The sequence below is a fragment of the Telopea speciosissima genome, chromosome 11 (assembly GCF_018873765.1).
Source record: "Telopea speciosissima isolate NSW1024214 ecotype Mountain lineage chromosome 11, Tspe_v1, whole genome shotgun sequence".
NCBI classification, from domain to species: domain Eukaryota; kingdom Viridiplantae; phylum Streptophyta; class Magnoliopsida; order Proteales; family Proteaceae; genus Telopea; species Telopea speciosissima.
This window is the reverse complement of record NC_057926.1, coordinates 11,210,069-11,282,157: the sequence shown is the minus strand read 5'-3', so window position 1 is coordinate 11,282,157 and position 72,089 is coordinate 11,210,069. Positions and strand designations below refer to the sequence as shown.

Sequence of the window (72,089 nt, the reverse complement as noted above, 5' to 3'; positions counted from 1 at the left end):
TGACATGGATGAAGAGGTGCATATGCTTCAAGGATTTTCTGATGATATTGATACGTTCTTTGAGATTGATTTTGATTTGGGATTTCAAGAATGTATGCAAGAATTGGAGGGTGTTGATGATACTCCCTTATCTGAGGTCTGGAGCATCCAACCACCTTTGGAGCCCCTTGGACCCCTATCCACTTCCATTCCCAAATCCTCTATTATTGAGCCCCCCACATTAGAGTTGAAGGCATTGCCCTCCAACCTCAAGTATGTCTTCTTAGGACATGATCATACTCTTCCTGTTATTATTGCTTCTGATTTGACTTCTATTCAGGAAGAAGAGTTGATTAAGCTTCTAAAGGACAATAAGGAAGCCATAGGTTGGACCATGTCTGACATCAAAGGTATTAGCCCCTCCATTGTTCAACATCATATACATCTGATGGAGAGTTCCACACCTTCTAGGGAACCCCAAAGGAGGGCTAATCCTGTGATGAAAGAGGCAATCAAGAAAGAGATCCTAAAATGCTTGGATCATGGCATCATTTATCCTATTTCTGATAGCCAATGGGTGAGTCCTGTGCAGGTTGTGCCTAAGAAAGGAGGAGTCACTGTAATTGAGAATGCTAATAATGAGTTGATTCCAACCCGTATCCAAACGGGATGGAGAGTGTGCATTGACTATAGGAAATTGAATGCGGCAACTTGGAAGGACCACTTTCCCTTACCTTTTATTGATCAGATGTTAGAGAGACTAGCTGGCCATGAATATTATTGTTTTCTTGATGGTTATGCAGGCTATAACCAAATTCATATTGCTCTAGAGGACCAACACAAGACCACTTTCACATGCCCTTATGGAACCTTTGCTTACCGGCGTATGCCTTTTGGGCTTTGCAATGCCCCTGCTACATTCCAAAGGTGCATGATGAGTATCTTTTCTGATATGGTAGAGCACTTCCTAGAGGTGTTTATGGATGATTTTTCTATTCACGGCTCTACTTTTTCTAATTGCTTGCATCATCTCTCTTTGGTTCTTAAAAGATGCATAGAAAAGAACTTAGTCCTAAATTGGGAGAAGTGCCACTTCATGGTAAAGCAAGGTATAGTTCTTGGTCACATTGTGTCCAAAGAAGGGATCAAGGTTGATAGATCTAAGGTAGACCTTATAGCCAATTTACCACCACCCAAGAGTGTGAAGGACATTCGATCTTTTCTTGGCCATGCAGGTTTTTATAGAAGATTCATTAAGGACTTTAGCCAGATAGCTAGACCTCTCACCTCTCTTTTGGCAAAGGACTGCCCATTTGATTTCTCTTCTGAGTGTCATGATAGTTTTGAGCAATTGAAAAGAGCGTTGACTTCAGCCCCCATTATTCAAGCTCCAATTTGGACAGTTTCATTTGAACTTATGTGTGATGCCTCTGATTTTGCTATAGGGGCTGTTCTTGGGCAAAGAATCAATAAATTGCCCCATGTGATTTATTATGCAAGTAGGACTCTTAATGATGCACAACTTAATTATACCACCACTGAGAAAGAATTTTTAGCTGTTGTGTTTGCTTTAGAGAAGTTTAGGCCCTACTTGGTTGGATCCCATGTGATTGTTTATACTGACCATGAAGCTATCAAATATCTTGTGCAAAAGAAAGATGCCAAGGCTCGCCTCATTAGGTGGGTCCTTTTGTTACAAGAATTTGATCTTGAAATTAGGGATAAGAAAGGGTGTGAAAATTTGGTTGCAGACCATCTATCCCGGCTGCCTAATTCCTTATTTGTTGATTCTCCGATCAACGAGAATTTTCCTGATGAGTATCGATGGCGAGTGTCTAGTGAACCTTGGTTTCTTGACATTGTTAATTATCGGTTACTGGTATGACACCTGCACATTGGTCCACCCAAGATAAGAATCGTTTCTTTTCACAAGTTAAGTATTTCTTTTGGGATGATCCTTATCTTTTTAAGACTCCCGGATCAAGTAATCCGGAGATGTGTCCCGATCATGAGCAACAATCATCTTATCTTTTTGCCATGATCGAGGCTTGTGGAGGTCATTTTGGGCCTAATAAGATGCGGCCAAAGTTTTACGATGTGGATTTTATTGGCCTAGTCTTTTAAAGACGCTTTTACTTATTGCGGGGCATGTTCTTCATGCCAATCCTTAGGGCGTCTTACTAAGAGAAATATGATGCCCCTCAACCCAATTACGGTGGTTGAGGTGTTTGATGTATGGGGTATTGATTTCATGGGGCCTTTCCCTAACTCTTTTGGTAACTGTACATATTACTTCTTTGTGGACTATGTGTCCAAATGGATTGAGGCGTTGCTTGTAAGACCAATGACCACAAGGTGGTTGTGAAATTTCTGAAGGAGAACATCTTCTCCCATTTTGGTACTCCCCGGGCTCTCATTAGTGATCGGGGCAAGCATTTTTGTAATCGGCCTTTTGAGGCTCTCATGAAAAAATATGGTGTCGTCCATAAGTTGGCCACACCCTACCATCCCGACCGAGTGGCCAGGTTGAGGTTTCAAATAGGCGAGATCAAGCAAATTCTTGAGAAAACCATCAACCGAACCGCAAGGATTGGTCTAACCGATTGGTAGATGCGTTGTGGGCCCATAGGACAACCTTCAAGACCGATCTTGGTCAATCTCCGTACCGTCTGGTGTATGGGAAGGCATGTCACTTACCTGTAGAGATTGAGCACAAGGCCTTTTGGGCTATCAAGAAGCTTAACTTTGACCTACACACTGCAGTGCCCATAGGAAACTCCAACTATACGAGTTGGAAGAGCTTAGGAATGAGGCATATGAGAATGCCCGAATTTACAAGGAAAAAACCAAGGCTTTCCATGATAGGCACATTTTGAGAAAATCTTTTGAGGTAGGCGAGAATGTTTTGTTGTACAATTCTCGTTTGCATATCTTTCCGGTAAGTGCGTTCTAGATGGGATGGGCCCTATATTGTTCAAAAGTTTATCCTCATGGGGCATGTTGAAGTCCTCAATCCAAGTACAGGAGCTACTTTCAAGGTCAATGGCCAAAGATTGAAGCCGTACATAGAGATGCCTACTCCAGTTGACGAAGAGGTCATGAATCTCCATGAGCCTCTTTACCTTGACCCCTGATATCCTGGTATGTATCCCCTCCCTTGTCCTTATTCTTTCTTTTCTGCATGCATTGAGGACACTGCATGAATTAAGTGTGGGGGGGTGTGTTGGACTTTAATTGTGAATTTTGAATTTTGTGAATTTTGATTGTGGCGATAGTTTTTGGGTATGTGCATAAGTCTCTTCGATTTGCAAAGCGAGAGTGAGAGGGAATTAGGTGCCCTCCTAGCATGCGAAATAATAAAAAAATCCCTTTTCAAGGATAGTAGTTGGTTTGTATTCGGTGATGGGGATTGAGTTTGAAAATATGCGTGCTACTTCATGTGATGGTTAGATTCCTCTATGTGTTTATGGACCCCTTTAATCTTTTGGCTAGTAGTTGAGATCAATTTGTTTGTGGCAAGGCAAGGCATGAAAGTGGAAGTGAATGAAAAAAAAAGAAAAAGAAAAAAAAAACAAGGAACAAAAAAAGAAAGTGGAATTCCTTAGGACTAGACAGGGCACTGTGCCTCATGAAGCAGGGTGACTTGATCGAAATTCCTTGGAAGGAAACTCAAAAAAAAAAAAAACTCTTGCATCAATGTCTCAATGTCTTATGGATATATGCAAAAGCGAAGCTACCAAGTATTTGGGTGTCTGGTGTATGCTCCACCATGTCATTCGAGAAACATAGTGGAGTAGAAATAGAGTTTGTGGTTGAGAAAAAAAAAACTTTTGCCTTAATGCCGAAAAAAAAAAAAAGTATGGTCAACAATACTCAATGCCTAAGTCTTTGGTTCCATCGATGCTATGGGGGGTTTACTTGAAGATGAGCAGTGTTCAGAAAATATGAGGAGATCCCTTGAACTTGATGCATCTTGTTACATGAATTGATGTGGGGTGATAAAATTCAAGTGTGGGGAACCTTTGGCTCCTTGATCATTAGTTGAACACTTTTTGGGATTATGTGCCTTGTCCTACTTATGCCATGATTAAAATTTGCAGCCTTTATTTACAATTGAATTTTGGGTGTATATTCACTGCAAACACCCACGAGACAGAACTCGTCCACTAGGGGTAACCTAGGGGTTTAAAGGCTTGTTGCACATGCTAAGTGCAACCGTGATTCCTACGAAAGTGAGTTAGGATTTTCTGCATTCTAGGTTAGTTTTTGTTTTTGCTTTACTTGAGGACAAGTAGCGTTCAAGTGTGGGGGAATCTGATAAGCACATTTATGTGTGAAATTTTAGGGCATAAATTATACATTTTACCACATTGGACAGAGTTACTCGGTGTTTTCTTGTGCTTTTCAGGGTTTAGGTGAATTCTTGTGAAAATGAAGGAGATGATGCTAAGGAGATGTTTTTAAGCTTTTTAGAAGTATAAATGGATGCATAGCCCATCGAGTCAGCTTCGCAATGGTTCAAACGGTACTTAATTCCGAGTTGAAACGAAGAAGTTATGGCCGTTTCCGTAACGATGCGTGAAAATGGTCTGTAGGGGTTTATTTATAATTATTGACAGTCGGATGGGAACAAAGTGAAACGGAAGTTCGGATTTTAGGGGCCTTAATGAAATTATCAGAAGTTACTTTACTGTACCCGAAAGATTCCATTTGGAAGGCTCTGGACAGTCCAACTTCAACTTGACATATCTTGGGCTCCCCAACTCCGAATTGGATGAAATTTGGGTCTATTTTGTGTGATTTTTTGCAAGGAACACAATGGTGAGACCTATATAAGCACCCCATGCTCCACGTTTTCTGAAGGACAGAATGGGTATTTTATTTATTCTTGAAGGAATCCTAGTCATCACCCTTACTCTCTCTCTCCTCCAACTTCTCAAGGGCACTTCTGAAATTCTACTTGAGATAGATTTATATTTTCTCATCTATGGAAGGTTGAAAAATCAAAGATGCTTTGATTTTATTGCTTGGAGAAGATATCTACAAAGAAAATGAAGCACTTGTTAAAATTGGAAGTTTATTTTTCTAGAAATAGAAGCTCTATGTAAACAATCTTCTCTTCTTCTTCTTTCTATTTTTTTTCTTTTTTCTTAGGATTCAAGGCATTGTAAAAGAGGAAAGAGAAGAGAATATTCTCTTTTCTTAGGGAATATTTCTCCTACACTTCCATCTTCTCTCTTCTCCTCTCTTCCACCTATAAATAACCCCTACCTCTCTTGTAAAAATTTGCTCATTCATTTAGTGAAATTTCTTCTCTTCTTCTCCTTCTAATTTGTGATTTTTGGCTTTTCTAAGTTCTAGTTTGCTTTTATAATTTTTAGTTAATGCTTATAATAGGTTTAGTTTATGCTTTAATTTCAATTTAAGTCTTCAATTGGGTTGTAATTTCTTAATTCTAGTTTAGGTTTTAAGCCTTCTAGTCTAAGTTCTTAAGTTGATGACAAGACTTGAAGATTTAGAAGAGGAGGTCATGGTAAGTTTATGCAAGTATTCAAGCTTTTCATTTACATTCATGCAAGCACATCCAGGTTTTACTATCTAAACTCTCAATCTCCTCTATCTCTCTCTATCTTCTTCTTCTTCCCCCTCTATTTCTTTTATTTTAATTTTATATGGTTGTGGTTTATGGATGCATTTTTATTCCCTTATTTCTTTCTATGTGGTTAGTATGTGTGGCTGCATTTTTATTCCTTTCAATTCGCTTTAGTTTGATAGGTTAGATGCTCATGTGTTAGGACGTCGATTTAATCCCTTAATTTTGTTAGATGCTTATGAGTTAGGATGCATTGATTTTTGTTAGTTTAATTAGTTTAATTTAACACTTTAATTTGGTTCATTTTGCATTACTTTTAAGTTAGTTAAATAGAGTGGCGTATATCTCCTCGTGTTCGACCCGTAGCTACGATTGACCCGTACGTTTGCGGTTTTATTTTAACTCAAACACACTTCTCAATATACTTTTTAAGCTCGGGGGACTTCTTAAAATCCTCCACAGCCTGCGCATGGATCGCCTCAGTGTCCACAACAGTCTTGTTTTGAAGCTCATCCAGCTCCCTCTATAGGTCTACGATCATTTCTTTAGCATCCTCAGCCTCCCTCTGCAGAGAATCCTTCTAGTCGATTAGAGTTCTCACCGTCTCCTCTGCCTCGGTCAGCTTATCTGACAAACCAGTCTTCTCCAGCGCGAGGTCCGATATCTGCCGGTCCATCTACTCCTGCTTCTCCCTCCACTGGAAGTACAGGGCATAATACTTCTCGAATCAAAGTGCCGACTCGACCAGCTTAGAGACGACTTGAACGAAGAAGATAAATTTCAGAAAATGAGCAAGGGAGAATTAGAAAGATAGAGTAAAAGACTTACAATGGCCATCTCAGAGTGGAGAGAGCTGGCCAACTCTACATCGGTGAGCCTGGCCACAACTGTCTTGTCCCTAGGCAGTCGAGCCCGATCCAACAACTCTCGGACCACGGCCTCGTCATTGAAATAGGAGTGAAGATCTTTCATTTGGGGATGAGGATGGGGTGCTTGTTTGCACAAAATAATAACCGCAAGCGTACGGATCAATCGTAGCTACGGGTTGAACTCAAGGAGATATACGCCACCTTATTTTACTCACTTTAAAGCAATACAAAGTAAACCAAATTATTTAAATTGTTGAATTAAACTAACGGTAATTAAACTAACGGATCCTAACTCACAAGCATCTACATCCTAACACACATCCATCTAACCTATTATACAACTAACGCGGATTGACGAAATTGGAGGTATTAAATTGCCACAACCACACAATCAAAAACTAAAAATCAAAGAAATAGAACTAACTAATTGAAGCTTGAACCGGATTGAAGTTGATATCACACTTGAAATGGCGCTACCAAATCTGAAAAAAATAAAACAAAAGTAATTAAATTAAAATCCTACCACAATGCATGATAATAATAGTGAATAAAAAATAAAAGTCCTAAACGCATGATTGAATTAGAGAGATAGAGAACGAGAATAAAAATAAAAGGAAAATTTATGAAACACCCCCTGAAAATAGGTCGAAACTCAGATCACCCCCTGAAATTTGAAGATACTCAGATCACCCCCTGTATTAGAGCCCAATACTCTTACACCCTACCGTTAGTGATCCACCGTTAAACGATGAAGTCAGCTACTTAAATATTTTTTTAAACCCTACACTACCCTTGTGCGACGTAAAGTTATAATATTACCCTTGCAGAGAAAAACCCCCAAATTTGAATGTTTTCTTTCCTCTTCGTTCTTCACTCTCTTCCTAAATGAGTTGCAACTCCAAAACAGAAGTTCGCCGGAGTGAAGAAAGACAACGAATTTGAAACATGGCTTGCCGAGATATACTCGAAAACCACTGACAAAGAGTCTGCCTTCACTCACGCCCTTATTCAAGCACCCTTCTTCTTCAACCATCGGCTTCAATTTCTGAAGTTCGTCGGAGAGAAGACAGGCATGAACTGACTTGCTACGATCAAAGCCCACGAACTTGGGACCCTAACACTATCTCTATTGTGGATGGGTGGAGAAGAAAATGGTTTTCTTCTCTTTAGCATTCTACCGAGAATTTTGGTGGTGAGTTTAATATGCTAAAAAGCTGGAAATTCAAAGGTTTGACAGCTCTCAGAAGTAGGTTTCATTCCAGGAGATATTGGGTGTAATCAGTAAAACTTGATGAGACCGGCTCTTAGATCAGCAGAAAAATGCAAGCAAACTGTAATTTAGCTTGAAATCAAAGCAAATCTAAAGCATCCTTGATGTTCCCCCCCTTTTTTTTTTTCTTTTCCAAAAACCGAAATTCACCTCAGATGAAAGCAAAGCAAATCTCCCACAATCGCTGCTTTTTTTTTTTTTTTTTCTTTTGTATTCTTCTCATTCTTCTTCCCTTCTCTGTTTCGTGTTTTTTTATACATTTTTCTCCTCCTTTCCCTTCTTCTATCTTTGTAGCAATAATGATGGCGGTACCCTATTTTTGGGGGTTTTTTTTTCTTTAGATTTGATTTCTGAAATTAATCTGAATCTGACCATCAGATTCAGTTGGTTTCTTAAGACTTATTCCACCCCTTTCGAAGGTCTTTCCTTCAGTCATGGTGAAGCTCAGAGCAGGCATGAAGATCTTTCCGATCTTGGCTTGCACAGATAGGTTCCTTAATAAGAAGAAGAAATTAGAAACTAGAAGAATTAAGAGGTTAAGAAGAAGAAGAACACAAAAATAAAAATAAGAAATTGATACTCCCTTCTACCAAAGTTGAATTGCATGAACTAATTAATCCTTGCATGAATGTAATTTGATGAAGTTTGAGACTTGAATAATCCTACCATGGCTTCCTCTTCCAAGTCTTCTAAATCTTCTCACTAGAATTTAGAAGCCTAGACTAGAAAGCTTGAAACTAAACTAGAACTATTACAACCATATTGAAGACATAAAATTAAGGGAAATTTACAAAACACCCCCTGAAAATGGGTCGAAACTCAGATCACCCCCTAAAATTTGAAAATACTCAGATCACCCCCTCTACACTAATGGAGTTAGTCTACTGTTAGTTATTGATGTAAAAAGACTATTTTACCCTTGTACTAAATCATTAGAAATAAATTTACAATACTACCCTTTCCTTCATCTTCAACCTAATTTCATCCTCTTCCTCACACCTGTAAGTTCGCTGGAGAGTCACTGGAGAGAAGGAAAAAAAACAAAAAAACCAAGAGACAGCGGTCTCCATTGGAAAATTTTGGGATTTTCAGTTCCTTTCTTCATTTTAGATTGAGATCCGATTCCGTTTGTGTAGGTAGTGAGCCCCTAATTTTTTCCTCTTGCTTTGAAACTAAAACCCTAATTTCTCGATCTCTTTCCCTTTTTCTTTTATGATTTCACTCTCAAACCCCTGATTTCTTAGTCTCCCTTTCTCGGCTTTCTTTTTTTATCCCTCACTCTCCCTAATTACATCATTCATGAATAGCTGTTGACGTTGTTGGAATTCCTTTAACATATCTAAGAACAAATCCTTTAGAAATTTGCCTTGGCGTTGTAGGAAGCTTCCCAACATATCATTCACCATGGTGGTGACATCATAAGCAGTGAGGAGAGGTTGGACAGTTGGCATAGGAGGTGGTTCTTGTACGGGAGGTACTGGTTGACTCCCTTTAACTTGCATTACTGTCTGTTAAAGGACACTCCAGGTTTGCATGAAATCTTGATGCTCCCGTTGCATAGCTTGCAACATGCTTTCCAACAACGCGGCAACGCCCGCATTGTTGTCGACAGGGGGAGGCACTAGTAAAACCATATTAGTGGCATCGCTGGCATCATCTCAAGGGGGAGAACGATTCCTATTGCAGGTATTAACCATGGCAAAAACCTGCTCAAGTGCACGACCATTATTGTATTTCAAGCATAGGATAGCACAAGAGGATTTGACCAAATTCAGCATTGACACACTCGCAAGACAAGGCTAAAACATGAATAAGGGGCACAATAAAGTACAAAAGGATTGGAGGAGGGTTGGTCATGAAAAGCCAGCAAAAACAGGTTTCAGGAGTGACGGATGCAGCTAGTAACCTGCGTCCTATCATAAATTCGATCTGAGCTGCAGCACAGGGAAACATCGGATGCAGGATTGGATTTAACTAGGGTGTGCATCTGATGTCAAAATTTTCTTTTAGAACACAGCCCGCGGCTTGCCCTCTCATTTCAAAAATTTTCTATGTTTAGGGTTTTTGTTAAAATTTTCCTTCCAAGAATGTTTGCATTCTCTCATTTTACCTAAGATAGGGTTGTTTGCACAACCCATTCACTTCTTAGCATTGATGTCCACGATTCTAAGATATGGCTTGGGGAAAGCCAAACCCAAAATTGAAAATACCTCACTGCTTTGGGCAAAATCGTGGAAGGATTTTTATAAGAGCATTATATCTAATAATTTGCTAATGCTCAACTCTTTGTAACCTCATTTATGCTCTTACATCTTTCTCCTAGGAGTTTAGGTAAGGATTTTGGATTTCCCCCCTTTTAAAACCGAACTTCTTTCCCTTTGTTGAAGATATATTTAAACTAATCCATTCAAGGTTGTTAATAGCCTTGTTGCTTGCTTGTTTGAAGTACTTTGTACATCCTAAATACATTCTAGCACTACCTTTCCCAAATCTGAGTAAGGGTTTGAATGAACCAATCCCAAAAATGAAAAACTTTTACTATTTTGGGAAAAGTGGGAGAGGTTTCTTTAAGTACATTATTTTCATTTGTTTATTCATGATTAAATGTTAAAACTCCCTCTATGCCATTAAACTATTCACCCCTGAGATTCAGGCCAAGATTTGTGGATTTTAAATCTTACTTTGTACTGAAGTTCCTACATTGTTTTGGGGAAAAAGTAATGGGGCATATATAAATTCTGTTTTCCATTGTTTACTAGTTAGATGGATTGCACAATATCTCCACCATGTACTTGATCGTTTATTCTATACCCCATACTTGGATTTGGGGAAGAATTTTAATCATAGACTAAGAGCTTCTTGATCCTACTTGATTCAAGTGTAGTGGATTGTATTCATGTCTCTTGATTGGTTAAGTTCTTTCTTCTATAAAGCTTATCTTCACTCAAGTAAACACTTACACCACCTATCCCAAGTTGTGTTTTCAATTAAACATGAGAGGAAAGTATAAAATCTTTGGCATTTTTACCCTAATTCCCTTAGTCTTAATAAGGGAATAAAAATTCCCTCTTTGCTGTATATATATATATATATATATATATATATATATATATATATATTTTTTTTTGGAAATAAAAGGAAAAAAGGAAAACTTCATTGGGGTTTGGAATTATAATCCCCCCCCCCAAAAAATTTGAGAACACTTTTACTGTTATAGTCTAGATGATTACCTAAATTCATAACTCCCTTTTCTCTTGTTTATTTAAGAACAATAGTTTGAAACACTATTCAAGTAATTGAATCAGTCATTCAAGAATCTAAGCTAAGATTTTGGATTTTTATATATACTGTAGTTAAAATTTCTGTTCTGTTTTGCGGAAAAATGTAGCATGTGTTTATATGATCATCTTTTAGGATTTCTACCTTATTTAAAGTATGAGTAATCCTAGCCATACTCTTGGTCGTTTACATTACTTCTAGGTTGAAAATTTAGAATTAAAAAAAAAAACAACTTTAAGCTGTTTCTTTCTCATTCAACTCTTGGTACATTGTGGTGGATCGATGTATTTGGTCCTTGAATGTTTTAGTTTTTCTCATTGGTTTTAAACTTGATTAACTCAAGCACACACTTGCACTACTTGCTGTATTTTATTTTTAAGCATTAGGTCAAGCATATAAGTGAGATAGGGAATTAATGCCGCATTCACATTATGATACAACCCTGGGCCACGAAGTTGACAAGGTGGAGGTTGCACTCGGTCATCCAAAGGCTCTGCAAAGGTCGGCCCGGATCAAAGAGAGGCGTGCTAATCATGGCCAGCCTTCACAAGGATAAATTATCCACATCAGCTCTTATCCTATCAGCATTCTAAGAAGATTTGATTGCAGCTTAATAAGGGATGATTGGATTTCTAAAAAAGTGATTGCAGCTCAATAAGGAATGATTGAGTAGGAAAATCATTCCAGTTCCTAAATAAGTAATCCTAAATAAATTCCAATCAATTATCCATATGATGGAGTGATTGATGGGAGATTTGAATTTGAATTTATTCCATATCAGTAATCAATCAATTATCCCTATGATGGAGTGATTGATGATTTGAATTTGAATTTGAATTTCTTTTCCATATCTGTATTCAATCTTAGCCTATATGTAAGGCAAGATTTGAGAGGGAAGGGGAGAATTTGAAAGATTAGTAAAAGATAGCTCTTTGAGCAGGATTCCATTGGAGTTTTGCAAGTCAAATTCTCTCTTTGTTCGATTGATCAACTCCCGGTTGCGTAGGGAAAGTGATTTCGACTCTTCCGATCCGTAGCTTCTAATGAGGCTGCATTATTTGGTTATCAGAGCCTAGGATTGCAAGAGCGAAAGACTGTAATGGCACTCCGACGAGCTACCCGTACAATCCCTGTAGAGGATATCAATGCAAGGGAAGAAAACTTGCGCTTGCAGTAAGAAATTGCTGCCCTGCGATGTGAGAATGAAGCTTTGAGAAATGAGTCGAGACGTCCGAATCCGAATGAGGAGATGGCCGATCCTAACTCACCTTCATCCAACAACGCACAACCTGTCCTGGAGAGGAGGCCTCACCAGAACGAGAACCAACATGGTGGAGAGTGAGTAGTTGTGATGATGCCCAGGCATAGAGGTGGTCGTACAACTCCTGTGGAGGACACCAACACAAGTGAAATTCATACGACAACGGATGATATTGCAGATGAATGAATCATTGTTCAGGGTGATTTAAGTAAACCCCCAATTTTCGATGAGTACATCAATGAACACGGTGGTTTTGAAAGTCTTGAACTAGATTACATTTCGAAAGCACAACATTTCTGCCCGCATCACAGTGAGGTCACAACCCATGATCCCCTCTCGTTTCAATGGTTCAACATTGCCAGTACGTATGATGATCCGTATTTGGCATTTATCAATTTCACATCTCTATCTCAATTTGTTCGAAATATGAGCGTTACCAAAAATCTATATTTGAACACATCATTCATTCGAGCCATGAGCACCTCATTTGATATCACTGTCAAATCTGAAGTTGATATGCAAATTTTGTCTTATTCAATTGGAGACTACAATAATGAATTTGCTTGGTTCCAATTTGACCTCGGTGGACGACGAATATCATTGATCGGGGTAAGAGTTCAAGGACAAACTCTTTTTCAACCTGGAGGGAATGATGCAACCCTGGGCCACGAAGTTGACAAGGTGGAGGTTGCACTCGGTCATCCAAAGGCTCTGCAAAGGTCGGCCCGGATCAAAGAGAGGCGTGCTAATCATGGCCAGCCTTCACAAGGATAAATTATCCACATCAGCTCTTATCCTATCAGCATTCTAAGAAGATTTGATTGCAGCTTAATAAGGGATGATTGGATTTCTAAATAAGTGATTGCAGCTCAATAAGGAATGATTGAGTAGGAAAATCATTCCAGTTCCTAAATAAGTAATCCTAAATAAATTCCAATCAATTATCCATATGATGGAGTGATTGATGGGAGATTTGAATTTGAATTTATTCCATATCAGTAATCAATCAATTATCCCTATGATGGAGTGATTGATGATTTGAATTTGAATTTGAATTTCTTTTCCATATCTGTATTCAATCTTAGCCTATATGTAAGGCAAGATTTGAGAGGGAAGGGGAGAATTTGAAAGATTAGTAAAAGATAGCTCTTTGAGCTTGACTCCATTGGAGTTCTGCAAGTCACATTCACTCTTTGTTCGATTGATCAACTCCCGGTCGTGTAGGGAACGTGATTTCGACTCTTCCGATCCGTAGCTTCTAATGAGGCTGCATTACATTAGGCCCCATTGTAGTATTTTTTTGATAGGATATGACTCATTGTGGCTTAAGGTTTTATAATTCCAATGTAGGATTACCTCCCATAGCTTATGAAAAGATATTCACTGTTTGGACTAATAGCTATTTTCTCTACTTGTTTCTTATATGCAGGTTCTTGAATAGTCATGGCTCCAAGATTGAGGAATGCTCTCGCTCGGCCATTGCGCCCATAGCCTTTGATGCCCATTGGTTTTAGTCCTTGGGAGCCTATGAGCTACATTGAGACCATTTTCGAGCTAGGGAAATTATTAAAGGTAGGGACATTGCTATCGATGACCTCGAGGCCTATAAGGTGAAGGCTAGATTTGAGGCATTGGGGTGGAGTCCTATGCTTACTCTCCCAAAGTACTACTATCCGAACTTAGTGCGTCATTGTTACTCAAATTTGACGATTGAGCTTGAAGACACTACTCATTGTTGGGTCACCAGCTATGTAAAGGGGTGGAGATTCATATTGATATTCAACAGTTGTGAGAGATTATTGTGGTGTCATTTTGGCTTATTAAAACCATGTACTCACTTCCAGGGAGGTTTATGTAGCAACAGCTGAACTATTAATAGAATCTATCCTTCTTGCTAATGCACACTGTTCTCCTATCATTTGCTATTATTGTCAACTATTTTTCATAACAATGTTTTCTCCTTAAATTTACACACAATCCAGTTATTCTCTTGAAAGTTTTTAAGTTAGAATCTAGTGGGGTAGAGTAAATTAAGAGTCTTCATTAGACTGTGGTTGGTGCAGAGTATCATGCTCTGATACCATGCTGTCACACTCCTATCCGACAAGGGATAAAATACAATAAAATGTGTGACTAGGACGATACACGTCATCCCAATAAGCTACCAGGATCACAGATACAGTGCCCAAACCCACAATCATAAACCAATATTAAACTACAATAATATCAGAGTGCGAAAGACAAAAGAATATTACATTCCAAAATAGGTCAAAGTTTGCGAAAGCGTAAATTAAATAATTAGAAGATGATCATTGGCTAATGATAATAAATAGCATAGTTACAAAATTTCTATGACCATCATGTAGCTACCAAAAAGGTAATACATAAAAGTTTATACAAAGCACAAGGCTCTCAAAATGACAAAATGGGATCGAATCCCAAGTAACAGTGTAGCCCGTAGGCACAATCATCAAAGGGCAACCATCACCATGGTCCTCAGTCACGACCTTTGGCTCCACAATACCAACATAATTTGCATCAAAATCTAAAAAGAATGTGTACATAGGGGTTAGCTCCACTGAGCTAGTGAGAGAGAAAAGGGGATGCACAATCACACAATCACAAATAGTCCATGATGCGTGTCATTATTAATTCATTATCACCTTACACACAATGCTAAGTCAATGGGTATATGCTACTGCAATAACTCAGTCAGACACTGTGGATCCTTCCATGTTTACTACAATACAACCTCAATTATTACCATGGGGCCCGCGCCAGTAGTAGCCATCACCACCCAGAGGCAGACCTCGATAACCATTACTACCCCTAGCCTGGCCTCTCTAACTCTCCATAGGCACCAGGTGCTCTAGTTACCCAATACCTAAACCCCTTTTGGTAAGGGTCGTAGCATAGGGAACGAAGTCCTAACCACAGTTATACTACATGCTTCTTATCGTGCATACAGGCCATCATGGCATGTAATGTAAGTTCACATACATTTCTAGGATCCCGGTGTCGGCATTTCTCGACACCGTCAACCGATACAAAGATGAAACATAATTCTCAACATCATCATATCATTCGATAATCAAAGTGAATAATGCAATTATACAGCATGTTCAATGATGATTCAAGTAGCACAATATACATATGCTGATATGAAATAGCTTTCATAACATCATCATATAAATCCACAATCAAGATAAGTACTGTACTTGTGCAACATGTTCAATGATGATACAAGTGGTATAATAAAGATACACTTAGTATAAACAAATCAAACAATCACCCAAAACCCACTCACCAATTACTTGAAATAGGAATTTGATTAAGTGTAACGATTCCCGCTCGAGATCACTCCCTTGCACATGTGTTGGCACCTACGGAAGTGAATAAGAGTGTGAGAGAGTGTAGGGGAGGCCTCATAGAGAAGCCCCACAGTTTACATAGGTTATAGGCCTTGAAAACAGCGTCGGAGGTAACATCGGATGCAATACCGCATGCCTCCGACCTTCCCTCCGACCTTTCCTGCAGGCTCAGGCCTCATCGGAGGCAACATTGGACTTAACAGTGTGTGCCTCCGACCTTGCGTCCGACCTTTCCTACAAGCTCAGGCCTCATCGGAGGCAACGTCGGACTCAACAGTAAATGCCTCTGACCTTGCATCCGATGCAACCCAGGTGCGATTTTAAGGTCCTTAATAGTCCATATTTGCCCCATTTTGTTCTTTAAGTTCCAAGGGGCTAGGGAGGGGGTGTCTTATGGTCTATTAAGGTCTTAAAAGTACCCATCATCAAAAGATTGAGGGATTTAAAGGATCAAAAGCTCAAAATCCAGATTTGGGGTTTCCTTTGATGGTTGAAACTCTAGAATCAAATAGATTAAGTAGAAAGTCAAAATAGAGGTCCTAATAGGACTATACCACATTAATGGAGTCCCAAAAACACAGCTTAGGCTAAACCATTTGGTTCCTAGAGGAACCCTAAACTCAAAACTGAAACAAGGAAAGCCATCTAAGCTCAAAACTGAAATATAGAGAGCCATCCAAGCTCAACAGAAAAAGAGAAAAGAGAAGGGAGAAATGAGGAAAGAGCACTTGGCCTACCTATTTGAGGTACACAAAGGCTGCACCAAGCAGACCCAAGCACAAGCAACCGATCCCTTCTTCTTCTCCTTCTTCTCCTCCTTGCTTCAAAGCTCTCCTCTCTCTTACAATTTAGGTTAGCTAGGAAGAAATGGGAAATGGCTAAGGGATTGCCCTAGCTATCCTATTTATAGAAAATGCCTTACTAAGGCATGTTTGGCTAGAGCCTCTTAGTTATAAATCTAGGGCCTGTTTGGGTAGGGTAGCTTAAATGTCCACTTAGGGGTTGTTTGGATAAAGTCTTTTAATGAACCACAAACACATTACCCATCTAAACTCAATTAAACTCCATTATAAACACAACTTGGCCCCAATGGGCTTCATTTTAGAATAAAGTTTGGGCCTTGTTTAGCTAAAGTCTTTTAATATCTAAAGTACATTAACCTATTTGGAGCATAACTTGGGCCCAAGGGCCCACTCAAGAGGTCACCAAAATAAAAGGGAGGCTAGGGTAGTAGTCAACCATGACAGGGCACCAACAGCACCCTCGACAATGAACATGTGGGCCCCACATAAGGTCTCACACAAAACCACCATGACAACAGCATCGGATGCTGGGTCAGATGTACGCAAGACCCTACATCCTATGCAACAGAAATGGCAGATAAAGTATAAAAAAGATCTGGGCTTGGGTCCACACCTCAAGGACTTTAAGAGGAAGGAAACAAGCAATAAAATAGGTTTAGTAACTTACCTTTTTAGCATCACGGTGAAAGGTTCACCGACAAACAAGGTAGCATAGTCTACACACCACGAGGATAAATAATAAACAAATAGGCTCTCGGGTGCGGGTATAACAGGATTTCCTTTAGGATGTTGCGTTGCATCTGGTCTTGCCATCGAGTTTGCATTGCTTCGAACTGTTCCACCGTTACATACCGTGGTGGATCTCTAGGGAGTCTAAGCTGTGAATTTTCCCTCTGGGAATCGTTCTCTTATATGATTACATCGTCCCATCCAACGTGAGGGCCTGAGGGTCCATCTTGTGCCCCATCTTGAGCGGCAGCCATGACAGCAGCGACAACAACTTTTGAGACCTTCAATTGGTTGCGGGTGTTGGTCATCGTGGTATCTTCGCAGGTTTCTTGCTCTTCGTTCCCACAGATGACGCTAAAAAATGTTGTGTAGAGAAAGAAGCGAGGTTTCTCTCTCTGCAACACAAGAGATTGTATTGGAAACGAAGAACTCTGCAAAAAGGCTCTATTGATTGATTAAGTGATCGATCCCCTTCTTATGGCACTATGGCCTCTATTTATACATGTTTCCCTCATGATTCCCTTTCCAAAGAGGTGCGAGATTGCCTTCCTTCTTCTTCGGATCATCGAGTCCTTCTAAACTTTGGATTCCCCCTTTAAGGAGTGATCTCCTCCTCAATTTTAGCCATTAGGAATCTTTCCATACATGGAGTGTGGTTTCCGTTCTTAACGACCTCAGGATTCTTTCCAAGTAACTCTGCTTACATGTCCCTCCACGTTTTCCTTGCCCCTTATGATGTAGGAGTCCTCAACGGAATATGCTTCTAGGGCCCGCACTCTACCACGTGTCACACAGTAATTGGTTAGATACATTATGGTGTATCACTCTACAACAAGATTGGCACCCTGTGAGATTATTATTTTGGCTTCATTAATTGGCATGTTTCATATTAAGATATGGGATCCTGGTGAGTTCTTATTTTCTTTAATTTCATTATCCTTGAGGATAAGGACGACTCTAAGGGGAGGGGGTGGAATGTTACGTGTTAGATGTATGGGTAGTGTAGTTGGTCAAGTGATTATTAGTGAGCGGTTATTATAAGTTATTAGGAGTTATATTATTTAAATAAAATAAATTACTAGGAGTTAGTGGTGTGTATGTACATGGAAGATGAAAGAGTTATAACCGTGTCTTGACTCGTCCGTCAAGCAAAACCCTATCCTCTCTCTCTCTCTTTCTCCCTCTTATTTCTCCCTGTTTCTTATTTTAATTTTACTTACACATAACACTGAAATGTTTGAAAATTCATTGAATCAAGAGGATGGATACTATGACCATGTAATGGATCTTGTTCTTAATAATTAGGTTCCTCCATTGGTGGTATTGAAACTGAAACCTATCCATGACAGAAAACAAAATGTAACAAAAAAATTTTTTTCAAACAATCGAGAATTAAGGATATACGTAATTTGACAAAGCAATGAAGATTAGAATTGCAAGTTTTATTCCTCTCGCCTCTCCGATTACAAAGAATTTCCAATAAAAAAAAAAAAAAAAATTTCCGTCACTGCAAATTTGAAGGACAAAAATATATTTTAAATTTCCGAAATTACCCATGATGCCAGGCAATTAGAATTTGATTATAGCATCGTGTCCCTATAAAGTTGGATTTTTTTTATAGGAGCACAATCGTCAGCCGGTCAATAACAGGTAATTTGATAATCTATGACCTCGGGTTAGGTAAGGATTTTGTCCTATAAATAAGGGACACAGCCGTCGTACTCTGCATTCCCCAACTCTTACCGTTTCTGCTAATCTGTCATATCTTCGTACTCCTCGTATCTCTTCCGGTCTCGTCCTTCGCCGGAAAAAGAAACCGGCTAAATTATCAAGATGCCGGTTGACGGTTCATCAGGTTACGGTCAGACAGTATGCGTCACAGGTGCCGGAGGTTACATCGCTTCATGGCTCGTCAAGTTTCTATTAGAAAAAGGTTATACTGTTAAAGGAACCGTAAGGAACCCAGGTCAGGCCTCCCTCATACTCTCCTCCTCTGTTTCATTCTCTCATGTCATGTAATAACTAAATCTCATCTGGGTTTGGCTTATGGGTCACAGATGATCCCAAAAACTCTCATTTGAAGGAATTGGAAGGTGCAAAAGAGAGATTGATCCTCTGCAAAGCGGATCTCCTCGATTACGAAGGCCTTCGTAACGCCATCGAAGGGTGTCAGGGAGTATTCCACACTGCTTCCCCTGTCACCGACGACCCAGTGAGTTAACACGATCTCTCCTTCTAATCTCTTCATTAGATCAGGTTTCTGATTTCTGATTTCTTAATTGATGTTAGGAGCAAATGGTGGAACCTGCAGTAATGGGGACCAAGAACATAGTGAACGCGGCGGCGGAAGCAGGAGTACGACGAGTGGTGATGACGTCATCGATCGGAGCTGTTCACATGGATCCAAACCGGGGTCCGGAGAAGATAGTGGATGAGTCTTGCTGGAGCGATCTGGACTTCTGTAAGAACACCAAGAACTGGTACTGTTACGGCAAAGCCGTAGCAGAGCAGACGGCCTGGGAGACGGCCAAGGAGAGAGGGGTCGACCTGGTTGTGGTTATACCGGTTCTGGTTCTTGGACCGCTGCTCCAACCAAACATCAACGCCAGTGTCATCCATGTGCTCAAATACCTGACCGGTTCGGCCAAGACTTACGTCAACTCAGTCCAGGCTTACGTGGACGTGAGGGACGTGGCACTGGCCCACATACTTGTCTTGGAGGCGCCGTCGGCCACAGGACGGTATCTCTGCGCCGAGAGTGTGCTTCATCGGGGTGACGTTGTCGAGATTCTCGTCAAGTTGTTCCCGGAGTACCCTGTCCCTACCAAGTAAGCAAAAGCAAAAGCAGCCTGTCAAATTGACTAATCTTGATCATGGTCAGGACAATGGACGGCTGTGATTTCCCTGACGGTGATACCCTTGTTAATGGGGTGAAGACAGTTTCTCCAAGATTACAAGGGACTCGATCTTCTCCAACGCGCCAACCCCTCCAAGGCATATCCGACAATTGGGAGCAGCACCTGGGCATGCATCCCAAGTGGTTCCAACCATCGGTTGGAGGGGCTGGTGCACTAGAGAAGATTTCTGTCAGTTACTTCTTTCCGTAACTAGTGTTATTGATGTGAGTAAGGAAGTAGGTGAGAGGTAAATTTGAAAAATCATATGACTTAAAAGGGACCCAAATCCTCTCCGAGTTGGGCTCACGTAATAGAACGGTTCACCCCATCAAGATGGAATCCACCCATATGGGACCCATGAGATGGATTCCATCTTGACGACTGTGAGTCATTCTCGTACACTCACATACACTCACGTATGTGAACGTGAGCTGGACTTATCCTCTCCCACCTTATTTTCCGTTACTTCTTTTGGTTACTTAGTTTTAAATACTAGGTCTTAACCCTTACATTTTCGACGCCTTAAGAGTTACAAGCCCAAAGGTGTACTTAACTCACTCGGTTGAGTACCCAAATCCTCTCTGGCACGTCAGCTCTTCCAATACGCATCTGACTAGAGGAGAGCACTCATGCACACAGTTCGAGTGCTTTCAACCATCCGATGCACACTGTAAAGGATCTCTTTTCCTATGTCAGAATTATTTCTGAGCTAGAGAATACCATCAAAGCAAAGAAATTTATAAGGATTTTCTGAATAATCCAAAGTTACAACTCTTTGGATGTGAAATGGACAAGTGGACTGAGCTGGCAGTCAACCTGAGCCTTCTCTAGTCAGGTCTCAGTATCGCTCTAGAATTGTCTTTTCTAACGTTATCTTACGTGTTGGGATTTGGTGTGTGTTTTGTGTGATTACACTTTCATCAGACAAAAAAAATTAACTTAAGGGATCTGGCTCCTCTCCAGTCCACTTGTGCGCTGGGTGGTGTTCAGTGCACATTGTGCGGTTGAAGGGCTTCGATCCACATTATTGCACACATCTCGGTGCAATGGCATGTGGATCGAGGCCTCCCCAACCAGGAGAGGAGCTCAATCCTATCTTAGGTGTATTAAGAGTCTCTAAGACTAAATTCCTCAGTTCTCACCTACCTACCTAAAGGCCAAAAGGATGTCGCTTTATGCAGTGGGATTACCCCACCTTCCCATAGATTCAAACAAAACGTGATTGTTTGGGAAGAATCCTTACCAAATGGATGGGCCCCCCTTTACCCACTAACTTCTTACCTAAAACACCAACCCACACTATAGCCTAGCGTTTTGTGGTCCTACATGGAATGATGCAAGCCCACTACAGCTTTTGACAAAACCTTACCACTCCCAGTCTCTCCTCCATCTCTTATGGGTAGTATGTTTTCTTCATTCTAATCATGAAAACGACCACTTGTGATGGAATCCATTAGTTCATTCATGCTTCATCTGAACTCTCTTTATTATTATTAATTTTTTTGTGGTGGATGCAGGTGCTCGGATGAAGTAAACCCAAGAAGGCAGCCATACAAATTCTCAAACCAGAAGCTCAAGGACCTTGGGCTTGAGTTCATCCCAGCGAAGCAAATTATGTATGAAACCGTCAAGAGCTTGCAGGAGAAGGGTCACCTCCCCATACCTACCCAGGCCAACGAACCCATTCACCTTCAATCCTGACGATCTGCTGCCTTTTCCATATCTATTTTTTGGTTTTAAATTTAAGAAATAGCTTCTTGATTTGTAATTGATTTGAAACCTACACTTAAGTTATGGAGCATTTAAGACTTTCTGTTAAAATGGAATATACATAAAAATACAAACCAAACTCATTGCTTTTTGAAAGTCAATAGGAGTTGCCTTGTGTAGAATCGTTTAAGTTTTGCTACTTGTTTTTCCAAGTTCTAATTGGTTTATGACATTCATAAGGCTTGTTGCGTCAAGAAATCGTTCGGTGGTCCCTTTGAGTGTCGTAACCTGCAGAAGGACCTGGGTGACAAAGGAGAATCGATATGGTTCCGGCCTAGGACTCTCCGATGTCTAAGTTAGATCTCTCTGAGCAAACAGCTGAATAATTGGAATTCGAGATGGGCTAATGGGGTAGAGTACCTTCGCATTTATAGTGGAGTGTGGCGGTGTAGAGAGTCTCAGTTTATGACGAGTAACCCTCATAGTAGATAGTTTCTAGGTAGTAGGATTCTTCTCTTAGTTGGTTGTCCCCCTACGGGAGGTAGAGTCCCGGTAGGGTGGATGTTCCTAGTAGATAGACATTCATACGTCTTGATGTGTTGGATAAGATCCTTGGTGCTTGAGTCCATCTGGGACTATGTTGCTGGTAGGCGGTGCCCTGTACCCATGAGATGATGTATATTTTGTTGTTGACGGTGGTAGCTTGCGAGTAGTACTTAGACTCGATCATTGGTGGTAGTAGATTGTAGTACCTAGACTTGGTCCTTGATGGTAGTAGCCCGTAGTACCTGGACTTGGTCTTTGATTGTAGTAGTCCGTAGTACCTAGACTTGGTCCTTTCCCATCCGTAGACGTGAGGTGGCTGACCTTGGGATGGTCTCCCTGCTTGGGCCGGGACACATGGCGACTTACAATTGACCGGTGTGATTTTAGGTTTATCATTTGTCCCCCACTCTCTTGGAACGGAGTGTTCAAGAGAGTAGCTTTTTCATTTTTGTATCAGTGAGGGGCTTGCTATAAATAAGCTCTTTTCGGAAGTTGTCCCCATGAATTCTTTAGTGAAGTGGGAAAGATTGTGAGTTCAAACCCTTCCCCTTGCACTTTTTGCCTTTTCTTTCCTTTTTCTTTCTTTTTGGTTATGTCTTCTTTCTTCTCTCTTCATTCTTCACTTTTCACTTTCTCTCATCTCTCTCTTGTTTTTTTGTTCTTGATGACAAAACAAACATAATTTATATTACTAGGTAATGTAGGTACAACCTAGATGTGAAGGAAAACTATCAGCCCTGTACAGTTGACAAGTTAGACTTGGCAAATGTTTAGTAGCATCTAAGAAACTAAGCAGAAATGGTAAATAAGTTCGTGAAATAGTGGAGAAAGATTGTAAAGTTCAAAATTTGAGAAGTGTGGGGTTTGAGACCCAGATGTTGGTAACCGAGATATTGTGTTGTTGTAGAGCTTTCCAACCAAACCACAACCCATACACTTCCACCTCCAGACCCATAGACGCCGCCAGCCAACCTGCATCTGTTAGGATAGTCTGACCATCTATCAAAATCCTATAAGCCCATCGAGCTAATTTAGGATTTGGTTAAAAAAATTTCTGCGACCACCAAGCCAGAGAAGTTTGAATTAAGCTGTTGACTACTAATGAGAGATGGCAATAATAAGGGAGAAGAGAGTTCATCATAAGCCTGAGTGGGGGGTGAAATATCCATGTCCGCTAACCAACGGGAAACATTGTTAAGGACCAACATAGGGTCCGCAATAGCTTTACACATAACCACCTTGTTCCTTACAAACCAAACGAAATAGCAGGTTAAAATAAAAACAGAAAAAAACCAACGCAGGGAAGCCTTATCCAAATGAAGTGTCAGGTAAAGAGGTAACCAGATCAATGAGAGATGGACCAACTAGATGCTTAGTTCTCAGTCCAAGGGGACCCAAAGCCCAGACATGCTTAGTCCAATCACAAGATAAAAAGAGAAGCCAGATGGACTCAACACTAGAGCCACAGAGAACACATTGAGGCTCGATAGCCATCCATTTCGATAGGGTGCCACGAGTTGGTATCCCTGCATATAAGACACGCCAAAAAAAGATTTTAAATCGTGGATGAATTGGTAATTTCCAAAAAAGTTTCCACCACTTAGAATGAGAAGACTGTGGGGGAGAGGAGTTAATTAGAAATTGAGCTACTCTTTTAGTTGAGAAAGTCCCATTCCTTGAGAGTATGCACCACCACGAGTCTTCATCCCCATGAAGTTTGATTTTAAGAATAGTATGCACAATAGATGGTTGAAAATCACAGGGGTCGACCAATTTAGGGACATCCCATCTACTATGAATAATAAAATCACTAACACAACTGAAATTTGGAGAAGGGAGATTTACCTGAGGCACAGCCTGTCCTGATTTAATTGGGACCCATGGGTCAAACCAACAGGATGTAGTACAGCTATTACCAATCTGTCGGAAAACAATTCTCCTCAAATCAGGAAGGACCTTTGCAATACTATTCCAGGTCCAAGAACCTCTCTTCTTCCCAACCCGGGGGTCGAAGATTGAGGAGTTTGGAAAATATTTGGCTTTTAGGATTTTGGCCCACATAGATGAGGGTTCATTTAGAAGTCTCCATCCCAATTTAATAATCATAGCTTGGTTATGGATTGATGACTTGCGGAGTCCAAGCCCTCCCACAGCCAGAGGTTTACAGATGGTGTCCCAACCAATCAACTGACCATGGGACTTAGCCTCAGTGCGATTATTCCAAAATCTATTGTAAATTTTATCCAACTCCTTATAGGTTTTCTGGGGAAAAAGAAAGTGGGACATATGATAGGCCGGTGTAGATGCCAGAACGGATTGAACCAGCACTTTCCTTCCCGCAAAGGAGAGAAGATTCGCCTTCCAAGTTGATAGCTTAGAACAGACCCTATCCACAAGGGTAGACAAGTCCTTATGCTTAGACCTAGAATGGCAAAGTCTTGTCCCTAAGTATAAAGACTTAGAGGTCATTTCCTTCATTTTTAGGAGTTTACAAAGGTGGTTTCTTCTTCCCACCTCAACATTTTTACTAAAAAAAATTTCACTTTTACCATAATTTACTTCCTGGCCAGTAATATCAGAGAAAAGGTCAATGACATATTTAATGGTTAAAAAATCATCCTCATTGGCATGGCAGAAGATAAAAGTGTCATCTGCATATAACAAATGAGAAATTTCAGGAGCAGCTCGCGCCACTTTAATCCCATGAACAAGTTAAGGTCCCTATACGCCCTAAGAAGTCTAGACAGAACTTCTATAGTTAACAGAAACATATAAGGGCTTAGAGGGCAACCTTGCCGTAAACCTCTCTGGGGAACAAGAAAGTCAAACAAGCTTCCACATAATTTAATGGAAAAGGAGGTAGTAGTCAAGAGGGCCACAATCAAAGAAATCCAGTGGGGATCAAACCCCAGAAATTTTAAAAGGTTAGACAAAAGTTGCCATTCAACACGGTCATAGGCTTTAGACATATCAATTTTAATGGCCGCAAAGCCCCCCCTTCCCCTTATGGCATTGAAGGAATTGAAAATTTCCTATGCAATGGCAATGTTGTCTCCAATTTGACGGCCGGTCACAAACGCAGCTTGGAAGGAGGAAACCAAGGAGGGTAGTAAGGGCCGAAGCCTATTCGCTAGAATTTTAGCAATGATTTTGTAGCTAACATTGCAGAGACTAATGGGCCGGTAATCAGTCACAGTTGTGGCATTAGCAAATTTAGGAATCGTACAAAAAAGTGTATGGTTACACCCTGAGGGGAGATTACCAGAGGTAAAAAAGGATTGAACAAACTAGACCACATCTTGCCAAATAAAATCCCAACAATGTTGATAGAAACAGGCCTGAAAACCATCCGGCCCAGGGGCTTTGAAAGCCCCAATCAAAAACACAGGAGCCCTAATTTCTTCCACCTCAGGGGGAAGGGACAAGTTGGTCATCGACTAGAGCGAAGGAAGGGGGGGAAAGAGGCATTCCACAAAAGAGGTGTCAAGAGGGTTGGAGGTCTGAAAGATCATAGCCAGATGCTCAGAGAATATACGAGCCATGAGCCTGGGATCGTCAACTTTATGACCCAAATCATCCACAAGGAAAGAGATAGATCTAGTCTTGATGTTTGATTTAGAAATAGCATGATAGAATCTAGTGTTACGGTCCCCATCTCTAATAAAGTCATGTCTAGATTTCTGCAGCCAGAACAACTCCTCAACCTTAGAGATCCATAAAAATTTAGATTGAAGACCCTCAAGGCAAAGCAAGTTGTCTGGGGTAGGTAAAGCATCTTCCACCAAAAGGAATTTCTCCAAGAAATGTCGCTACAGAGTGGAAATATGCCCAAACACAGATTTATTCCAAACCGAGAGAAGTCGGCCAAGGGCACTAAGCTTAACATGCAAAGGGTCAAGGAGAGTAACTGCCATTTAAGGGCACAAAAAGAGCAAAAATCAGGGTGACAAGCCCAAGCAGCCTGGTAATGGAATAACTTCTGAAAGGTTTTCAATTTAGGATTTGTTTGAAAGAAAATAGGGTTATGGTTAGAGCCAACAGAAGGGAGTTTGGAAAGGCTAGAGAGTGGGAAAGTAGAAATCTAATCAGGGGAAATCAAAGCCCTATCCAGACATTCCTTAATAAGTTTGGGTGGTTTTTGTCTATTGGACCAAGTAAAGCACGACCCAGCAGGGGTAAGACATTCAAGGTTATGATCCGAAATAAGGTCCAGAAGTCCCTGTGTGGAAGGGTGAATGGTAAAAGGCAGCCCCCCAAACTTATCAGACGGTGAGATAACTTCATTAAAGTCTCCAATTACAAGAAAAGGAGAAGGTAAAGTGTGAAGGAACTGGGAAATGCTGGCCCAAACCCTACCCCTTTTAGATGCACGGGGAGGGGCATAAAGGAAGACTATCCAAACTGTGGGTTCAAGGGCCTTAGTGACAGAAACTGCCACAAAGTGCGAATGTATGAAGCAGACAGAAGTCTGAAGATGAGGCTTGGCCAATATCCATAGCCACCCTGCTTGCCCTGAGAACCCGTACTTCCAATAGCAGAAACAGTTTGGAGCTGGGAACTAAGACATTTAAATTTTAAAGTATCATGATTCAGGCATTTAAAGTGCTGTGTGATGCAAGTCTTAGTAAACGCATTATTAATACCCCTAACGTTCCAGGACAGAATGATCATAGTGTAAAGAGACAAGGAGAAGGAGAAGGTCACAATAAAAGAAAAAATAGAACAAGCAGATGTACAGCAACAAAAGCAAAACACCAAAAGAGGAAAGAAGAAAGAAAAACAAAAAATAAAAAACCTGCGAGGAATAAAACAGCGTTTTCAAGGTTTATAATCAAGATAATACCAACACCAAGCCAGAGATAACAAAACAATAAAAAAACACACCCAATATTGTTGAAAACTAGACAGAGGAGGGTTAAGATCACTTACCTGGACCGACGAAGGAGTAGCTGGATCAGTAACAGTGAAGGCCGAGCTCAGTAGGTCAAAACAGTCAGAGGAAACAGACAACCCAGGGGGGAGGAGCAACGTCAGAAAGCCAATCCTTAACAAGAGAGTGCAACACACGAGGATCAGACGACGACGAGAGCAAAGCAGAGGTGATGGTATCTTTGAGGGCTGTGAACTCAGAGAGAGAGGCTGGACTCAAATCATCCCATGTCAGCTTGCGCTTCTTAGAAGGTGTGGAGAACTGTGAAGAACCCACGAAAAAGCTAGAACCAAAAGTAGTAGTAGTAGCGAATGATGAGGATGGGCCAGGTTGCCGCAAACCTGTCCCACAACCAAAACCAGAGAGAGGCGCAAGTAGAGGACCCCCCCGCAGTCGGCCCTCCACAGTGAGAAAGTGGTGCCTGGACAGACATAGGAGGCTCAGGAAAGGCCCATTGCAAAGCATCCGCCATTAAGAAGAAAGATGGCGTAGGTGAAGAGAACGAACCACCAAGAGGTTGAAGAACCGAAGAGTCAAAAGTGAGAGGCCTTTCAGAATCACGCACAAGAACAGTTGAAACCGTACTAACCACCAGGGGAGCGTGTTATATCTGTAGAGGAGACACTGCCGGGACCCCAGTCGCAGAACCAGTAACCGAATCCGAGATATCCATATCAGAAGAAGACCGAGACCCAAACTTAGAGGGGTCAGAGAAACCAGCCCAGCCAGAAACCAAATTTACCATTAGTGGCTTGGTGGGGACCGAGTTGTAGAAACCTAATGGAGGCAAACTAGGGTCCGAATGGCCTCTATATATGGACAATGGGAAATGTCGTGGTAGATATGACCACAGCAGAAGAAAAGGAGTCTAAGCTCGTACTTGAGTGGAACAGTGAGCAGCGTCCCATGACCATTATCAAATTGGGCCGAGATAAACAGAGGCGTCCGTTTATCAATCAGGATTTTAACCCGAGCCGTGAAAGGACGCAACCCTAGCCCGCCGGTGTAAAGAATAATTTCACGAGTGTCACCCACATCAGTCAAGGCCTAGCGAATACATGAATCCAGACGGGTATGAGATCTCGTTCAAAGACATAATACGGATCATCAACGGAATGGTCCACCAGATGCAAACACTTCTCAAACCACCATGTTGCCGAATGCATAATAGCAGCCTTGTGCTAAGGAAGACGACACTCTACAGAGAAACTACCTTTATCGAAACACTTCACCAGTAAAGCCCCGCAAGGTTCCCACAACTTCCCCAAGAAAGTACAAAATTCCTCCTTGGGTGGTTTTGGAAAACCAACCACATAGCCATGAAAGGACCAGCCACTAACAGCCTCCTTAGATTGGGTAAGGGAGAGTATTAGAGGAATGCCAGACGTGCATTGGAGATTTGTGATTAAAGGTTGATTGCTTCAATCTCGTTGATTGCTTCAATCACGTGTTCTGTATATTCACACCATTAGCTCCTCTGTACATATCTCTTTAGCTGTATGTGATTGTCTAGGATTAGTTTACCCATTTAGTTGATTTAGTTTCTTATTTTAGTTTTGTCCTTATCTCAGCCAACTGTCATGGCTTGATTTGAGGAAGGGAATTATAGTAATTGTAAAGCTATAAATAGTCACTGTCTTCATCCTAACTGATACAAGGAAAAACACCATTAATCCAGTCTCTCCATCTTCATTCTATTTCGTTTCTTATCATGGTATCAAAGCAGAGGGCCTGAATCATTTTTTTTTATAATTCATGGAGGGCTCTACAGTCTCTTCAGATCAGATAGTTTCTCAGCAAAATGACCCTTTCAAAAATCCTTATTCTCTTCACCATTCCGACAACCCTACTGCTATCCTTGTCTCTCCACCTTTGAATGGAGACAACTATGGCACTTGGGTTCGTGCTATGAAGATGGCTTTAAGAGCCAAGAACAAGTTGGGGTTCGTCGATGGATCGATCCCAACACCTTCGCTTACATCCGCTGATTATGGTCAGTGGATCCGAGTCAACGACATGATCACGTCTGGCATTCCAGGCTACTGGATCTGCAGATACTCCAAACCAAACAACAATGGGTCATGGTAACTCTCTTCTTACGGCATCTCAATATGCCCAAATTCTTGCCATTCTACAGCAAGGTAGCAATTCTCAACCCTCTGTCAACTAGCGGTGCGACATTATCCTCTATTGTCACTTCAAACAATGAATGGGTCATAGACTACGGTGCAAATGAACATATTTGTTCCCACTCAGATTCACTTAATTCCATTACAACTGTTTCTAATTCCCTCACTGTTCAATTACCCGATGGTTCACAAGTGCCCATTACCCATATTGGATCACAGCATTTTACATCTGATTTTTACCTTAATAATGTGCTACACGTCCCATCTTTCAAATTTAATTTGATGTCCATTTCCAAAGTTACAAAATCTTTAAATTGTTCAGTGACCTTTTTCCCGACTCTTGTGTTTTTCAGGACTCATCAACGAGGAACACGATTGGGTAGGACATGTTCGTGATGGGCTTTATTACCTTGATCGACCCACCAGCCTTTCTTCAGTCCAATCATCTCCTTTTGATATTTGGCACTGGAGGCTTGGTCACCTGTCATCTTCACGCTTACAACAAGTTGCGCAATCTGATCCTTCCATTGTTATTTCCAATTCTGATCTGTGTAATATTTGTCCGTTGGCCAAACACACACGGTCTCCCTTTCCCATTAGTTCTACTCATACCACCTCTCCTTTTGAACTTATACATTGTGATATTTGGGGCAAGTTTACCATTCCTAGTTTATCTGGATCTCATTATTTTTTAACCATAGTTGATGATTACACTCGTTGCACTTGGCTATACTTAATGAAATTCAAATCTGACACCAAAAATCTTTTGACTGCCTTCCTTGCCCTTGTCAACACACAATACAACTCTAGAGTAAAAATCATACGTAGTGACAATGGTGCTGAATTTTTGGACAAGGATCTCCAGACTACCTTTCAAAGTCTTGGCATTGTCCATCAAACTAGTTGTGTTGGGACCCCACAACAAAATGGGGTGGTTGAACGTAAACACCGACATCTACTTGAGGTTGCCCGTGCCCTTCGCTTTCAGAGTCACCTACCCCTCAAATTTTGGGGGGAATGTGTTCTCACTGCTGCTTATCTCATAAACAAACTTCCTACCCCTACAATTTCTGGGAAAACACCTCATGAGATGCTCCTTCATACTAAACCGTCATACGCACATTTACGGGTTTTTGGCTGTCTAGTGTTTGCTCACAACCACTCCCCCAATCGTCATAAGTTTGATCCTCGTTCTAAACCAGGAATTTTTGTGGGTTATCCATTTGGACAAAAGGGGTATCGTATTTATGACCTAGCAACCAACTCTGTGTATACTTCTCGTGATGTCATATTTCACGAAACTGTCTTTCCATTTCATGATGTATCTCCCATCACTGTGCATGGCTCACCGCCCACCTCTCCACCTGTGTTACCTGTTCCAATTGCTGATCATTTTGGCATACCATTTGACCTTCTTGATGCCACCTCACCGTCTCCAATGGCTGTTCCACCTCCCTCGGGTGACCCACCCTCACCTGCCCTACCATCACCGCCCACTGATACTCTCACCAACCCATCCCCATCCATTCCCCCTTCACCCCATGCCACCACGACACCATATGCAATTCAACCTGTTGACAACTCTCCCTGTTTACCACCACGCACTCATCGCCCTCCTAGTTATCTTCAGGACTATCAATGTAATATTGTCCACACAGGTTCCTCGTCTACATCTGACCTCGATGCAGGGACTGTTCATCCCATCTCCAACTATTTATCATATCACCAGGTATCTCCTTCTCTCTCTGCTTTTCTTAGTTCTGTTGATTCTCATAATGAGCCTACCACTTTTGCACAAGCTGTCCAAGATCCACGTTGGAGAGATGCAATGGCCGCGGAAGTGGCTGCTCTCGAACGGAATGGCACATGGACTGTCACTACATTGCCACCGAATAAAAAGCCCATTGGTTGTAAATGGATTTACAAGGTGAAATTCAAATCAGATGGAACAGTTGAGCGTTATAAAGCTCGTTTGGTTGCGAAAGGGTTCACCCAGACTGAGGGTTTGGATTATCATGAGACATTCGCACCAGTGGCTAAACTAACTACAGTTCGTTGCCTCTTAGCTATTGCTGCCATTAAATCCTGGTCGCTTCATCAACTTGATGTCAATAATGCTTTTTTGCATGGGGACCTTCATGAGGAAGTTTACATGACCCTTCCACCAGGATACTGCAAACAAGGGGATGGTCGAGTTTGCCGTCTTCAAAAATCTCTCTACAGATTGAAACAAGCCAGTAGGAACTAGTATGCCAAGCTATCTATGGCTTTGAGTGAGGCTGGGTACATCTCATCCACTGTTGATCACTCTCTCTTTAGAAAAACAGGTCCCTCCGGCTCCTCGTTTGTCCTTGTGTACGTTGATGATCTATTGATAACCGGGGATGACATTATAGAAATTACATCTTTGAAGCAACATTTGCATCGTCAATTTCAAATCAAAGATTTGGGGGACCTTCGATACTTCCTTGGAGTTGAAGTTGCAAAGACGGATCGGGGCATTTTTCTCTGTCAAAGAAAATATACATTGGACATCTTGGCCGATATGGGGATGACAGCTTGTCGACCGGCTCACACCCCCATGGAGCAACACCTGAAATTAAATCCGGATGATGGCGAATTCTTACCTAATCCTTCCACATATCGGTGTCTCATTGGCCGCCTTATATATCTCAATTTTACACGGCCGGACATCAGCTATTCTGTTCAGGTTCTAAGCCAATTCATGCACGCTCCACGTCGTCCTCATCTTGATGCTGCGCTGCATATATTACGTTACCTCAAAACAACCCCTGGTCACGGGATTTTTTTGTCCGCCCAAAGTTCTCTACAACTTCGAGCATATGCAGATTCTGACTGGGCCAGTTGCCCGTTTACTCGCTGTTCTACTACAGGATATTGCATCCTCCTTGGTGATAGTCCCATCTCCTGGCGTTCTAAGAAACAAAGCACGCTTTCGCTCTTGGCAGAATCGAGTATCGTGCCATGGTGCATGCTTCCAGAAATACAATGGCCGCTTTATCTCCTAATTGACTTAAGAATTCCCCACCATCCACCAGGTGCCACTTCTTTGTGATAATCAAGCGACTTTGTATATTGCGGCCAACCCCGTCTTCCACGAACAGAACCAAGCACATTGAGTTGGACCGTCACTTTATTCGTGAGAAGATTCAACGGGGCCTCATTCGTACAGCTCATCTTTCCACTACCAATCAACTAGCAGACGTATTTACCAAACCACTGGGCCATGCACGTTTCAAAGAACTTATTCGCAAGTTGGGTGGGTTGACATTTTTTCAACCCCCTCCAACTTGAGGCGGGTGTTAGAGGAATGCCAGACGTGCATTGGAGATTTGTGATTGAAGGTTGATTGCTTCAATCTCGTTGATTGCTTCAATCACGTGTTCTGTATATTCACACCATTAGCTCCTCTGTACATATCTCTTTAGCTGTATGTGATTGTCTAGGATTAGTTTACCCATTTAGTTGATTTAGTTTCTTATTTTAGTTTTGTCCTTATCTCAGCCAACTGTCATGGCTTGATTTGAGGAAGGAAATTATAGTAATTGTAAAGCTATAAATAGTCACTGTCTTCATCCTAATCGATATAAGGAAAAACACCATTAATCCAGTCTCTCCATCTTCATTCTATTTCGTTTCTTATCAGAGAGGCTGCGGTGAATCTTGGATTCCCAGATAGCGAAATGTGGAGAACGGCCATCTACGAAATGAAAGTTAGGCCGAGATGATCTAGAACCATGACGAGAATCAGACCGGGAACTGGAAGCCCTCGTCGTCATAGAGGATCAGAGCCTGAGAAGAAACAGACAACGAAATTAGGGAGGCAGGTAGCACAGCAAAACAGTGAGTAAAAACAACAAAGGGACGCTCCAAAACAGTGAGCAAAACCCTAAAACCACGTTGTCACCCATAATGGGATGGCAAACCACGCACACAGGCTGCCACAGAAAGCACAGCTCCACCAGCAAGTCGTCACCACTTGTGACAAAACAGGCGAACCAAAATAGGAAGCAGAGAAACGAAGGGGGGAGCAGCCACAGGCACCAAAGAAGAAAAACCACCAAAACAAGGAAAGAAAAGCGGGGAGAAATGGACGAACGCAAAAGGGAAAGTAAGACTTAAAAGGAGAGACAACCACTGAGTCAGCCGTACACTGTCACTGCCAATACCCTCTCGCCGTCCTAGGTAAGTGAGGGGAGGGGAAGAGAAGAAGGCACTCGAATCAAAAATTTACTTACCAATAAAAAAGGAAGAAAAAAACGTAGTGGGAGTAGGGAAAGGAACAGCCTAGGGGTACACAACGCATGTGACTTGTGAGAGCCAACTTCACCCCAATTGGAAGCATTTGGTATTAGGGTTACTCGTCTCTTACTTTTTTTCTTTTGCTTTTTAAGCCTTTCTCTCTTGCTTTGAACTTAATAACTATTTCTTGTGCCCTCCAAGTGTTTATTCTTGGGTCACAATGAACAGTGTGACCTCTTTCTTGCCTCCTTGCTCTCCCCTAGTCTCTCCTTTTCTTGGCCATTAGCCCTTGGTCTACTTGGTAGCTTGCCCAGTCTTGACCTACTTAGTGTTGCTTACTCTTAATCTTGATCATGTTTGCGGTCCCAGCCACGAGCTTGTCGCTTCCTTGCGTCTGTGTCGCCTCGCCCCCTTCTTCGCCTGTCTCATGCCTCACGCCGGTCGATCTCGCGGTCTCGTGCCCATCAGCGTCGTCCGTGCCTGTCCGGTGGCTTATCTACGCCCATCTACACCAGTTTGTGCCTATCCGTGCCACCCGCGCCCTTTGGCACCCATTGGGGGTCGTCTATGCCCGTCCGTGGCTTTCGCACCTATCGGCGCCCCTTGGCGATCATCCGCACCTGTTTGTGCTATACGCCCATTGGCGCCCATTGGGGGTAGTCCGCACCCGTTCGTGCCTTCCACACTTGTCGGTGCCCCTTGGCGATCGTCCGTGTCTGTCTGTACTCTGCTCTCATTGGCGTCATTCGCACCTGTCCGTGCTTTACGCTTGTCTGTGGTCCACGCCCATTGGCGTCATCGGGCCTGTGTGTGCTCCGTGCCCATTGGCGTCATCTGCGCCCGTCAGTGCTTTGCGCCTGTCTGTGGTCCATGCTCTTTGGCATCGTCGCGCCCATCTATGCTCTGTGCCCATTGGCGTCGTCCGTGCCTATTCGTGCCTTCTGCGCCTGTCAGCATCCCTTGGCAAACATCCGCGCTCGTTTGCGCCTGTCGGCGTCGTCCTCGCCCATTGGGGGTCATCAGCGCTCGTCCGTGCCTTCTGCGCCAGTCGGCGCCCCTTGGTAATCGACTGCACCCGTCTGTGGTCCACACCCATTGGCATCGTCTGCACCCATTGGTGTCATTCGCGCCCATCCGTGCTTCACCCCCATTGGGGATAGTGCCCTCCCATCAGTGCCTTCCGCGCCCATCCGTGCTTCGCACCAACTGGTGCTGTTTAGGCCTGTCCGTGCTCGTTCGTAACGGTTGGCGCCCATCCGTGCCCGTTGGCTCCTGTTGGTATTGTTCACCCTCTCTAGTATGTCTCATAGAATATATATATATTTTTTTTTATGGTACCTTTCCTTTTGAGTTCGTATGTTGGTCATTGCAGCTCGCTTTCCGCTCTCCTGGGTCAACGGCTTGACGTTTGGGGGAGTACCGCCCAAGTAAGTAGCCTTCCTCGCCCTTGTTCATGTCTTCTAGCAAATCTGACTCCGCCACTGTTGTGATGGGGTCTACGAATGGGCCTTCTTCAGGGTCATTTTCTTCTGTGGATACTCTCCCCCCATTGCCTTCTCCCCGAGCTATTGCCAGCGATGAGGAGGAGGGAGCCTTTGGTGACTCTAGCCCTAGTAGGGGTCCTAGTACCTCTAGGGTGACGCCTCCTATTGTTGACCCTGTTAGTTAGTTAGCTCAGTTTTCTAGTGTCTTGACCACCTCGGACCTGGCATCCCTTCACCAAGAGTTCCACATATCTTCTAAGGTCGTTCTTTGCGTCCCTGGGCCCAATGATCGTGCCTTCTCACATCGGGCAGATGAGATCTGTCTTTACCAAGTTTTCTTCGCCTATGGCCTTCGTTTCCCCATTTCTCACTTTGTCGAGTTGGTCTTGGACCACTAGCACCTTACCCCCAGGCAGATATTGCCCAACTCTTGGAGGGTTATCTTGGGCTTCTATGTATTCTTTGCTCAGATGGGACGTGCTACCACCCTTCCCCTGTTCTCGCACTTCTATTTGTTGAGGAAGGGGGATGGTGGGTGCTACCATTTTGTCCGTCGTATCCTCAAAGGGCCTTTTGTCGACTTTGAGTTCTTCGAGGGGATCACCAGTTCGGTGAAGTATTGGAGGGATTAATTTTTCTTTGCTACGGTCCCCCGATGTTCACTGCGGACCACCTGGGAGATTTTTGACCTCAAGAGTATGAACTGCTCTCTTGAGCTGAGTGACTTCAAGAACGACTCCCTCAAGCGGTGTCTAGGATGTGGTCCGTTCGACGTTCGAGAGTTGGACTCAAAGGCCTTCCTATTCCTTTGGAACCTGAGTCTTGGTAAGATTTTCGTCCTCGTACTTGGACTTGGTACTTGCACCTAGATTTTTGTTTATATCTGCTGCCGACTTGTTTCTTGTTCTGGTTTGTTGTTGTCGTTCAGTGGATCTTCGAGAGTTGGATGCGGAGGAGGGCAGCTCAAAGGGATACGGCTCAAGCCGTACTTCTTGCAGATGGTTCTTCTTCTGGGGCAGGGGATGTTGGCACTCCTCTGGTCCCTACCCTCCTCCTACTGTGGCCGTGGCTATGGGTGCCAAGCGGAAGGGTGGTCCCGATCCTCCTGGTACTGTGAGGACTTCTTTGCGGGTTTGGCTTCCACGATTGACTCCTGCTGCTGTTGTTGTGTCTGGGTCTTCTATTCCACCCTCCTCCAGAGGCAAGGGGGTGGTTTCTTCTTCTAGCATAGCCGTGGACCCGCTAGCTTCGTCTCCCCTGATCCTTCCGTAGGATATCCAAAAGGGTGCTTTTTTATCTGGGAACGATGTGTCGCTGGAGTGGTTGGACAGGGGATGGCTCCCGACTGAGTATCTAGCTCTACAGGGGATGAGCCATACAGAGTTTTTGCGGTCACTCTATGAGGATCTTGCTTCAGTAAGTGGTACCTTTTGACTCCTACGATTTGGTACCTTTTCATTCCTTGTTACTTGCTACCTTCTACTTTGTTGCTATTTGGTACCTTGTACTTTGTTGCTACTTGGTACCTTATACTTTGTTGCTTTCTGACAATTGCTTTGGTTGTAGGTCCAGCATCGCACTACTGAAGCCGTACTTCTCTTTAAGCGTTTTACCTTTCAGGAGATTCAGCAGGCTTGGCTACTACGGGGTTTGGAGAGGGACCTCCAGGAGCAAAGGGCCACTAGAGAGGAGAGCACCACCAGAGAGAGGAGGATGGCCGAGGAGATTGGTTCCATATCTTTCAGGATCGTGGCCTTGGAGGCCTAGAGCTCAGCCGCGACTACCAGGGTCTGTGCCTTGGAGGAGGAGCTCTAAACTGTGAGGCAGGGCCATGAGGTTGAGTTGGTCGAGGCCAGTGAGCGAGTTATGGCAGAGTTTCAAAAATCTTAGGCCATCAAGGTGTTGTTCTATAAGTACAACCAGGAGATCTCTGATGCAGGGATCTAGGACCTGGCGGCCTACGTCCTTGGGGAGACTCTGGATTACAACTTCTCTCAGTTTTTGAGTTACGTGTCGCTGATCCCTGGAGCTGCCATGGCAACCAATGCTCTTTCGGTGAAGGGTGTTGTTTCGCTTGCGGAGGGCACTGTTTTGCCTGAGGAGGGCGGGGCTCACCCGCCCGAGGGTGATATGGCTTCTCCTTCAGAGGAGGATGTGACTCCTCCAAGGGGGAGTGTGGATGCTTCTTAACTTTGTACTTTTTTGCATGTTGAACTTTGGGATTTTGAACTTGGTCTGTAATTATTGTTGCCTCCTACTCTTGATATTTGTGGTTAAATTCTTGCCTTTCTTACATATTGTTCATCGTCGTTTGCGTATATGGCCGATAGGCCTTAGTAGTCATTCAACCTTGGTGGCCTTGAACCTTAATAGTTCTTGGACTTTGGTGGTCCGTGGACTTTGGTGGCCTTACGCCTTGGTGGCCTTACGTCGTGGTGGTCCATGGACCTTGGTGGCAGTATGCCTCGGTGGTCCGTGGACCTTGGTGGCATTATGCCTTGGTGGTCCATGGACCTTGGTGGCACTATGCCTTGGTGGTCATTTGACCTCAGTGGTTTTGCACCTCGGTGGTCTGTGGACCTTGGTAGCCTTATGCCTCAGTGGTCTGTGGACCTTGGTGACATTATGCCTTGGTGATCATTTAACCTCGGTGGCCTTGCGCCTCGATGGTCCGTGGACCTTGATGGGCTTACGCCTTGGTGGTTCGTGGACCTTGGTGGCATTATGACTTGGTGGTCATTTGACCTCAGTGCTTGAACGTGTTCGACCAGCAGCCAAGAAATAGATGGATGTAACCCAAAACCAAATATTTACTTCAAACTTCAAAAAACTTTCAAATTATCCTTGAAAAATGGAATACTGCTACTATAATGCAAACTACTACGAACTACTGTGGCTGAAGGCCGACTATAGCTACTCTACTCTACTAGTAGTACTTCTTTAGGTGTTATGAGTTCCAGGTATGATCTATCTTCTTGCCCCCTGAAGTTTTCAAGCGGTAGGTCCCTGGCGTATTTGCTTGGAAACTATGTAAGGTCCTTCCCAGTTGGCCGACAGCTTCCCCTCCTTCCTTGGCTGTGATGCACTAGCTCGCCTTAGAACTAGGTCTCCCTGCTGGAAGAGCCTTTCTCTAATTCTGGTGTTGTAGTACTTGGCTGTTCGTTGCTGATATGCCACGTTCCTTACTAGTGCTTTCTCACGAACCTCGTCTAGGAAGTCCAAATTTGCTAGGAGTCCATCGTCGTAGGTGTGTTCATTGAAGTGCAGGACTCTGTGGGACATGGAAAGGACTTCTACTGGTGCCAATGCCTTTGTACCATATGCCAGACGGAATGGGTTCTCTCCTGTGGGCATCCTTACTGTGGTTCGCTACACCCACAGGACACTTAGAAGTTCCTCGACCTATTTTCCTTTTGCTCCCTCTAGCCTTTTCTTGACTCTCTCTAGCAGTGTTTTATTTGTCACCTCCACCGAACCATTAGTCTGTGGGTAGGCTACTGAGACAGGCCGATAGTTAATGTTGTAGAGTTGGCAGAAAGCCTTAAACTTTGGGTTGTTAAACTTCTTCCCATTGTCCGAGACCAGAATCCTTGGTACCCCGAACCAGTAGATGACATCATCACGGACGAACTTTTCCATTTCATTCTCTGTTATTTTTTCTAGTAGCTTAGCCTCGACCCATTTGGTGAAGTAGTCAATAGCGACTACTAGGTACTTTCGGTTCCCAGATGCTACCGTGAAGTCACCTAGGATGTCCATCCCCCACATGGCAAATGGTATGGGGTTGAGGATGGATGTCAATTTGGTGGCGGGTAGATGGGGTACTGGGGCAAACAATCCACATTGCTCGCAAGTCTTGGCATATTGTATGGCTTCTTCTTGCATCCGTGGCCAGTAGAATCCCTGGCAGAGGACTTTGAAGGCCTGTGTTCGCCCTCCCATGTGGCTTCTACATATCCCTTCATGGACCTCTGCCAGGGCGTACTTGGCTCCCTTGGGTCCTAGGCACCTAAGTAGTTGTGCAGGGAGCCCCCCTCTTATATAGTACCCCATCCATGACCGTGTACTTTGCAGCTCTCATCCTTATCTTCCTTGCCTCGACCTTATCTCCTGGTAGGACGTCGTTCTGTAGGTAGTTGAATATAGGGTCCATCCAGCTTGGCCCCTCCTCAATCTCATTGACATGCTTCTCTTGGTACATTGGCTCATGCAGTATTAGACAACACTGGCCAAGTTCCAGAGCTCGTCGTTTGCTAGCCTGGATAGGGCGTCGACTGTGGCGCTCTCGATCCTTGGTACTCGTACCATCTTGAACTTCTCGAGCACGTGCTACGTATGATGCCATTCGATCGACCTTTGCTTCGTACTCTCCATTCACCTAATTCACTACAAGCTGGGAGTCACTCCGGATGGCTAGGTGGGTGACTTAGATGGCCTTGGCCACTCAGAGTCTAGCCAGTAGTGCCTCGTACTCTGCTTCATTGTTGGATGCCTAGAAGGTGAATCAGAGAGCATACTGGATTCAAAAACCCTCGGGGCTGGTGAGTATGAAGCCAACCCCGCTTCCTATTGCGTTACTCGAACCATCCATGAACATCTCCCATGACCCACGATCATGCTCCTCTAGTTCCTCTGCTTCTGGCTCGATCTCTGATAGGGTACATTCAGCGACAAAGTCCGTCAAAGCCTGACCCTTGATGGTCGTCCGAGGTTAGAATCTGATGTCATGCTCACTCAACTCTACTGCCCAGGTTATCAATTGTCCAAAGACGTCTGGTTTGTGTAGTACCTTCTTTAGCGGTAGGTTGGTGAGTACCACGACGGTGTGGGCTTGGAAGTATGGTCGTAGCTTCCTTGCCGCGATCACCAGTGCGTAAACTACCTTCTCAATTCTTGTGAACCTAGTCTCTGCGTTCATTAGGACATGGCTGACATAGTAGATGGGTCTCTGTACTTTACCCTCCTCCTTCAGCAGTACGACGCATACTACGACCGGGGTGGTGGCCAAGTAGAGTTGCAACTCCTCATTGGGCTCTGGTTGCCCAAGTAGTGGTAGGCTCTCTAGGTACTCCTTCAGTCCTCGAACGCCCTCTGGCACTCCTCTGTCCATGCAAAGTCTTTAGGACTTCGAAGATTCTTCAAGGTCTTAAAGAATGGTAGGCATTTGTCTCCCGACCATGACACGAACCTTGAAAGGGCCGCAACCCTTCCATTTAACCTCTGTACTTCCCTGACCGTCCGGGGTGGCACCATCTCCTGGATGCCCTTTATCTTTGATGGGTTGGCTTCTATTCTACGTACTGAGATCATGAAGCCCAAGAACTTCCCTGATGTTACACCAAAGGCACACTTTGCGGGTTTAGCCTCATCTGGTTCTTTCTCAGTACTTTGAATGCTTCCTCCAGGCCGGTCAGGTGTTGATGGGCTTGGACGCTTTTCACGAGCATGTTGTCCACGTATGCCTCCATGTTGCATCTGATCTATTCCTCGAATAATTTGTTGACCATCCTCTGGTAGGTGGCTCCTGCATTCTTTAGCCCAAATAGCATGACGCGGTACCAGTAGTTCTCCTTGTCCATCCGAAATGTGGTATAGGACTCATCATCCTCATTCATGAGGATCTGGTTGTATCCAGAGCAGGCATCCATGAAGCTTAACATCTCATGGCCAGTAGTAGCATCGATCAACAGGTCAATCCTGGGCAGTGGGTACTCATCCTTCGAGCATGCCTTGTTCAGGTCCGTGTAGTCGACGCACATCCTCCACTTCTCATTGGGCTTTGGTACCATGACCACATTCGCGAGCTAGGTTGGGAACTTTTCTTCTCTGATGAACCCCGACTAGCTCAACTTCTCAACCTCTTCCTTTATGGCTGCCTGCCGATCAAGGGCAAAATTTCATCGCTTCTATTGGACGGGCTTCTTGGTTGGGTCTATGTGTAGCCTGTGCTCGGCTATGGACCGGGGTATGCCTAGCATGTTGGAGGTCGACCATGCAAATACATCCATGTTCTCTTTGAGGAGATGCCCAAGCGCGTCCTTCTGTTCCTTGCTCAACAGCAAGCCAACCTGTACGACCTTGGAGGGATCGTCCTTGCTAAGCGGCCATGGGATGAGGTCCTCCACTGGCCTTCCTCTTATCTCTGTCAGTTCATCTCTCTGATCGCTAACAAGGTTCTCCATGCACAGCGCCATTCCACGGGTGTTGCCATTGTTCTTCTTGATGAAGGTCGCATAACATTCCCTAGCTTTCTTCTGGTCTCCTCGGACCTCGCCCACCCCATTCTCAGTGGGGAACTTCATCTTCAGATGGATGGGTGATACAACTCCTCTAAGGGCTATTAGAGATGGTCGCCTTAGGAGGCCGTTGAAGGATACCACGGACTTGACGAACATGAAGTTCACCATGATTGTCATCTGCTGAGGGTGCTCTTCGAAGGTGACGGGCAACTCTATGGTACCTTTGATGGAGGTTGTAGCCCCCAAGAACCCATGGAGATAGGTGAGCTCTGGCTTGAATTGGTCATCGCCAAACCCGAACTGTCGGCAGGCTTCTAGTGAGAGCACGTCCATGGACGCCCCAGTGTCTATCAACATTCTGTGCACTGGTCGGTTGGCTACCTCCACCTGTACTACTAGGGCATCCTCATGTGGAAAGCTTAGTCCTTCCAGGTCTGCATCTAAGAAGGAGATTACCGTCTTGGTCTTGGCTATCTTGCTCGACTTCTCCGCTACTCCCACGAACCTGGCATGGGCGTTGCCCTTCTGGGTAGACTCCTACCCTGGTCCTCCTAGTATGGTGAGGATGGGGGCTCCCTTGGTGCCACTTGGCTCTGCTACATCTCTCCACTCTTCTGGGCGGTCTCTGTCCCTATCTCGGTCTGTCCTTCTTTCTTCCCTCCTTAGTTCTTCTCTTTCTCGGTCACGACCTCTACCTCCTTGGCCCGAACGGCCGTCACGTCCTCCTTTCACATACTTGTTCAAGCTCCTTGCCTTTATAAGTTATTCTATCTCCCTTTTCAGTTGGATGCAATCCTCTGTGTCATGCCCAATGTCTTTGTGGAAGAGACAGCACTTGTTGGGGTTACGCTTCTAAGGTCCTGTCTAGCATGGGTCATGGCCAATACGGTAGGTCACGATCCTGGATCTGCATGAGGATCTGAGACTTGGTGGTATTCAGGGGTGTGAACTCAAGGCTGCTTGCTCGATCGCTTCTCTTTGGGCGACGGTTGGTCTGTCCTGACTGATGGTCACCCTTCTCCTGTCGGCGCTCGGTCCTCAATCTCTTGCTTTCTTTACGATCATCTAGCATCGACCTCATGTTATCCTTTGGCTTGGCCTCAATCACCTTCTTTCTAGCCTACAGTATCTCGGCCATACCCAACTTGTTGCACCGCTTTAGAAGCTCCTTCATGGTCCTGGTCTCATGTCGTGCCAGGTCCTTGATCAAGTCAGATCTTTGATGCCCCCAGCTAAGGCTACATGCTAGGTCTGGTTGTCTAAGTCTCGAACCTCTAAGGACTCTTTGGTGAACCTGGTGACGTACTCCTTGAGGGACTCCCTAGGGTTCTGTACCACATTCAGTAGATTAACCGTGGTCTTCTTCTGCTTGACGATGCTCTGGAAGCGGGTGATGAATTGCTCGCAGAGTTCTATGAACGAATCTATCGACCTTGGTCGTAGCCTGGAAAACCATGAGGTAGCTGTACCCTTGAGGGATGCAGGGAATGCTCGGCAGGAGACCACGTCCGATCCCCTGTAAAGGGTCATCATCCCGTTGAAGTAATTGATATGGTCATTAGAGTCTGTGGTACCACTGTAGAGTTCAAAAGTTGGTAGCTTGAACTGGGAGGGGAGTGTGGCTGCCATGATCTCTGCCAAGAAGGGATGTTGTCCAGGTACTGAGTGCATCTCACCCTTGGTCTGCTTCTTTAGCCCTTCCAGCTTCTCGTCCAAATCTTGGAGTCTTTTGTCTAGCTCCTCTTCTCGTGACTGTCCTTCACGCCTGGCAGGGCGTTCACTATGACCTCGCTCTTGACCTTTCCTTGATGTTCCCTCCTGCAGTGAGTTTTGACGGGATGGTGAGTGGTCACAGCACGACGAACCTTGGCGTGAAGGTGAGGGACTTTCTTCTCAGTAGGTCCGGCTCCACCTTGATGTGTGACTTCCCCCTAGTTGACCTTGGAACACTGACATCCTAATTGAACCTTCTGGACTAGGTACCATAAACCTGTGTGTTGGTGTCACCCCATGTCCTGAACGTTCTGGCAGGTCCGCCATTCTCCTGGGATGCTGTGAAGGATCTCCCTGCTGGTGAGTGGGACTTGCACGCCTTGCGAGTCTCTTTGACCTCTCACCCCTAGGAGGCGACCTCCTAGGGTTTTACTATTGTCGAGGGATGGGTTTTGTCCTTGGTGGTGGCAACGCCCTATGGTGGTGGGACGTCTCTCGCTGCCTCAAGTAGTCTCGAAAGAGTCGTTGGTCATTAAGGATCTGTCGCTGCAACTCATTGACCTGACCCACAGTCGCTGGTGCATTAGGGTCAGGTACTGGCTCCAAGACTACTTCGGGGTTAAGGTCAACTACCTCAACCTGGTCATTCTCTGGGATCTCCCTCTCCTGAGAGATGTTTGAGTTAAAATAATACCGCAAGCGTACGGGTCAATCGTAGCTACGGGTCGAACACGAGGAGATATACGCCATCCTATTTTACTCACTTTAAAGTAATGTAAAGTGAACCAAATTAAAGCGTTAAATTAAACTAATTAAACTAACAAATTAACACATCCTAACTCACAAGCATCTAGTGAATTAAATTGGCGTCCTAACACATATCCATCTAACCTATAAAACTAACGCGGATTGGAAGGGATAAATTGCACCCACACACCATAACCACATAAAAAAAAAAAAAAAAAGAAATAGAGGGAGAAGAAGAAGAAGAATGAGATGGAAGAAGAGAGAATGAGATAGAAGAGAGGGAGAATGAGTTTAAGAGTTTAGAGAGTAAAAAGTGGATACTTGAACAAACCTTGCATGGCTTCCTCTTCTAAATGTCCAAGTCTTGTCATCAACTTAGGAACTTAGACTAGAAAGCTTGAAACTAAACTAGAATTATTACAACCATATTGAAGACATAAAATTAAAGCATGAATAAAAAACATTACAACCATAGAATTGAAAGCATTAAATCAAATTAGAACTTAGAAAGCCAAAAACTAGAAGAAGAGAAGAAGAAATTTCACTGATTAATTGAACTAAAAACTGAATTAAAACTAAACTAAAACTAACTTAAAAACTGAACTAGAACTAACTAAAAAATTAACTAGTTACAACCCAGAGGGCAAGGGGTATTTATAGGGGGAAGAGGATAAGAGGTAGGAGAAATATTCCCTAAGAGAAGAGAATATTCTCTTCTCCTTCCTTCTTTACATTACTTGAATCCCAAGAAAAAAGAGAAAAATAGAAACTAAGAAAGATACAAATCCTAGCTACAAAAACCTTCTATTTTTCAAAAAGTAACTTTCTAATTCTAAATTTGTGCTTCCTTTTCTTTGTAGGTGTCTTCTCCAAGCAATGAGATCAAAGCATCTTTGACTTTTCAACCTTCCATGGATGAGAGAATATTTTTCAAAAGAAATCTATCCATAGTAAAATTCCAAAAGTGCCCTCGAAAAGTTGAAGGAGAGAGAAAGTGATGACTAGGCTTCCACTCAACAAATAAAATACCCATTCTGTCCTTCAAAAAATGTGGAGCATGGGGTGCTTATATAGGCCTCACTATTGCATTCCTTGCAAAAAATCACCCAAAATAGACCTAAATTTCATCCAATTTGGAGTTCGAGAGCCCAAGATATCTCAAGTTGAAGTTGGACTGCTTCAGAGCCTTTCAAATGGAATCGTTCGGCTAACAGGAAAGATAACTTCTGATAATTGTGCTAACGCCCCTCGAATCCGAACTTTTGCTTTACTTTGTCCCTAGCCAATTTTTGATAATTACAAACAAACCCCTATCGACGGAAACGACCGTAACTTCTTCGTTTCAACTCGGAATCAAGTGTCGTTTAAACCGTTGTGAAGCTGACTCAATGGGATACGCATCCATACTATTAACACCTCAAAATTATGCTAAGGGGCCCATTGTAATCACATTCAAATTTGATTGATTGGCGTGATTCTTTCAGTGCTCAATCCAAACTTGATTTTCTCGACTCCTGGGCGCTTTCGGCTATTCTTAGCATATTTTGTTCCATTTTCACAAGAATTCACCTAAAACCTGAAAAGCATAAGAAAGCGCCGAAGTAACTCTGTCCAATGTGGTAAAATATATGCTTTATGCCCTAAGATTTCACACATAAATGTGCTCATCAAGAGACATGGTCATTGGCTCTGCGACGTGAGCTCTCTGGAGGAGGTGATCCGTTCCTCTCCCTCGCAGCATTGTTGGTGGAGGAAGAGGTCTTCTTAACCCATGGTGCCATTGAGTAGTTGAGGAATCGAGCTAGTATGTATGATGGCTAGCATCGTTCCCACTGACGGCGCCAATTTGTTGCGTCAAGAGGACCTAGGTGACAAAGGAGAACCGGTGTGGTTCTGGCCTAGGACTCTCCTATGCCTAAGTTAGATCTCTCTGAGCAAACAGATGAATAGTTAGAATTTGAGATGGGTTGATGGGGTAGAGTACCTTCACATTTATAGTGGAGTGTGGCGGTGTAGAGAGTCCCAGTTGATGACGAGTAACCCTCGGAGTAGATAGAGTTCCTAGGTAGTAGGATTCTTCTATTGGTTGGTTGTCCCCCTATGGGAGGTAGAGTCCCGGTAGGGTGGATGTTCCTGGTAGATAGACATTCATAAGTCTTGGTGTGTTGGATAGGATCCTTGGTGCTTGAGTCCATCTGGGACTATGTTGTTGGTAGGCAGTGCCCTGTACCCATGAGATGATGTATATCTTGTTGTTGGCGGTGGTAGCTTGCGTGTAGTACTTGGACTCGATCGTTGGTGGTAGTAGCCTGTAGTACCTAGACTTGGTCCTTGATGGTAGTAGCCCGTAGTACCTAGACTTGGTCCTTGGTTATAGTAGCCTGTAGTAGTTGGACTTGGTCCTTTCCCATCCGGAGAAGTGAGGTGGCCGACCTTGGGATGGTCTCCCTGCTTAGGTCGGGACACGTGGTAGCTTATAATTGGCCGGTGTGATTTTGGGTTTATCAAGGCGCACATAATATGTGAGGTTAGTACCATTGAAGTTCTGTTGATTTAAGGGGGGAAAAATCCTTCTCAAGTGTCAAGCAATGCTCTCTCCTATCATATGAAACCAATATTATGACCAATGAGGTCAAAGAATCATTGTCGCAATCCGTGACACTCTCGATTATGGAAAAAAGCTCTCTATAGGGGAGTGTACCACCCATGCCTAGACACAAAGGGGACGAAATGACCGGCCCACCCTAAAAGGGGGCAATCCCGCTATTGCACCAGTGCCCAAATCCATACTAATTTGAACTTATGTGTGTATACTGTAGCGTAGCTTGGGAAGCTCCTGATGCCTGCGAATAATTCAAGCTAATGATTAAGCCAACACATAAGATCATCGACCCGAGGACGGGGGAATATGTCGAAGAGAGATTCCTCAATCAGAAGTGGGGAAGATTCATTGATCATAAGTTCACTGACTATCCTCCAAGCACTAGCCCCAAAAGTGAAGAATACCGAAAGAAGATTCCAATGTCATATATCATCGATACTTGGTGTCTTTGTGAAGTTTGCATCGAGATGAGAAAGTTCTTTGGAGTTCCGGAGGAAGACTTCGACTAGGTGAGCATCGAGCATTAGATCTCTTGATTAGATAAACCTTATATGGCCTTTATGTGTGATATCATTAATCATTTATGTCCCCCTTGCATGTACAAACACCCCGGAGAAAACCCCATTGCATTTGGAGTTCAAATCTGCCAGATATGCTCTCTACGGATCATGTCTGGGCACCCTCCGATCAATGCGGTACATCAACCGCAGTGATCATCTGCAGAGGCTTAAATTTCCCAGAATTGGATATTCCTTGGTGTATTTAGACCTAATTGACTTATCCTAGTCATCCATACACCTAAACTAATACCCTTTTTAGCCCAGTTATGTTTTAAACACATTTAAGACCTAAAACCAAGTCCCAACCAAACAGCCCTTAGTATCCTTATCCATAATTAGTAAAACCCTAGCCTCCTTTTCATTTCACTTCATTTCCCAATCCTAGAGAAAAGAGAGAACGTAGAGAGCAAGCAAACGAAGAAGAAGAAGAAAGGAGAGAAGGAAGAAAGAGAAGTGACTCCATTGTTGTCCCAGCCATTCAAGCTGTTCTTGAGCTCCATCTTCACTCCAACTGGTTGAGAACTCATCCTTTACCTTGGAGCTCATGGAATAGGAGGAGCTTGATTCATTTCCAGGTTAGAAGCTTCCCCTCCTGTTGTTATAAGCTAACTTCCATTGTAAGCTATCCATTCTACTTAAATTTTATGCAATTCCTTCTAAATTCTAGGTGGTAGTTGTTCAATTCATGATCAGACCATAAGACTGTAGGCAATGCTACGGTACATGGGATCATGATGGTTCACCATGGTAAACCAATAAACAATATACTGTGAGTTCCCAACTCTTGGGATCTCCAGAGTTGTCCCTAGGGCACTCGAAACTGGCTTGGGCATCCTATTTTCAATTTTTAAGGTTTTCCATGGTCGCCCATGGTGCCCTATTAGAACCCTATTAGGGTTTGGTATGACAAACCAATGCCTAGTCCATCTCTTTGACATCCCATAAAATTAATGGGATCCATGTCATTGAGAAAACACATCTCTATTCCATCCCATGGAAAGAGGGATCCATCCCATTCCTGAATGCGCAGCGGAAAACAATCGATTCGGGTTACTTTCACATCCCATGAATAATCATAAAATTAAAACAACAAGAATTAATATAAATTTGCTAGCCTGATGAGCCTCAAGTGTTGCACCTCCAATAGACAATGGTTCTTCCTCCAATGAGCACTCCAAGTAAACAGATCTGCACCTCCAATGATGCAGCTAAGGTTCTTCAAGCCAATCCTAGATTCTCTTCAGTTCCTCAGTCATAGATTTGGGTTTCCAAAACCTAACTCTCAAAAAGTTTAGAGAGCTAGAAGAAGGGCGGAGAAGAGATCACAAGAGAGAGAGAGAGAGAGCCAAAATTCATCCCGAGGGGGGCAGCCAAAAACGTGGCGCGCCTGGTGCCCCTCGCATTTTTGGTGGTTTTATAAAGGGAAATTATCAGCGCCACCCCTTGATGTTTGCCTATATTTTAAGGCACACCCACTAACTACCATAATATCAACGCCACCCCTGCTTTACCAAACTAATTCCATACAGACCCCCTACCATTAGTTAAGAGCTGTTAAGTGGTGATGTCAACTATATAATATTTTTTAAAAGACAATTTTGCCCTTCTTAGTGGGCGAATACCTAATCTACCCTTTCAATTAAAAAACCCACAAACCCTTCTTCTTCCTCTCACCCAGTCGACAAAGTTCTTTAAAGGCCCCGACGACCGTCTTCCTCACTCTGGTGAGTATAGACGTACAGTAGATGCTCCATTTCCCCTATTTACATGGTAATGTAAGTGAACTTTTGGGCTATTCATAAGCATAACTCTGAGAAAAAAATTCTACACGAAGCAACCCCAACCCTTCTTTATCTGTCGAAGAATCGCTGTCTCTGCAAGCCTGCAACCATTGAGATTCAAGCTAAGACCTGATCTAAATTATGGGCTCTCCCTCTGTGTTAATGTCTGGTTTGGTTTTTTGGGTTGATGAACGACGACAAAGATGGGATTTCTATTTTACGTTAGTCTAATAAGCCCTCTCAGTCCACCTCCTTTCCCTCGCCCTCCTGGCTCGTTCGCTCCCTCTCTCTTCCACTTCTCTCAACACCTCCGCCGCTCCTGCCTCCTTCACCAACACTTTAAACCTCAAACTCCCTTGACTCAGCAAACGGTGTGAGCCCTAGCATGAAACCTAGAACAAAACATAGCAATAACCGAAACAAGAATCGCTTCCATGGTGGATACCCCTTGCGCAAGTATCTCGGCAAGAAAATCCCAGGAAGGAATCAACAGAATCCAACATCTAACACATCAAAAGATGGCGAATTCGACGAGTAGTTGGAACCAGAGAGAAGCTTATTAATTGGAGAATGAACCACAAACGAATTACCGTCGTTTTGGTAAGAACGGTCGTGATAATCAAGTGATAGAGTTCGTCAAAATGAACCCATAAGTCAACTTTTATTTTGAAGCATACAGAAACCCTATACCATTTGACACGTTTTAGTTCATAAGGTCCGGAAAGAGCTTCTAGCTTCTATCGATCAGAGCAATAAGCGAACAATGGCTGATAAATTTAGGTCCATAACCAAGATCCGATCACAAAAATTTCCAGAAACAAAGGAAAATCAAGAATCTAGTGCAAATGCAACAAATTGGATAACTAGACGAAAAAAAAAGCACTAGAATGTGCTGAGGATCGAGACAATCAATAACAAAATGAGCTCTCTCTCAGGAAAAAGCAGAATAGATGGACTCTTTCTTTCACTACTCTTTGCAACTTTTTCTTCCTTATTGTATAAGTAGTGCCCTGCTCGCAAGGTCCCCTCCCTTTGCCACTGGCTACCACAAGGGCTAGAAACCAAGACTCTCAAACCGAAGCATGTGGGAGCAAATAAAGCATCTTTTCCCATGTACTCTAAGGATGGTGCAATGAAGGCTAGGTGTCGTGAGAATCCACAGCCCACCCCTCAACCCTTTGGATCCCTCACTGGGTTGAGAAGCCATAGTAACAAACTTATCAGTCAGACCTTTACAGTGTATTTTTGAGTAATCCATCACTTTGGTTTCACATAAAAACACCAAATCAGGAGATTGTTTGTAGATATGGTGAGCAAGACATTATCATGTGAAGCAGTTATGGAGACCCCTAACATACCAAGATAGAATTTTTATATTTATCCAACAAACAGTAAACAAGAAACACATTAGATCAAGAAAGGAGGAAAAGATACCACTACACCCGGTCATAGAGTAGAAAGAAATTAACCACAAAGTATTAAAAAGAGATCAGTGACAATAGTGATACCAGAAAAAATAATAATAAGATGAAATGCGCAAGAGTAACACAAAACAGCGAGATGTAGAAAAAGCAAAATGAAAACCTGCGGGGGTGAAAGCCGCCAACAAATATCTTTTTTCAAGCAGGTACCAAGACAAAGAGAAACTTAGCATAATAATAGTAAAAATAGACCAAAAATGAAAAAAAAGTTTTGATAATAAAAAAAGATAGAGTTACTTACCTGAGGTTCAGCGTAGGATTCTTCCGGGTTACAGACAGAATAGGCAGGGATTGTTGGTTGCAGAGTAGGAGCAGAGGACAAGTCATCCAGTTTAGAAATAGAAACGGCAAAAATCCAGTCATGGAGCATAGCAAGGAGCAGCTGGGGGGTAGAGGACAGTTCCAGAACTTGTGAAAGGGAATCTTTGATCTTTTCAAAATCAGATGATACTCTAGAGGGCTAATCGGGGAAGGTGAGCTTTCTTTTCTTTGAAATGGGGAGGACACTCGGATTTCCCACAAGAGTACCCGAAGAACATGCTTGCTGAGAAACTTGTTTGCCAGAACACCCCACACTAGTGATAACAGTGTTGTGGAAAAAAATTGTTTCTGATGCCTAGTGTATCACCATCGTAGGAGCAGAGGCGGGTATGGAAGCTGGCACAAAAATCGGACTCATAGAATCTAAGAGATTCCACTGCATCTCTTCTGCCACAGAGAAAACATTGGAGTGGGTCTATGCTTGCACTGTATTCAGCTTTGGTAGATTCTTAGAGTCAAAAGTTCTAGTTGAATCCTAGCGGGTAAAAGTGGGATGTACTGCTGGGACCGAGACAGAAGAGTCCTCAACCAAAGCCTGATGTACAGGGGCCTTGTCCATAGATTTCCCCCCCCCTCATAGGACACATCCATTGCTAACGATGACTGTGCTTCCCTCATATTACTTTGCTGATTGGGTACTGAGAGTACATTGACTTGTATTGGGAGGACCAAAACCCCATAGGAAGCAGATTAGGATCAGGTGCCCCCTTCAGGAATGGGCAGTGAAGTATGTCATGGCATATTCGCCCACAACATTCACAGAAAAGCAACAACTCATAGCAAATCTCCACAGGGTGGCCAACACCAAGTTCGTCCCGAATTTTGGAAGATATGCTGACAGAACGTCGTTTCTTGAAAGAAATTTTCACTCTTGTTGTTCCCCTTGGAAGACCCAACTCAAAGAAATTCAGTTGCACATCAATTGCTTTCCAAGCGCATGAAATGGCCTATCGAACCGAAGCGATAGTGAAGCACTTTTCAGGGATGCCATGGACTTGAGCCCAAATTTGAACAGACTCTCTCTCTAAACGAAAATAAGGGTCATTAGGAGGGTGTTGAACCACCAAGGGGCCAGCTTCAAGATCAAATCGCGTTGTGCAAATGATTGACATTCTGCCGAGAAACATGCTTTTTTAAAACATCTAATGGAAAGCACACCAAGAGGTTTCCACAGGAGGCCCAAAAAGTTCCCAAGGACCTCCCGCTGGGGCTTAGGAAAGCCCATAGTGAAACCATGGAGGGAGCGTAGATCAGCATCTGGAGCATCAGGGGGGCAAGTATTAACCGCCGAAATCCAAGTGTAACCGGGCAGCGCTTCACTGTGATGTCTATTGCCCTGATCGCTGCATCGATCAGAAGCCCAGTGATAGGGGTGAAGTGAGAATTTGAGTGTCGGGAAGACATCCGAAGGAGTCAAAAGACCTCAGAGAAGCAGAGCTCTAGAAGAGCAAAGCGAGACTCAATACACAGCCTCGGGCTGCAAAAATCAGAGGGGTTAGATGGGAAGCAGAAAGGGCGTAAGAGAAAGTGGGATGTGGGGTGAAAAGGGGGTAGAAGAAATACCGGGAAGAAAGGTAAAATGAGGGTCCGATGCTTAGAGGTCGCCAGTGACCCTTCAAAAATCCAAAACGCCGTTCCCCAAGGGAAACCCTAGAACCTGTTTAACGTACCAGACAAGATAAAACTAGTAGGAAAGGAAAAAAAAAAACGAATTTGAAAGGATTAACAAAAGGGAGGGGAAGGGAGAGGTGATTTATTGATTAATAGCATTGGGAAGAGGGAAGCGTGACGTGGAGAAGAAGTGGAATTCACATGACATGTTGCCTTCAAATTAAAGGAACTAGTGAGGTTGTTTGTTGTTGAGTAAATAAATCAATAAATATACTAATTAAATAAGTTATAGTAATTCTTTCTTGTAACTCACAAAAAAAGTAAATTCTAATTTGACAATCTTACCTTCAAGGCATGATATTTCTCTTTCTCTCCAATGCAATTTCATTGGATAATTGATGAATAATCATCTTGCCTTTCTAAGAGTAATTAACTTTTAGATTAGATGGGATAATAATCTAAATTAATCTTTGAGTAAATATCATCCCCCTCCCCTCTATGTATCCATAATATAAAATCTCTCTCCCAAGTTTTGAATGATGATAATGCCCTTCCCTACTTTTGAAAGATTTTGTTTAACCGTACCCTAAGTGGCTAACGGTATTAAGACAACAGTTCAAAAGATGATATTACCCTTCAATTGCAATAAATAAAAAAAAAAAAAGCAAAAGCCGTTAATTGGCTAACCTCTTACTTTGTTTGTTTGTTTTTTTTTTTTTTTTTTTGGTTTCTTCTTATTCTTCTTCCTCTACAATCAATGACCGAACCCATCTAACTACCTCAGCCACCAAATCCTCGACGACTTCTCCTTCATCTCTCATCTTCTCCGTTTTCTAATTTAAAACCCAACTCAAACCTCCAAACTCCGTGGTTGCCACCAACCAAACCCTGTTCTTCCCCTCTACTTCTTTTCTTTTTCTTCTTCTTAAATACCCTAAACCTGTAAGACCATCTCTATGGATTAAATAGGTAATTCCAAAACATTCTACATCATCCATTGTGGCAATAAGGGAGTCTACTACCAAAACGGCAATGCAATCAATTTCCTCTCCCTTCCCAAAAATCTCCTTACCACACAACAGCCTTCAGTTTTTCTAAGCTTTCATGATTTCCTATTATTGCAGAATCCACAAGATGCAAGAGTAGTTCTGGGGAAACGTTTGGCATAATAGATTTAGGCTGAGGTTTTGTGGGTGATGCAACAGGCGAAGAATACCCAGTTTCTCCATAGAAACCAGAGGACGAATCGAAACTAGCTGCAGACAAGGATTGCTTGAGGCCAGGCCCATCTCTTCTCTGTGAGGTAGGACTACAAGAAGGTTGAACTTGCATGTCAATAACTACAAAAGTGTCCAATGCCCCTGCTTTTCCAGTAGAAGATTCCAAGGCTGCCTCATTTGTAGATAACTGGCTCACATTATCTGAATTAGAAGATCGAACTGAATCCACATTACCCAAAGAATCCAGCACATTCTTCTCTTGGTCTTTCAAAGACACTGGCTCAAACTGGTCCTCTCCGTCCCCTGTTCTGCCCCAATCTTCAACAGCTGTGACTGTACTCATAGATTTTAATCCTTGCAAAACGTGATCATTTTCCAGCTCAGCCTCATAATCAGTTGCAATATGCTTGGAGGGCAATTCTCTTCCAATTTTCAGGTAAATCCGGGACAGTCTTCGACCGGCGAATCTCAGCCTCAATCACATGGGTTCACAGAAGAGAATTCGAACGAAGAAGTTCTTCGATTCAATTAGGTTTTTTATTATTAGGGAGGGTAATCTTGGAATATCACACTATATAGGGTATATTCAAGTTTAAGGCTACGTTTGGTAACGGTCTGAACAAAGAACACCCATTTTGGACAAAAATGTTCTTTGGCATTTTTGGTCTGGAACGACGTTTTGTGACCGAAAATGACCGTTTGGTAACGGTCTGAAGAACGTGTTCAAAACGAAAAATGGTGTTTGATAAAACCTGTTCTTCCAAATTTGATTTTAATTACAATAATGCCATTTTCTTCTAAATTATACCAAAAAATACTTGTAAAATCATTTTCTCTCTTACCAACCTTCGCATAAAATTAAAATATTTCAATAACATAACTAAAATAATTATAAAAATATGTCAAATTTCAAAGATGCTATTAAAAATAGGGTTCTTGTGTGGATTGGTGTCATAACTCATAACTGACTATGCTATGAACATTTGAATAAAAAAGGCCTTGGAGGATACGAACCACCATCCCCTTGGAACATCCTCATGTTCTAAGTGCTCTACCAATTTGAGCTAAAGACCCATCAAGTAGTATTCAATCAGTGAAGACAAAAGGGTATTTTAGCAGCTAAGATGAACCAGGGAAAGAAGCACTCAATAGATGAATTTGGCTTTAGGTTCTAAGCACACAATAGATCAAAGAAGCACACAACAGATTGATGACTCTGTAGAAACCCATGTAAATCTAACACCCGCAACTCTCTATCTATCTTCAACTTTAGAGAGAGAGAGAGAGAGAGAGAGAGATAGAACTGAATACCAAGAAATCCAAGGTTGTATTTTGTACCCATTACTCAAAAAACCCCAAAGTAGCTCCTACAAAATCACCTAATTCTTGACTAGCTACCTAAAACAAGTTCTAAATAGTTGTTGCATGCCCGCTGGTCTAACAGACTAAACCCCAAAGTATGCTGAAAAACCAATATGAAAGAGGTGCAATTGGCTACTCTATCCCAAATCCAAAGCCAAATTCCATGCTTTGTTACCACCTTATAATAACCCAAACTTGATAAGGTAACTACTTCCCTAGCACATGCTAAGAGGAGAGTCCCTAACTGACCAAATAATGTAATAATAAAAGAAATAATAAATGGAGAAGAATTTTGAAAATATGAGAATATTGTTCTTACTCTATTGACGAGAGTCAGAATACAGAGATGGCTAAATAGCCTTACACCATATACAGGTTAGGAAACAACCTATAATCATGCCCTTTGACTAGGCCTACATATAAGGATCTAATCTAATCAAGGTTACACAAGGTAAGAGTTACAGCAAGGATAAGGATTATAATTACAAAGATCTGTTACAGCTATACACAGGACGTTGGATCGAGAATTGTGGCCCAATCTTTGCGATGCTGCAATTTTTCCAATACCCCCCCCCCCCCCCACAAATTGGAGGGGGTTGAAAGAGAGGAATCCCACCCAACTTGCATGTCAATGTGTGAAAATGATCCTTGCCTAACGGTTTGGTGAAGACATCCGCTAGTTGATTTGATGTGTGGAGATGAGCCATGCAAATGAGGCCACGTTGTATCAATGAAGTGACAGTCAAGCTCGATAAGTTTAGTTCGTTCGTGAAAGACGGAATTTGCAGCAATGTGGAGAGCAGCCTCATTGTCACAATAAAGAGTCACCGGCTGAGACGGGGGAAGCCCAAATCAGCAAGAAGATAGGTGAGCCAATGAAGTTCACATGAAGCGTGGGCCATTGCCCGGTATTCAGATTCAGTGGAAGATTGAGAAACAGTAGTTTGTTTCTTGGAGCGCCAAGAAATGGGACTATCACCAAGCATAATGCAGTAACCACACGTGGAGCGACAAGTCATTGAACAACTTGCCCAATCAGAATCTAAGAAAGCTCATACAACAATGGAGCTTGATGCTGACAAGAATATACCATGACATGGGCTTTGTTTTAAATAGCATAGAACACGCAAGGCAGCATCAAGATGAGAAGTCCTTGGAGCTTGCATGAATTGACTTAGGAGTTGGACCAAATAAGATATATCGGGTCTTGTGAGGTAAAGTAGTCGACCAACAAGACAGTAGAACAGAGCTGGATCCGATAAAGGGTCACCATCAGTGAGGTTAAGTTTGAGGTGTTGTTCCATTGGAGTGGGAGAAGGGAGACATGTTGTCATGCCCATATCACTTAATATGTCCAAAGTGTATTTCCTCTGACATAAGAAGATGCCGGAGGATGTTCGAGTAACCTCAACACCCAAAAAATATTGCAAGGGCCCCAAATCTTTAATATGAAAGGTGTTGTGAGGATTAGCCTTTAAAGAGGAGATGTCATCAAAGGCATCACAAGTGATTAAGAGATCATCGACATAAATCAAGACAAATGTAGAGCCGGAGGCAGTGCTTTTGGTAAATAGAGAATGATCAGCCACTGTAGACAATTTAGCAAACCAGTTTCTGCTAGCCTGCTTAAGACCATAAAGCGATTTATGAAGGCGGAAAACACGACTATCACCCTTCTTACAATAACTAGGAGGGAGAGTCATGTCAACTTCTTCTTGTAAATCACTGTGCAAAAAGGCATTGTTGACATCTAATTGATGAAGAGACCAGCCTTTAATCGCAGCTATAGCCAATAGACAATGAACAGTAGTGAGCTTAGCTACTGGAGCAAATGTCTCATGATAATCCAACCCTTCTATTTGGGTAAATCCTTTTGCCACAAGGCGACCCTTGTAGCGTTCAACCGTACCATCACAATAGAATTTTACCCGTTAGACCCACTTACATCCAATCGGCCTCTTATGAGAGGGTATGGTTGTAATGGTCCAGGTCCTATTGCGTTCAAGAGCTGTAATTTCAGTAGCCATTGCATCACACCATTTTGGATCCTTGACAGCATGGGCAAAAGATGTTGGCTCAACAGCGGAGACAACAGAAGTGAGAAAAACAACAAAATCATGAGAGAGATTGTCATATGTTAAAAATTGAGAAATGGGATGAGTGATACCTGGACGAGAACGCGATGTGGAGGTAGTATCCGCGATGGCATTGTGGCAGACATAATCTTGTAAATAGGTGGGGGGATGATGGGAACGCTGGGCATAAAGGTCAGAAGAGGTGGTATCATTGGAGGTGGTGATGGCAGGGACATGTTGGCTTGGGACGGATGAAGAAAGAGGGTCAGTGATAGGGGTAGGTGTGTCCTCATCTGGTGGAGGAGGTATGTTAGGCATAACAGGAGGAGGGACATCAATAATGTCAAAAAGTGTAGCAAATGTGTCAGGGATTGGGGTAGGTAAACCTAGAGTCAAAGAAGAAGGGGACGACACATCTTGGAATGGATCAAAAGATGGTTTCATGGAAGATGACATCTCGAGATGTATAAATGGTTTTAGTTGCTATGTCCCAACTTATGCCGATTTGGGGAATGGTTGTGAGCAAAAACAAGACAACCAAAAATCTGCAAATGCTCATAAGATGGTTGGGCATGTAAGAGCAATTCATGAGGAGACTTCGCTAAGAGAACCATGGGACATTTATTGACCCCATAGGCCGTTGTAAGAATACATTACCCCCAAAAATTGAGTGGTAGGTGGCTTTGAAATCGCAATGCACGGGTAACTTCAAGGAGATGCCGATGCTTGCGTTCAACAACTCCATTCTGCTGTGGAGACATAACTAGTTTGGTGGATGAGTCCAAGAGTACGAAAGGTTTGTTGGGTTCTTTATCAAGAAATTCAAGCCCATTATCACTACGAATGGTTTTAACTTTGTGATTGTATTGAGTAGTAACAAGGGCCAAGAAGGCATGTAAATGTGCCATGATTTCAGATTCATATCACATCAAATATAATCATGTGCATAGAGTGTAATCATCAATAATTTTTAAAAAATATTGTGCACCAGAATGACTAGAAACATGAAATTTACCCCAAATATCACAACTAATGAGTTCAAAAGGAGTGGTGCTACAGGTAGTGCTAGTGGGAAAGGAGGAGCGTGAATGTTTAGCTAAAGGGCAAATGATACAAATATCATTAGAAAAAGTAATAGAGGGATGAATCTTTGTGATGCTCTGTAACCGCAAGTTTGAGGGATGCCCGAGTCTCCAATGCCATTTATCAATGTGAGGGGAAGTGGTATGAAGGGAAGTGGGATTGGAGAGATAATAGAGGCTATCATGTACATGTCCCAGTCCAATCGTGTTCTTTGTGCATAGGTCCTGAAAAATACAAAAATGAGGGAAGAAAGTTACAAAACAATTGAGAGATTTGGTAATTTTTCAAGTTAAATTTGAATGAACGAACATGTAACACATTGGTGAGATGAAAATCATCAGAAAATGACATGGATCCAACGTGTGTTACAGGGACCCGAGACCCATCTGGAAGCTGGACGCTCATGGTACTGGTATTAGTTGGAGAAGAAAAATGTTTAGAGGAGCAAATATGCTCGTTAGCCCCTAAATCAAGAACCCAATCGCCGGTGGAAGGAGCCATAGAAGTAAGAGCAATACCTGTGAGAATTACAGATTGAGTGTGGCTACCTTGCTGTAAAATGGCAAGGATCTGAGCTTATTGTTCAGCAGAGATGGGAGGGCTGCTAGGACTAGCAGAGGAGGTGGGCGATTGATGTAGCTCAGCCTGAAGACCTTTGAGTTGTGCGCCCTTTTTCGGTGGAAAACCGTGTATTTTGTAACACGTGGCTATAGTATGCCCATCACGATTACAATAATTCTAATGAGGTACGGCTCCATCAGTGCCTTTCTTTGGAGGGTAACAATGGATCTTATAGCATGTAGTAATAGTATGGCCATCCATGTTACAATGGTCACAGTGGGGACGCTCTTTCTGCCCATGTGTGGATCTATTTACATGCTTTGAAGCATTAAAAGCTAAAGTCGAAGCCTCTGGGTATAAAAAGCAAAACAAATCTCACGTGGTTTCTCTTCTTGGAGTACTAATCAGTACAATTTTTCAATTGGTGGTAATGGATCTTGGAGAAGAAGATGACTTCTCAATGACGGAAAAGATTCATGGAGATCTTGGAGAAATTTCATACCTTGGTTCTGTTGTAGGAATGCAAGTAGCTTTGTGGAAGATCCACAATGACAAGCCGACAAGGCAACATAGGAAGATAACTTGTCCCATAGTGCTTTGAGTTTGGAAAAATAAGCAAACACATTCAACTTGTCCTGCTTCCAATCTGCGATTTCCTGCTTGATCCGATAGATCTTAGTTGTATTGGGTTGTAAAAAATGATTCTCCAGATCTGTCCATATTTCATGGGCAGTCTCAGCATAGATAACACTGGAAGCAATTTCAGTTGCAATAGAGTGAAGCAACCAGGAGGTCACCATATCATACACCCGAACCCATTGTGCAAAATTCACTGATATCAAGTTGGGTGCTGGTATTGATCCATCTACAAACCCCAACTTATTCTTTGCTCTCAAGGCCATGCACATGGCTCGAACCTAAGTACTGAAGTTATATCCATTCAAAGGTGGAGAAACAAGAACAATAGATGGGTTATCAGAATGATGAAGATAATATGGATTGGCAAAAGGGTCAGGCATTGATGTATTTGCAGAATCCCCCATCATGGAGACAGAGAGAGTGAGTGAAAGGATCAGAGGCATGAAAGAATACCTCCCAAGGATAGCTCTGTCACCATAATAAAATGGAGAAGAGTTTGAAAATATGAGAATATTGTTCTTACTCTATTGACGAGATTCAGAATACAGAGATGGCTAAATAGCCTTACACCATGTACAGGTTAGGAAACAACCTATAATCATGCCCTTTGATTAGACCTACATATAAGGGGATCTAATCTAGTCAAGGTTACACAAGGTAAGAGTTACAGCAAAGATAAGGATTACAATTACAAAGATCTATTACAACTATACACAGGACGTTGGAACGAGAATTGTGGCCCAATCTTTGCAATGCTGCAATATCTCCAATAAGAAATAAAAACCAACTATAAAAAAGAATTTTCTACCTATTATGGACTTAAAAGGGTGGGATTCTAACTGAATAAATAGCTAACATAGACTTAAAAATAGATCTAGAATTTATAAGTGGTATAATACTATGTCCAAACAACTTAAATAGTAATAAAATAAAAAGGAAACAAATTGTTAAAAGCTAGTCCACGATTTGGAGAAGTTTGGTTGATCCAGAAATTGAACCATGGGTCAGGTTTGGATGAAAACCGCATGTCATCTTTCTCTTATTTATATCGCTGCAAATCTATATCACCATTGCGCACCTAATTCTTTACTAGCTACCTAAAACAGATTCTAAATAGCTGTTGCATGCCCTTTTGGTCTAACAGACTGAACCCCTAAGTATGCTGAAAAACCAATAAGAATGGGGTGCAATTGAGGGTAGATTGAGCTGCTGAACTATGGATCCCACAACCCTATCTATATATAATATTTGGAGTTTTGGATAAGGTTGCAGTTTGCATATTTCAGGAGCTGCATTTTCCACGTCAGATTCTTGTTTGGATTGAAGGGAGCTCTACATCGTTATCTCTTTTTCCTCTTCTCTCTCTCTTCATCTCTTTCTTACATTATTTTATATTTATATCATCAAATGATTTGATATTTCAACCTTTGATGCTATAAGGATAAGGGGTGTTACTATTACATATAAATATATCAAAGTAAAGACAGACAAGTCTATCTTTGCTTATGCAAGTATACACATCGCTTCTTCCAATCTTTTTCTCAATTAATCATAATGGAAAGAGAGAGCCTATTGGAATTTTAATAATTAGGCACTTGGCTTTTTCATCAATCAAAATGTGTGGATGTATGAACCTTGCCATCTTTAGAGACTGTAATTTGTCCGGTACTCTTCTATTTTATTAACTAATTCTTAAAAGGGTTTGATCCATCAAGATTGAAATGGCCATATCCGTCTTAATTTTCAGCTGAGTTAGAGATTATGCAAGACTACAGTTTTAGGACATCAATAAAAAAAAAATTCGAGCATGAGTTACTTTCTGGTTCAATTGCTGGTTTTTATCACCAAGAGTCTTAACCATGAAACATGAAATTGGGTATTATACCTCCTCCTACAACCTTTGCCTCTATCTCTACTTCACATTCTCAAACTCAAAAATTCTGTGTTTCATAAAAACCCTACTCATCATAACCGGCCATGTTTTCCCAAGATGCACATATGTTTCAATCTTGCTTTCAACACACATCATCCAACATTGACACACATTATATAAAAACCCTAAAATTCTATCCTAAGAAACATAATCCATCAACAAACCTTAACACACATCATACATAATCTCTAAAATCCATATCTAAAATAGAGACAGAGAGAGGAAGATAGAACCGGAATACCAATAAAAAAATCTAACAAAGATCATACAAAATCAAAAGACATATTACATATAAAATAGTAGCTAAATTGGAAACAAATCGATCTAGCCTAAAAATCCATACCTAAAAATCAATTTTAGGTAACAATAGATAACAGTAAAATCCCTAAAGTTCATACCTAAAAATCAATTTTGCTCATAAAATCCCTAAAATTTATACCTATTCGGCTGATTCTTTCCAATTATAGTGATGGTGATCCAATTCCTGAGACAAAACCGTGTGTAAAAGTACAAATTTTGTTAGATCTAGGCGTTCCAAAACCATAAGGCTAACAAACTTCACACAATAGAAATGAGAGAGAGAGAGAGAGAGAGAGAGAGAGAGAGAAGAGAGAGAGAGAGAGAGAGAAAGAGATAGCGAGAGAGAGAGAGAGCGAGAGAGAGAGAGAGAGATGAGAGAAAATGGCGCACCTTGAAGGGATCTAGGCGTTGCAGCTGTCCTTCTCTTCCACGGTTCCACAGGCAAGAGCTCTCTGAACTTCAAACTAACTTGAATTTCATGGGTTTTCCTCGTTTTACGCCTTCGTTAGTTGTTCTCGTTCTTTACAGACCATGTCTGAGATGGTATGTAAAGAACCTTCTTTGGAGCAAGATTCCTTCCGGTTTGTTCTAAAAGACCAAAAAAATAATCGGCAACCCAAACATATTTTCATGTTTTTTTTGTCCTCAAAGAATGGAAGAACGACAAAGAACGGCGTGCGGACCGTTATCAAATGTAATCAAAATGAATATATTAAGTCTGATATCATCACTTAACAGTGTTTTTTCATGGAATGGGTACAGTTGATAGAATCTTTCAAAGTAGGGGAGGGCATTATCATTATTCAAAACCCGGGGGAGGGGTTTAATATTATGGATACTTAGAGGGGAGGATGATGATATTTACTCTTAATCCTTTGAAATAGTGAACGTTGTTGGGCTCATGATCAAACGGTTAGGATCATCTATACAATAATAATAAACGTTTTAATGACCCAATTTTCAAGTAGTCTAAGCCAAATTGGAAAATGGAGACCCTCTCTCTCTCTCACACACACACACACATTTTTTAGTTTATACATATTGCATTTTTAACAAAAAACATGACTTGCCCTGACTAGGTTTGACCAGGCCGAGTCACCAGGTTTTTTGAAAGGCAACTCGATTCAGAAAACTTGGTTTTCCAACTATGCTTTATACAACAACAACAACGATAAACTCATCCTTATCCCAAATTAATGGGGTTGGCTACATGGATCCAAACAAAATAAGATATAGAAAACATAGTTATACTCAAAAAAGATGAAGAAAAGATGGGAGAAGAGGGATGGGGAAAGAGATGGGAAATGACAAATGGAAGATGGGAAATAAGTAAAAAGATGAAAGATAGTACGAGGAAAATGGCAAAGCCCAACACGTCACAATAATCTTAGCTAAATGAGGTCTGCGACATGGATCTTTGCCCTCCAATAGGCTCTGTCCGAGGTCATACTTGGGACCTGACCTAAACTATGCATGTCCTTCCTTACCACTTCTCTTATGGTCATTTTAGGTCTGCCCCTAGCTCTCTTAACTCCTTCAATCAGAATGATATCACTACTCCTTATTGGGGCATCCCTAAGTCTTCGTTGAATATGATCATTCCACCTTAAACGACTCTTTCGGAGCTTGTCATTGATCGGGGCAATTCCTAAGTCCGCTCTTATGTGTTCATTCCGTACTTTATCCTTCCTTATTTTTTCACACATCCATCATAACATCCTCATCACTGCTACACAAATATTATTAATATGACACTTCTTAACTATCCAACATTCTGCTCCATACATCATGTCTGGATGAACAACAGTCCTATAGAACTTTCCTCTAAGCTTTAGAGGAATACGCTGGTCACACAGCACTCTGGACATACCTCTCCACTTCATCCATCCCACTTTAATTCTGTGTGAAACATCATCTTCTATGTCACCTTCTTTGTTTATGATTGACTCCAAATATCTAAAATAGTTACTTTGCCGTATTTCTCTTTCCTCAATTCACACCTATCAGTATCCATCAAAGTGTGACTAAATTACATATCATATACTCTATCTTCATTCTACTAATCTTAAATCCTCTTATTTCCAAGGTTGACCTCTAAAGTTCTAACTTAGAGTTAATCCCTTCTTTTGTCTCATCCATCAAAATGATATCATCCGTGAAGAGTATACACCAAGGGACCTTGTCTTGAATGCCCTTGGTTATATCGTCCATGACAAGCACAAAAAGGTAAGGACTTAAGGTTGAACCCTGATGTAACCTAATCGTAATTGAGAATTCTTTGCCCTGACCTCCCACATATCTCACACTAGTCACCACGCCCTCATACATATCTATAATGACATCCATATATTTATTTGACACTCCCCTTCACTAGAGCATGTTGGATTAGATCTCTAGGGAGACTCAATCATAGACTTTTTTCAGGTTGATAAAGACCATATGGAGATCCTTCTTGCTATCTCTATATCTTTCCATAAGCATCCTCAAAAAGTAGATAGCTTCTGTCATGGATCTTCATGGCATAAAGCCAAATTGGTTCATCGAGATATGAGTCTCTCTTTTCAAACGAGCTTCAATAATAACCTTCTCCCAAAGTTTTATTGTGTGACTCATTAGCTTTATGCTTCTGTAGTTATTGCAGCTTTGGATATCACCTTTATTTTTGTAGTCCAGGACTACAATGCTTCTCCTCCTTTCATCTGGAATCTTCCTTGTGTTCATAATTCTGTTAAACAACTTGGTTAGCCAATAAATCCCACAAACTCCTAAGATTTTTCACACTTCTATTGGAATCTCATCTGGCCACTTTCATCTTTCTTAGGGCTTCTTTAACTTCTGTCACACTAACCTTTTTTACATATCTATGATGTATGGTATCGTGTTGAATAGAGTTCTCGTCTGGATCAATTCTACTCAACCTATTTCCATTTAGTAGGTCATAGATATACTCGTCCCATTTCTTCACAATATCCTCGTCCCTTACAAACACTCTTCCATCATCACCCTTGATACACGTCACCTAATCGAAATCTCTACTTTTCTTTTCTCTCATCTTAGCTATTTTATATATAGCTTTTTCCCCTTATTTTGTGTTTAGGTTGATATAGAGATCCTCATATTTATTCGCCCTAACCACCCCTATAATCTTCCTAGTTCGTTTATGGCATCATAATACCACATTTTATCCTATGTTTCCTTAGTCCTTTGTCAAGTCTTAAACCACACTTTCTTGGTCTTAATAGTTGCTTGGACCTCATCGTTCCACCACCAAGTCTCACTAGGGGCCTCGCGACTACCCTTTGCTTCCCCTAGCACATCTTTGGCAACCCTTTTAATACAAGTCATCAGCTCATTCCACATCGCATTGGTGTCTCCTTCGAAGTCCCACCTTCCTTGTTTGACCACATTATCAGTAAATATCGTTAGATACTACCCTTTTAATCTCCACCACCTTATCTTAGGGTGCATAGATTCTCTCCTCCTACGCTTTTGGGCACTGAGACACATATCCAGGGTCACCAGTCTATGTTGGGTTGTTAGGTTCTCCCCAAGGATAACCTTATAGTCCTTACACACCAATTTGTTAGTCCTTTTTATTAGGAAGAAATCAATTTGACTGGAATGAATTCCACTTTTGTAGGTAACTAAGTGTTCCTTTCTTTTTTCGAAGAAAGTGTTCACAATGGAAAGATCATAAGTTACTGCAAAGTCTAGGATTGAGGTTTCTCTCCCCAACCCCAAAGCCTCCATGGACACCTTCATAGCCTCGATAGTCACTCCCGACGTAGCCGTTCAGGTTACCTCCAATAATAATCGATTCATCCTAGTCACAACCCTACACTAAATCATCCATATGGTCCCAAAATTGGTGCTTACAACTTTCATCCAATCCTATCTATGGTGCGTAAGGGTAAACGATATTAACATCTTTCTCCAACACTAGTTTGATGGATATAATCCTATCACCCACTCTTTTGACCTCAACTACATCATTCTTTAGATCTTTATCCACTATTATCCCCACTCCATTACTTTGGTCTCCCGCATACCAAAGTTTGAAGTTGTCCAACACCTTAGCTTTGTTACCCCCCCCATCTTGTCTCTTGGATACAGGCTATATTAATCCCTCATCTCCTCATAACACCTATTAACTCCATGCTCTTACCCATTAAGGATCCAATGTTCTAGGAAGCTAATTTAATCTTACGTTTCTAGGCTAGCATAATTTCTCTCACTTGCCCATACCTACTTATCACTGCATCCGGGTGCTGATGCGGCACGTCACATACGGGGGACACCCTAAAAGAAAGAGGGTGGAAAGACATCAAATGAAAAAAAAAAAAACAGAGCTTAAACTTGAGCATAATAGGGAACAGAAAAGTAGTAGGTAAAAAATAAATAGTAATTAATGAACTAAGTATAAAACTCAAAAATTTAGCAAGCATACATCCAGGCACAAAGTCAATAGTGATTTAGAAACTACAAAAACATCTTGTACGGTCCATCGTAGGTCTTTTCGTCCAATGATACAATATGCCCACATTAATACAACACGTAGATGTACACAGATACAAAAACATAAGGAGCAAAACAGCTAGTAGTGAGACTGTAAACATTAAGACAACAATATAAATAAATAGATCTAAAGGGGTACAATAGTGTAAAAGAATAGTACGCAAACAGAGAAAATACAACACATGAATTATATGGAATGAGAAAGTAAGAGTTAAATGGTTTTAGCACAAATAGAATAACAAAATCAAATTTTGCAATCTAAGCAATTTCATGTAATAAGTTCTATCCAACACAATGTGTTACCATCTAGATAACACAACACAAAGATTGTGTACGATAAAAAACATGTTGCATGAGTTGCTCCAAATTAGGGCGTGTTATTGGGAGTTATAGAAGAGCTCATGTAGGGATGATGAAGACAACAATCAAGTTGCTAAGCCTTTGGGTACCCTGTTGGAGTGTAATGATTCTAAGGAGAAGGGAGGGGAGAAAGAGACGAATACTATTGTTGGAAAAAAGGTTGATTAGTTTTGTGATGAAGGAAAAAATGTTGAGGTGGAGTCTGATTTGGAGAGCCCGGAGGTGGTGATTGTGCGAGGGATTGAAAGTCACATGGATCATCCGTCGAGCGCAGGAAAAGGGCTGAAAGAAACTTTGTCTTTAATGGAAACTCAAACTACTAAAATGCAAGGCTTAGTTCAGATCAATGGCAAATCCCTAAGGGGAATGAATAATGATACAACTAGGCTTTCATGGCGTCCTACGGGAAGGCAGTTGGATGCTCATCTGGAGGGAATCTTGAAAGTTAAATCTATGGAGGAAGGATCTGATTCGAAGGGGGATCAAATTTCTGAGGAGAATGACGTAGGGGACATAATGCCTAAGGGTTGTGAACAAGTTTGGCGCTTCTTTGTTTTTAAGGTGAATGAAGTTTGGTTTGGTGGTTCTCGATTTCCAACATAAAGAACTCTTCTCATGAAAGCTGATTCTTTCGCTTGTGGTGAGAAACAAGTTTTGGATTGGAAATTATCTTTGGACGAGCTTCAGCAATCGAATTCAGCGGTGGATAGGTGTTAGAGTGCTTTCATGGCACGTCTTGAGGAAGAGAAGGGGTGGCAACACTCCTATGATCACATGCGAAACTCTCCTGGCAGTCCTGTTCATGGGAATTCAAAGCAAGCTGGTGCTCAGGTGGTATTGGAGCCATGTCGGGTAACTAGGTCCATGGACTTGCTAATTCTATTTCTTTATAGTTTTTATAATTATTTTATTCTGGAACGTTCATGGATTGGGGAATAAGCCTTCTATTAAGCGCTTGAGATACATTATTACATCTTCTAAAGTGGATATGGTGGCAATTGTAAAGCAAAAATACCTTTTTCAAATGCTTTAAGTATTATTAGGAAGTTGGGAATGAATATTTTTTATTCTAATGGAGTGGATAACAATGATAGAATTTGGGTTTTCTGGAAAACTGAGCTTCAGGATACTATGGTTAAAGAATACATGCAATATATTTCTTTGGAATGTACCACACTCTTCTAAAAAAGTCCTAATTATTTTTGTGCATGCTTTATGTTCGGCGGGAGAACGTCATATCCCATATACTACTTTGGTCTGTAGGTGGAGATTTTAATGCTATTCTTGACCCTACGAAGAAGATTAGAGTAAGACCTGCTTGTTTTGCTTCTTTGGAGGATTTCGGTAAGTTCATTAACGATGTTGACTGTAGGCGCAGCGGACGGAGGGTCGCTGGCGTGCAGCCAGGGGAAAGAAGGAAAATGGGAAAATGGGAGTCGCCACCTAGATTTTGCCATTCAGTCACCATACGAGTTACGTCCTTGATCATCATTGCCAAGACACACTTCCAAGGTGTTAAAATGTGGTGTCTACACTGATCTTTTTTACGGGGGTTTTAAAAGGAGTACTTTTACATAGTCTAATAATCAGGAAGGAAGCGGAAAAGTCCTGGCCAGGTTGGATCAATTTTTGTTTAATGAACTTTGGGCTAATACTTTTACTTTGAATCGGGTGGGTCATCTAAACAGATCTTGTTTGGATCACTCTCCCATTCTTTTGGAATGCTCGATGGAAGTTTTAACAAAAATTTCATCATTTAAATTTCAGCAGATGTGGATTACCCATCCAGATTTCATGGATAGTGTCAGGCAATGTTGGTCTACTCCTATATTGGCTCTCCTCTCTATATTTTTTTTTCCGAAATTAAAGTTGCTTTGGACTCATCTTCGATCTTGGAATAAATCAGTTTTTGGAAATGTCCACTAGAATGTTAGGAATGCTGAGGATAAGGTGAGCAGTGCAGAGATTGAGTTTGATCAAAATCCAAGTGAGGTTAAAGGAGAGGTGCTTGCAAAGGCTAGAAGGACTCTACATGATGTGCTTCTGAAAGAAAAATTTTTATGGAAACAGAAATCCAAAGTGCGATGGCCTAAACAGGATGAAAGAAATACCAAATTTTTTCATGCGATGGTTAGCGTTCGAAGGTGAAAAAAAGGAGTAGAAAAAATAAAGGATGGTGTTTTATGGGTTGTGAATGAGGCAGATGTGGTGGCAGAGGCAGTTAGATATTTTCACTTCACAAGGCACGCAACGAGATGATGATTTGTTACAGCTCCCCGGTTAGTTACGGATGATGATAATTCGCTTTAATTGGCTTCCCCATCGTGGGAGGAGGTGAAGAAAGCGGGTTTTGATCTATCTATGGATAGTGATCCTGATCCAAATGGCTTCTCTGTTTATTTTTTCACGGTTTATTGGAAAATTATTGGTAACGACGTGTGGGAGGCGGTCAAAGATTTTTTCACAGGTGGTTTTCTACCAAGGAGTTACACATTGGCTTATCTTGTGCTAATTCCCAATAGTGAAAATCCGGAGGTAATGTCTGGTTTTTCTTCATTAGCCTATGCAATTTTCTTATGAATTTATTGCTAAAGTTATATCAACTAGGCTGAATTCTATTCTCCCTTTCATCATTTCGGAGGAACATGATGGTTTTGTTCAAGGTCGTTGCATTCATGATAATATAACCTTGGTTTAGGAAGTTGTGCATGACATAAATAGAAAAACTCATGGTGGGAATGTGGTCCTTAAATTGGACATGACAGAGGCATACAACCGGCTAGAATGGGACTCCCTGTATAAGGTGTTGGACAGATTTTGTTTTACAACGAATTGGATCAACTTAATTAAAAACAACAATGGGAAATTGCTGGTTTTCAATTGTTTTAGATGGGGGCCCTATTGGCTTTTCCAAATCTTCAAGGGACGTGCGACAAGGAGATCCTCTTTTGTCATCATTATTTATTATAGCTGAGGAAGTTCTTAGTAGAGATCTAAGAACTCTCTTTGTTGAGGGGAGAGCGCAATATTTTCAGCTGCCTCAGGGTTATCCAAGATTGACTCATAGCCTTTTCGTAGATTGAAGGGCTTTGGAGAATTATGACTGAAAAGTCTCTTTAGTGTTCCTTTTTAAAGCCAAATACCTTAGAAATGATCACATTGCATTGGCTGGGTTGAGGGTTGTAGGCTCGATTTCTTGGAGAAATGCCTTAATGCATAAAGATTTACTGATATTTAAATCCCGATGGCTAATTGGTGCAGGTGAAATCAATTTTTGGCTTGATAATTGGTCGGATTGGGGTACCCTTTTGGATCATTTTGACGGGGTGTTATATTCGTGCCCAAAAATCCAGGCTAATTTGAAATTTTGATAATAAGTGTTGCGTACCGGCAACTGTCGACACCGGTGACCTTGGACTGTAGCAGTCAAGGATAGAACTATTGACAGAAAGGACTGGAAATACATTTATCATAGTAGAATTGTCGGCTACCCTTGTGCACGTGTTGTGGTGTGGAGTCAGTTGGGAGGGGGAACCCGAATCCCCCCTTAGATAATTAGTGGTAAGTGGCTAACCATGAATAATCAACTTCAACCATGCATGGTAACTAATGACATCGGATGCATATGATCCATATCATTAATGACCTTGAAGGTGTACGAATGTACTGGAGAAAGTCCTGACTCGATCCAAGTCAAGACAGGCCATTTAAACTTTAAAAACTAAATTAAATGAATGTGGGCCTACTTAGCCCTAAGGGAACCTACCCCTACTTAATGCAAACTTAGTCTAGGGGTAATAAGGTTAACTCACCCTAAGTTGTGTTTGTAATGAAGGTTTATAGGGGTTATTGACTGAAGCGTATGTATGTACGCTACCTAGACCGAGTGGGCCCTACCTACCTCCACCTTACACTAACTTGGACTTAAGGCCTTAGGACTTTTCTTCTTTAAAATTTGAAATCGGACTAGGGGCCTAAGTGGGTTAATAGGGGTAATAATCTAAAGGGTCCAATAACCTAAAATGGACCTAAGAGTTAGTGTTTAACCAAACATGCCTAGTGGCTTAGTAAAGTAAATAAGGACTACTACCACTATCCCCTTCATTTTCTAGTAAACCTAAATCGTTTGGAGGAGAGAAAATGAGAGAAACAAGAAGAAGAGAAAGGGAGGAAGAGGGTCTGACTCAAGTTATCCTACCTTGGTAACTACAACCGTCTGGAGGGGTCATATTGGTACACGTGGGAAATTTTGGTTAGAATCATCGGTTCAAAGAACAAGGTGAATAAATCGGATACCCGACCTTATTTTGGAATATTTTATATCTCGTTGTGTGATTTCCATACATGTATCTATTTGTTTAATGATCGAGAGTGTATGACTAATAATGCTTATTTTGTTAGAGATAATTTGGTAGAAATTCTTCCATGTTGAATGTAAATGCTAGGATGTATTTTACCTTCGAATTACTATTGTGATGAGATTTTGAATAAAAACATAGTTGTATGATGAGACTGAGAATGCGAATGTGATGGAATGATGGGATGGACATGTGCGACGAGAATGGTTATGGTTATATGTGTTGAATATGGTTGTGTGTTGAGAACGGATATGGCCATGTGTTGGAATATGAGAATATGTGGTGAATGCGAGATATGTGAGACTGATGTGATCCAAGTGTCGTAGTATGCGCCGGACTTAAGACCGATAATTGAAGTTTACTATATGTGCATGTGTAAGCTAGAGGGGCGAGAGGATAGCGAGCCCACGTGGAGGGACTATGGACTTGACCTCTTGCCTACGCATGTACGTACCCTAATATACATTTAGATGCATGTGGTTAGGATCATACTTCCCCAGTGCTACATCCCTTACCAACAGGGGGTAAGGTGTTGGGTAACTGGTGGTGACTTCCGATGGACTGGGGTGCCATTCTCAACAGATCGATTTTGTAAGTGAGCGCTGGAACCAGGTGAGAGCTAGGGTTATATTAGGGGGTTTTCCGTATAAGACGTACACATGTATGGCAGGCTCCCAACTGCAACTCGGGTTTGACATTGTTGGATAAGCTATCCGTGCGTGAGAGGTGGAGGGCCAGGGATGCTACCTAGGGTGTTGCAGTAGCACTATACCTGACTTGTACGTACCGTAATATGCACTTAAATGTATGTTTGTTAGGATGACACTGTACCTGGTGCTACAACCCTTGCCAACAGGGGTTTATGTATTGGATAATCCCCCATGAAAAAACTAGTGAGACCGAAGTGAGGTACTGGGAGTGGCGATTTTGATGTGAGGACCGGAACCGTGGCAATGGGATTAACTTTGGGGGTTTGCCGTGCAGGATGTACATGTGTATGACAGGCTCCCAACCGCAACTCAGGTTTGACATCGTCGGATAGGCCATCCATGTGTGAGTAGCGAAGGGCCCAAGATGCTACCTAGGATGTTGCAGTAGCATTAGACCAGACTTAGGCATTTGTTTGTTAGGTGGATAATAATATAATTGAACTCATGTTGCATGACTGTAAACTAGACCTGATGCACGAATTGTCCTGGTGGTATGGGATGCTTTGGGATTCGTTTATCATGTTTGATTTGCATCATTGTGATTACATTTATAAATATTGTAGCCAATTGCATGATTCGATTTGCTCATTGGGCTCAGTGGAGGTCATTCCTCGTGGGAACCTCTTTTAGATGATGATGCAGGTAGGGTGGAGACGGTTGACTCAGAGTATGATGTTCCAGAGGGCATTAGCCATGGCTGGTGGACTCCCGAGGCTGGGGAGCATGGACTGGATTGCTACCAAGGGGAGTAGTCGCTTGAGCTGTGGGCCACAGTTTGATACTTTATATTTTGCTACATTGATAC

The 72,089-nt window shown here is 42.2% G+C and overlaps 3 protein-coding genes across 3 annotated transcripts; 2 read left to right on the top strand and 1 right to left on the bottom strand.

Annotated features, from left to right (window-relative positions):
- The first annotated feature begins 18,905 nt into the window (after positions 1–18,905).
- On the top strand, positions 18,906–21,865 carry LOC122646644 (cinnamoyl-CoA reductase 1-like). Its single transcript, XM_043840237.1, has 4 exons — positions 18,906–19,120; positions 19,212–19,366; positions 19,444–19,982; positions 21,569–21,865. Exons 1-4 carry the CDS (start codon positions 18,988–18,990, stop codon positions 21,750–21,752), a joined length of 1,011 nt encoding a protein of 336 aa, XP_043696172.1. The 5' UTR covers positions 18,906–18,987; the 3' UTR covers positions 21,753–21,865.
- Positions 21,866–31,629: 9,764 nt separating this feature from the next.
- On the top strand, positions 31,630–32,442 carry LOC122644782 (uncharacterized mitochondrial protein AtMg00810-like). Its single transcript, XM_043838166.1, has one exon. The coding sequence runs from the start codon at positions 31,630–31,632 to the stop codon at positions 32,440–32,442; it is 813 nt and encodes a 270-aa protein (XP_043694101.1).
- Positions 32,443–58,873: 26,431 nt separating this feature from the next.
- LOC122644781 lies at positions 58,874–59,377 on the bottom strand. The gene has a single exon (XM_043838165.1). The coding sequence runs from the start codon at positions 59,375–59,377 to the stop codon at positions 58,874–58,876; it is 504 nt and encodes a 167-aa protein (XP_043694100.1).
- Positions 59,378–72,089: the final 12,712 nt, after the last annotated feature.

Bases quoted from the DNA above. Each gene is read 5' to 3' on its own strand.
- LOC122644782 (XM_043838166.1), top strand. From the start codon at position 31,630: ATGGCTTTGAGTGAGGCTGGGTACATCTCATCCACTGTTGATCACTCT.
- LOC122646644 (XM_043840237.1), top strand. From the start codon at position 18,988: ATGCCGGTTGACGGTTCATCAGGTTACGGTCAGACAGTATGCGTCACA. The intron at 19,121-19,211 runs GTCAGGCCTCCC...TATGGGTCACAG, and splicing joins AGGAACCGTAAGGAACCCAG to ATGATCCCAAAAACTCTCAT. The intron at 19,983-21,568 runs GTAAGCAAAAGC...TGGTGGATGCAG, and splicing joins GAGTACCCTGTCCCTACCAA to GTGCTCGGATGAAGTAAACC.
- LOC122644781 (XM_043838165.1), bottom strand. From the start codon at position 59,377: ATGTGCATGGCCTTGAGAGCAAAGAATAAGTTGGGGTTTGTAGATGGA.